General features: G+C 43.6%; 1 protein-coding gene across 2 annotated transcripts; it reads right to left on the reverse strand.

Annotated features, from left to right (window-relative positions):
- Positions 1-6,429: 6,429 nt before the first annotated feature.
- On the reverse strand, positions 6,430-58,180 carry NSG2 (neuronal vesicle trafficking associated 2). Of its 2 annotated transcripts, none has more exons than XM_083594238.1 (5): positions 57,926-58,180; positions 56,998-57,148; positions 30,652-30,771; positions 11,409-11,519; positions 6,430-9,945 (listed from the first exon to the last, which is right to left on the reverse strand). In XM_083594238.1, the coding sequence occupies exons 2-5, from the start codon at positions 57,124-57,126 to the stop codon at positions 9,754-9,756; spliced, it is 552 nt and encodes a 183-aa protein (XP_083450364.1). In that variant the 5' UTR covers positions 57,127-57,148; positions 57,926-58,180; the 3' UTR covers positions 6,430-9,753. The 2 variants fall into 2 exon arrangements, with proteins under 2 accessions (XP_083450364.1, XP_083450365.1); XM_083594239.1 differs by lacking the exon at positions 57,926-58,180 and adding an exon at positions 57,377-57,706.
- Between the last annotated feature and the right edge of the window lie 2,768 nt (positions 58,181-60,948).

The raw sequence follows: 60,948 nt of genomic DNA on the forward strand, positions 1-60,948 counted from the left end.
AGACATGTTTTGGAATAACACACAAATAAAACAAACCACAGTCAATGTCACAAAACAAAGAAATAAGAATGGATAGCTAGAACACTATCCAACTGCAGTCCTGGCTCAACTCTCATTTCACTGCTTCCTTAGTCTGACTTCTCACTTCCTTCAATACCCTTAGTGACTTCTCTTGCATTTTCCAGACACTTCTTAGAATTACTACAAGCAACTGAAAGTTCTGTCAAGTTCAAGAAAAGAACATGGCAGCACTGGGCAGCCTGTTGGCTTATATGACATCACAACCGCTACATTTTAATCGCGGAGTAGGAGAAATGAAGAGTGGAAACAATGCAATAAACAAGTAGTGGAATTGAGCAAGGGCAATTCATTGTTTGAAGTATCATTTCAAAGGTGTGCTCTCAATTAACAATGTATATTAATAACTCAGGGGTGGAGACTCAGCTGCACAGGGCATTACTGCCACTACTACATTTATATCCCGTAATTTCATCCAGTGAGTTCTAGGCGGCATTCAGGGTTCATTTAATCCCCACAACCAGTGCTGTTCTTCTAGAAAAAAATGGTGCTGGTACTCACCATGAAGTTGTTACAGTAAGTGCCACATTTTGAACCAGTGATTTTCTCGCAGGAAAAAAGGTGTCTGTACTGTGTACACTTGAGTACCCCCAGAAAAAAGCACTGCCCACAACAACCAGAGATGCCACAAGTCCTAGAGTGGCCCTGGGAAGGTCACCCCAGTCTGCACCTCATCAGTAAACACAGCACGGCCTGGAGCAGATTCTGGGGAAATTGGGGCATCCTGGAATGTGTTCAGAAGCCATGGCAGCTTATGTAAATTCAGCACACTTGAGGGGTCTGGAAAAGTCCCCCATAACATCACATCCTGGATGTCAGGATGGCTAAGGGAGCAGGGACATATTGTTTCAGAACTATATAATCTACCATATACACACTTGCAGGACTGTTGCAATGATTTTGTCTGAAGGTAGCACATTTGTTTACCTCAGTCATCATGCAAGCAGCAGCTTGGAGAGAAGGTTTCCTCCTCCTCTCACAATTTTCAAGGCCTAGCCATCAGCTTAGCAAACTCCAGTTTCCATGGAGAGTCACCTGCTAGGAAAATCTCTTACAGTGAATAACGCAAAGTGAATCTTTAGTAGTGGGGGCTTCCCTCACTGCCCCCCCACATATCCTAAGCCTTTTGTCTCTTGTTTCTCTATACATCTCAGCATCAAAAAAGAGTACAACGTCTGTGTGGCTGTTCCATTTAAAGTGAGAGGAAAGAGTATCCCTGAAAAGCAAGCAAAATGGCTGCTAGTGAGGAAAATGAAGACATTCCTTCTGAGGGGAAGCACAGGAGCATTTCATCTCTATTATAATGATCTCTTTTTTAGTACACACTGAATCTAGGGCTTTTTAAGGAAGTGCACTGAAGAGAACTCAAACTGAATTTTTAGATCATTCGCTGACTCCCAGTTGATACCAGAGCAGGAAAAAATGCTGTTGTAAATTGAGCCCCCTCAATAGCAGGGGCAAATTGGCAGTGCTGTGTGCATGTGTGACCCTGGTTTCCATCTTCTCATGTCATTTCCACACCCCGTGGTATAACACTTGAACAGGGCTACAGTCTACAAAGGAGTTTTTTCTGCTTTAAAGATTTCTAATTAGGTAGAAACTGCTAGCAAAACATATGAAACTGCCTGTAATCAATTTGAATCAAACCAAGGGGTCATTTGTCAATTGCTTTGACTGATTTCCCAACACATCAGTACAAATCAATTAAAAAACACCACCACCACAAATAAGTTGGTTTAGATTTCCCTTCTGATTTCATTTGTGAAGCAGGAGAAGTTTGATGTTTTAGGGCAGAGGGTGAGGACCAACCCTGAAGGACCTGCATTTTCATGCAGGTTGCATTGCATTGTCCAAACCAATTCCCTGCAACTCAGAACCAATTAGCAGTCTACTCTATCTGAGCTGCTCTCTGGTTTTTTTATTTATTTTCATAAACACAGCCAAATTGTTACAGTTAATTACATTCTGCATACTGTTGACAGAGTTGAGTAATAGTGGAAAGAGGAAGCCACGAGAGTAGACCGAGTTATCTGCTTTCTTGTTATCATTTGCCTTCACTGCTTGAGGTTCCGCTCAGTTGTAACAAGTTCTCATTTTTTTAGGGCTCACATCAGGGTTTGCTCTCTGTACTTGGCAACGGTCTTGTACAGCCTCTTCTTTGCCTTTCTAAATGCAAATGTTTAAGGATTACAAATCCATTACCTCCAAAGTTCTGCTTGCTACAGAAAAGACAGAGGATTGGGCTCATTCAGTAGAGGAGAGAAATGAATGAATGAATGAATGAATGAATGAATGAATTTTATTTGATTTCTTACCCACCCTTCATCAATAAGGCCCCAGAATGAGTAACAGCAGTAATAGTAACCAATGCATCTGTTTAAAATCAGGTGTTATGTGGGCTCTAAACTGAACCCCAGCTTTCTGCATTTCAGATAAGTTGAAGTTTCTGAGTGATCTTCAAGGGCAGCTCCATTTAAACTGTATTGCAATAATCCAGTCTGAAAGTTCCCCTAGCCTAGACTAAATGACCAAGTCATCTTTGCCCAAAAGGTGCCAGAGCTGGCAAACCACCCAGAGCCTGAAATAGGCACTCCTACTAACCTGAGCCTCCAATGACAATGTACTCCTCCATATTGCATTTTTGCATATGCTGCTATTTTGGATTTAGGTCTCACATCGAGGGGGAGCTTGAATTTATTTTTAATGCCCCAGAAGTCAAGTAGACTGGTTTATCTGCTACACCAGTTCAAAACTGTCCACATGGTATCTGTGATTGCAAGAGTATGTGGTGCTTTGGTGAAGACATTAACACCACATGAAATTTATATTTATAATCATCACTACCACCCACTCCAGAGAAGTGATTCCAGGAGGATAAGGAAGAATGTTACACCCAAAATTTACTGCCCAAGCGCCATCTGTAGCATTGCATTAAAGGATATGAGGTTGGGTCATAAATCAGATTCCCCCTTTTTACAACATTCATACAATATGCTATATGAGAAGATAGTCAGGAAGCCTTCAATGAGGTTAGGGTTCACCTGCCAGTTGACCATTTCATTGCATGGCAGCTGCGTGGATAGTGCCATTCTGTAGTTTAGGTACTAGGAAGCACAAGGTCAGAAATTTCCTGTTGCTGTTCTGTTCTAGTTTAAAACAGACAACAAAGTTCTTGTTCCTGACCAATGATACTAAGCAATTGTTTTTGGCACCTGCTAAAAACTGCTTTATTCCAGCCAGGCACGTAACGTTAACCTGTCATCTTGATACATGATAGTAATAAGCATAGGTGTTTTATAATTGCTGGTTGTGTTTTTTTATTTAAACAACTCTTTAACACATCACTTGATGTGTTGGTATTTTTAATTATTTTGGGTGGTTGTGTATTGTAAACCACTGTTAGGTCTTCTATTCTAATAAGTGTTATATAAAACTTATGAAACAAATAAATAAATATTTCCCAGGAGGAGGGAGGAAGATGCAATGTCTTTGGCACTTGGCAATGGGGTGGGTACAACCATTCCTAACTCCATAAGCCAAATTAGAATTCTTCACTTACCTTGGAGACAAAAAAGCTCTTGCTATAATGAGGCATGTGCTTGGTTCTATTATTTGGGAAAATAATGACAATGCAAAAGGGTGTGTGTGTGTGTGTGTGTGTGTGTGTGTGTGTGTGTGTGTGTTAAAGGTTCCATCACTCTGCAGTATTTATCCAGGACCACCCAATGCAGAACAGGCTATCCTGGCAGTTTGCTGTTGCAGAGAAATTAGATGCTGAGAAATTCAGCCCGTGCTGCTTTGAGTCAAGGGATCCCAATTATTCTACATTTTAAATGGGCATGACCTATCACAGAAACAGCCCCTGACAGCAATATCAGTTATTTCAAGGGTCTGGGTCCCTCCACGGTCTCAATTTCTTTTTGTCAAGTTATTATGAATACTCAATATGAAAGTCAAAAGTGTGGCACTTATCGAATCCCAAGTGCTGCTGAAAATAGAAAAATGTTCCCTTTTAATAATGTCATAGAGAGACACCACTGAGCCACAGAGACTTTCTGCTGGTGGCTGGGGAAGTGGAGTCCATAAAAATATGAAGCAGAATGAAAATTAGAAGCAGTCCTCCTCCACCTATTTATTCTGCAGTGGGGTTAGGGAGGGGAAAACCTTACGAAACTCCATTTCTAACACACGTTTACATTGTCATCCATGTATTACTTGCAAATCAGAACTATCATTTTAGAAAGTGTTCACATTATACTTTCATTGAGCAACTGGTAAGGTAACTGGGATATTGTATCAATTTTGACAAGATAATCTATTCTCTTACGGTTGGCTGTTCTACATTTTAAAAGGAATTTCAAACAGAGAATAACAAAGAATGCTTTTTGATGTTCTTTTGTCTGGGATGTGATTTCATTGGGATATGAGAAACATGGGGTCTCTAGACACAGACTAAACACTTGTTGGGAGTCAGGTATAAGTTAGCTGACATCTGAAGCATCCTTATTTGGGAGGTACGTTCAGCTGATGTAGCCCAGCACCCTCTGAATAGCCACAGGCTCCCCATCCCTGCTTTACAATAAGGGAAAGGCCTTCTGCACCTCCTTGAGGGCACCTGTTCTTTGTCTTTTGAGGGGCCGATTTCACATTGCACTTTGCCACTGAGCTGCAGTCCTTCCCCTCATAGTTCTGCCCTAAGCAGCCTTTATAAAAGTTGGTTCACACAGCAATTCAGATTCAGAAAGATTGTTTCCCACACTAGCTTCCATGACAACCACATTCAAACAGGCTGATTAGTTTCCACACAGGTGATTCACCGTACTCTTCAAAGCAGCTATATTTCTCCTCCATACCTTAAACATGACACCTATTCCGATCTATTGTCCTTTGCCTGCAAAATCATTAATGGAGCTGCAGCCTCACCTTCTAACTTTCCATAATCAGAAGTGTGCTCAAATGTGTTCTTCCACTCATGAAAGGCTCTTTGCTCCAGCAGGGACTTCCGCAAATGGAAGACAGTGTGTGATTCTCACAAATTCCACCATTTCCCTGTGCTGTCTCCCATAAAGTGTTCTTCTGGAATAAATTCAACAGAAATGGCCTCCTTCTGCCTTCCTTCCAGAGATGCCTCCATGGGATTGAAAAGCCTTCTGTGAGCCGAGTGGCACAGCTGGACAAACAGCCCAATCATTTGCACCTGTTGATGGGTTTTTAATTTCCTTCTTCCATTTTTTGAGTCCTCCGTGTCACCAGAGGGCAGAGTTTTTTTTAAGCCTGTAGCCACCTTGGGTCAATTCTACTGGATCTCTAGGGAAATTAAAGCTCTATCATTCTAGAGTTCTGAGGAAGTAATCTCCTCTATGAAAGTTGAAAGAGTTTCGCCACAGACAGCGACCTTGTCACTATGCTTAATTTTGAAACCTAACTTCTTTGGTTTATATAACTCTGTTTTCATGACATGATTGTTTGATTCAAAGGGACAATTTTATCATCTCTCAATCATTGCCGATGACTCATCAAGCAGAACTGCCTTTCATTGCAGACTTTTAGCTTGGTTCTAACTGTCTGCTAATCATCCTGGAATTAAGCAGCAACACTGATAAGATTGTGGCAAGACTGTGATATATTTTTGCGACTGACCTTTTGTGCTAAGGTCCATTCTGGCATTCACTTCTGATGCTATAAAGTAATTGAAGCTTATCAGTTTCACAAGGCAATGATTTCTTACAAATGCAGCCCTTCTTATTTTGCATGTCAGAGGAAAGAAAGGTTTCAGGACCAGCAGGCAGCCTGATGCAGTAAATAATCCTAGCTGTCAACTGAAAAGGTCACATCATAGTATGACAACTCCCCCCCCCCCAATTTGTATACTGCTCTACATCCAAGTATTACAGGGTGGTTCACAACATATTACTTGACTATGGGCTGGCCTATGCATTGAGCAGAGGCAGCAAATCTCCTGGGCACAAGTGCCACTGGGTTCATGCTAGATAAGCAATTATTGTGGACTCAGTTATATTTGGTTGCTGCAATGTGCAGTACTACCCTATGCATGTTTGCTCATGAATCCCATATCTCAGTGGGACAATACATGTTTTGCATGCAGAATGTCCTAGGTCCAATCTCTGGCATCTCCAGGTAGGGCAAGGAAAAAATCCTACTGAATCTTCGATATAAGGCAGCTTCCTACATCCCTTTGCCAGCCCATCATGTTTAGAGAGAGAGAGAGAAAGATAAGGCAAATGTGAGCAATCAGTGCTTTGCAGTTCCAAGCATACTAACTCACCCACATTTTATTTGCCTCCCCCATCTTTTAAGTGAAGAAAATAAAAATAACCGTACCATAGTAGCTGAGACTCTCAGACACATCTAGCTTTATTTGTCCTGTCAGAAAAGGTCAAGAACTACACCAAAAATACTTCAGTCTCTTCTACCTACTGACATACAATACACCACAAAATTATAAATTGTCCAGTAGTTGTTCTGGGCATTGTTGTTGGGGGCTTAACCCCCCCTCCCCATGGATTTGTACATTTCAGGTGAGAAATGGATTTACAGGTGAAGTATGAAGCAGGAAGGGGGTAGAGAGATAAGGATAAAAAGTCAGACAATGAGATTTGGCACTACAGTTTTGGCTACATTATACAACCATTTATCATAACTCCTTTTGTACTCCAGCTCCAACTCAATGGACTTTTTTTTTTTTTGCAAACAAAATATACATATTTGACTTAAATAAGATATCTGACTTCCGAGTTCATTTTTTAGGACTCTCACTTGCAGTCAGTATAACACTTTGATTGGGTTTGATTCAATTTCACTTTGCTTAGTTTTCCTTTTAATTTGGTTCACTTTGGGCATAATCATCGAAACGTTGCTCCCACTGACCACTCCCACGCAAATTCCAGCACATCTAATTGAATGATCATTCACTCAGAGAAGTTATAATATTTCTACAGTATGTTTATAACCTGCTTTCCCTCCGGGATCCATCATAAGACAGTGTACATGGAGTTCCCAGGCAGTTTCCCATTCAGGCACTGACCAGACCCAGACCTGCTTAGCTTTAACAAGGAGGTTGTATTACATGCCCTCAAACTATGCCCTGGGACTTCCTGCACCGGCGTCAAATTGCATGGAAGTGCCCATATGATCTGGGCACCTAAGGTGGTGCTAGTAAGCCTTGACGTTTAATTGATAATGCAAGCAGTAGCAGCCAGTGGCAGGGGACAGCTTTGCCCAGCAGGCTTCCCAACGAGGAGATCACTGCTGCTAACCGAGAGGGGAGGTGTCAGTGAAGTCGAGTGTGGTGGTGGGTTCAGCAGCAGAGCTGATGTGATGTTCCTGCCGCTGCATCCACACCGTGCCAACCTCCCAGCTGCCTCAACCCTCTCCTTCTCAGTTACCAGCAGCAACCTCCACACTAGGAAGCCAGAAATGCCGCCATACCCTGCCCTGATGACCACTATCCACTCCAAGGAAGCAGCACCCCTGCTCCAAACCATGTAAAGCATATTGGGCTTAAGGGTCAATTCACACAAGTACTTTGTTTTCACAACGAGGTGGTTTTGTGCAGTCAGCTGGTGACGGAGACTGGCATGGAATCCACTCTTCTTGATGCGATCAAAATATACTTGTCTCCATCCCACCAATGACAAGCCTAGCAAGACTTGTTTATGGGAAATGAACACCCTTTCCTGAAGTCTTACCAATTAAAGGTTGGCTTTTATGCAGGAAAATGGTGAGGCCATAGCTCAGTGGTAGCACACATCATCTGCACGCAAGAGGTCCTGGGTTCATTCCCTAACATCTCCAAGTACAGGATCAGGTAGCAGATGATGTGAAAGAGCTCGCTTGCTCTCTTTCTGCCTGAAACCCCAGAAAGCTGCTCCCAGTCAGAGCATTGGGCTAGATGGACCAGTGCTCTGACCCAGTATAAACCAGATGCCTAGATGCAGTAGCCAAGTAGTCTTGGCAAAATAAACACTTATAGACTTATAGAATTGTAGAGTTGGAAGGGACCCTGAAGATCATCTGCTCCAACCCCATGCGATGCAGGAATCTACAGCTGCCCCATGTGGGGATCAAACCTGCAACCTTGGCATTATCAGCACCAGGCTCTAACCAACTGAGCTATCCAGGTTCAGTTTTCCCCCCACCCCGACTTTTAGAGGAATTAGACTATTTCTTTGTGAGTGGGGAATGGTATATGCAAAGTGGCTCCATGTCTCTTTGCCATCTACATGGTAATAGTTGAGTATTTTAGCTTTTGGCTTCATAGCTCATGGCAAAAATATGACTCTAGAGGGATTAAAACATATCATCCTAAGGAATCTAGCTATGGTCCAGCAAGGAAAAGCATGCATATGGTACACAAAGGGTTTGTCTGCCTGTTCTTTCCACAACAGCTCCAAGTAATATGCAGATTATGTGGGGGGGTATGTAAAATAATCACTTTGTCTGAAAAATAAGTCAATTGGAGGTTGAATGAGGTGAGGAACAGCTGAAGCAGAAAGAGTAGGAAAAAACCCATTTAGGTTTGCAAGTCTGAGAGGCACTCACCTCTGGATGTGTTCATAGAATCTTTCTTGTAAGCTACTAATTATCTACAGAATAAGCTAATTTCAGGAGCTTATCTTCCTCAAAATACTGCTCACTGCACTGGAGAATCAATCCTCCTGTGGCCTCTGAAGCAGAAATAGGTCATTTCAGATATTCCTGTTTCAGCTTTTCTGACATCTAATAGGACAGGTATTTTAGAAAGCAAGAAGGTTGCCCTCAGACTCCTTTTACTGAGTCAGACAACTGATCCATCTAGTTCTGGACCGTCTACACTGACTGGCAATGGCTTTCCAGGGTTTCAGGCAGGGGACATTTTCAGCCCTATCTGGAGATGCTGGGGATTGAACCTGGGATTTTATGCATCCAGGGCAAATGCTTTGCCACTGAGCTATGGCCCTTCCTCAGTATTTCCCTCTGAGAGAGAAACCAAAGAAATGGCAGCCATGATCCACCAGGTCATTGCACATGCAGGGGACTCCAATGAATGCATTGCATCAAGGGCTTCCGCCTCCATTTTCATTTTATAGATCAGATCTGTAAAGCCCTAAGTTGGGCTAGAGCTCATGCCCTTTTGCCCAGCCTAGTGTAACATTCTATTGTGTCCCTCCATCAACACAAGTTTCCCTTTTAATCTGACAGACAAATTCCACAGTATTGTGTGCTGTTGCTGTTTTCCCTTTGGGGGCGGGCAAGTAAGGCCTGAGAAACTATGCTTGTGATTTCTTCTACTTCCTCGCAAATGTTCTCTGGATTTGCTTTTGTTTGTGTGTTTTTTCATTATTTTTTTCATTTTTCTAACAAATCTTAAGCAATGATTTTAAAAATATTTGTACATTGTTAAGATATAGTCAACACCTAACATGCCTTTGTACAGGATTTTGACTTAGTTACAAATCAACGAGAACAATGCACCAAAGGAGGGGGGGAGAGAGAAAGAGTGAAAGATCGAGAGAGAGAAGAGAGAGAAATATCCATTAAGATGACACCTGCACTTGGAGTTGCTTTATTCTTGCTGCACTGATTGCCCAGTGCCCTCGCTGAACTAGAGCAATGCTTTAGAGACATGATGTTGTTCTTCCCCATTCCCCTCCATCCCTAGGCCACCAGCTGGCTTTAATGGCCTTCTGTCTTGGCGGCCTTGGCTTCATGATTTACCGATCCGGAAGAAAGCCAGGGAGAGACGGACCGTGAGCTGGTTTGCTTGGCCATGCTGTAGTGGCTGATGACGGTGTAGAATCTGCCCCTGGAGTTGGAATCCTGAGCGGAATAGTAAGCATCCAGGGAGGCTGGAATGCACCGCTTATGCTGAAGGGAAGGAAGAGAAGCATGACCATTAAGTAGCAATCTCATTTACAGAAACTTTTTTTAAAAAATAAACATTATTCATCCTGCATTGATCCAGGAAATTCTGAACATTTCCCTCCCTCCCAATATATTCAGTATCAGGGCAAGGGACAGAGGCTGCGCACACTAACCCGTTTGTAGCACAAAAAGTGAAGTTTTTCATGTCCTGAATTGTTCATGCTCATCCTCAACATGATGCTTTCAATCGAGATTGATTCTAGATCCTGCCATCCACAAGGGTGGGTGGGTGGTGACTTGTTACATGTTTGAAAACCTCCCCTCAATTAAGTTATCCACGCCTTTTACTCCCTTCACATGTACATGGTGATTGAAATCTTGGTAAACGCCCACTGACAACATCATTGGAAAGGTGTGGCTATACCCTCCATTGCCAGGACCACCTACATCCATTTTCAAATGGACACTCTGCGGGGTAATGCAGAATCAGTCTGAAATCAATAGATCATAGAGTTGGCCGGGACTCTGAGGATCATCTAGTCCAACCCCCTGCAGCTGTCCTATATGGGGATCGAACCTGCAACCTTGGCATTATCAACACCATGCTCTAACCAGCTGAGCTGAACCTTTATTTTCACAATGAAATCAGCCCCCCGCCCCCCAAAAGCAACAGATCTGATTCTGCGTGGACTGCATAGAAAAAGCAAGTAGTGTACACAGTCTCCATTGATTCTAGAATAAAATATAGTGTGTGCCAGATTGTCTTGTTAGGATGTGGAAAACAGGTTCAGATCTCCAGTCAACCAGAAAACTCACTGGGTGGCAGGTGTTCATTTCACACCTGTCCATACTTAACCTTCCCCAACCTCACTCCCTCATCCCTCCCCCACACCCAGTTATGATGAGACTTTGAAATTTGCTCTTCCAGCTTACCTCATCCACAAGTTGATCCAGCAAAATAAATCACCTCTTCCTACTAAATCCCTCTCATTTTAGAGGACTGGCATGGTAACCACCACCTTTTGTTTTCTATATCCTATGTTGCCTCAACCCTCAAAACAAATATCCTGCTAGAATAAGCACACGTTTCTCCCCAAGGGCACACATCCAGCATCTACAGAGAGTTGCCACCAAACCTCTAAAATGCACTGCACACAGTCTCTATCCCAAAATGTTCAGTGGCTAATCTTCATAGTGAGCGAACTCTAAAGGCCAGTTCATGTGAGCTCATTTAGAAATATGTGGGGCTGGCTTCATGCAGATCTAAACCTGTCAAGTTCAAAATAATTGTGGTTGGCAGAGGGTGCTACCAACCCCTATTTCCTAAATCACTAACTGCTTTTCAGCATGTTGTTGACAAATGATGTCTTTGATCCTGATGCGAAAATGCAGGACTAAATTGTAGCCGTGCGGTGAATTAGATTCTGTCATTAGCAGAGACAGTTCATCCATCTCAGACTTCTTACCTTATAAACAAATCCATCTGGGCAACTGTGGTCGTAGGTAAAAGCTTTGTATACCACAAGAAATACTATGCAGGCAAGGAACGCAAGAGCCAGACTGATGAGAATAGTGACCTGCAAAAGAGGGCTAATATTAGTCTACTGACATATGCAGCATCTCACAGTTAAATGACTTATATTAACAATCAGCCTAATAGACTGCAGTCTTTATCACACTTTGCAGTGCTTAACTAAGCATGGAAATTAAATGAATACCACATCCAATATCCCCAGGTTTTTATGTCGATTTCCCCTCTAAATTGAGGCCCTGATGATGTGCATTTTTCTCTATGCATCATCTATAAAACCTGGGTTTGTCCCTCTCCCACCTTGCTTTCTTATTATAAACCAAAAATTGCTGCTGCATCTCCTTTGACTTCTGCTGGTTTCACACTGGAAAAGTATTTTGAAGATTTTGCCTTGTTTGGCACTTGATGCTAAGAACCTGTGTGCTACCAAGCGTGTAACTGTTAGTGGCATTGTGAGAAGGGAGCAACAATGCACGGTTCATTCAAAAGCAGCCAAGTGCATCTTGTAAGCCTTCACCACCTCCTTTTATGTCTTCTGTTGCAGACCAAGCACAATTATGATGTGTTTTTAGATTTAGCCAAAGGAGACTTTCCCTGGAATTCGGTGAGGGTGTTTTTCTTTTCCTCCCTCTCAGAATATTGACACTCCACCTTCCCGTTTTATTTGTTGTTGTTTTTTTAAGATTTGTGGTGGCTTGCAGCATTTAAAAGAGTAAAACATTGCAGCATTTAAAAAAGACATGGTCAGGCTTTTTGGTTATGGAAGATCATTGTGAGTGGGAGCAAGGAGCCCCTCCCTTGGCAGGGAGTTCATCTCCAATGTCAGAGATGCTGAAGGGATGTGGGGACAAACTTCTCTAGGCAATCTTAAAGAGTAGTCACATTTGTGTGTCCTTTAAATACCCTGGTCCTAAAACATAGCTGTTAACTTTTCCCTTTTCTTTCGAGGAATCCTATTCGGAATAAGGGAATTTCCCTTAAAAAAGTGAAAACGTTGGCAGCTATGGTCCTAAACCATTAGGGCTTTAAATGTTATAAACACTGCTCTGAATTGTGCAGCAAGTTTGCAGCAAGTGACTGTTGATGGCAGATGGGTTTGTGGTGAGCCTGACTATTGGCAGACACAAAAAGGCAATAAAGAGTTATTCAGAACTAAATGCTTCATTTTTGTGCTGTATTATTTAGCACACAATCCCAGGCCACTATCAGTAGCTTCAGAACCAGGTTAAAAAAAACACAACCTATCTTGTTCTTATGGAGCCCTCTCACATAAGCAGGAGCGTCTCATGCAGACCTTGCTTTGGCTGAATGTATTTTTGTGCTAAGAACAGGGAGTTGAGATGAGTAAAGGGTCAGTATGTTCCTTCCACCTACAACAATCTAAGAATAGTGAAACCTTTCGCTCTGCACCTGTCTAGCGCTATTGCCGGGAAAGGTTGAACAAGTCTGAGGAATATAAATATCAAAGCGGCTGCCTTAGGTCTTTGCACTCGCTGCATGCCTTTGAGACCAAATTTGGACAATGTGGTGCTTCCTGAGGGGTGCCCATTTGGCCAATGTGACCCGATTCCATCACAATCCAATGCAGTAACTGACACTAGGACTGACCAGCTGTGAAAGATGATGTAATCCAAGAACAGCCAATGAGTAACCCTCCAGATCTTGTTGGACTACAACTCTCATCACCCCCAGTCAGCGTGGCCACTGGTCAGCGATGATGGAAGTTGTAGTCCAACAATGTACAGGCAGCAGCACTTTTCATTACCCAGGGATAGTCAAACCCTAACACAGAGAAATGTGGTCATGAGCTTGTTGGCTTGTGCGTTTGCACCAGCCCTCCTTCACCATAAATCAAGGTATCAGTTGCTCAAATATGCATTCACAAGAGCACAAAAAGAATAGGAACTCTCAGAGAATTGGCTAAGTCTAACCCACACAAGACCTTTCAAATTTAGGGAGTCGAGAGACACTCAGTGAAAATAATACACCAAAAGCATATTCAAATGTATAAAAGCATATTTACAAGATGCTTACAGTTTACTCTGGAGATTGTTGTCTGAGAGTAATTTGTAAAAGCCTCCCTGCACAATGCTAGCTAATAGCATCTCAGAAGAAGAGGCAGGCTGTCATTTTGACAGAAAGGGGGAATATTATTTGTATTAGGGAAGACTCTTAACTCATGTGATCCCTCCATTTCCATTCCAAAGTGGTGCACCCTCAGCAGGACTGCATGGCATGCTTTTTCTGAATGTATAAATCTGCCATAAAAATGCAGATTAGCAATGAAATACAGAGTTGTTGCTGGGATAGAAAGCTGAATTGGAAAGGGTTACAATAACAGGCAAATATTCAAGGAGAAATGTCAGAGTTATTAACATTTTGAAGTTATGAACTCCTTGAATCTTTAGCACATATAAAATGAGCAAGCTGACATCTAGTATGTAGGGAGAAAATGTGCAATTCAGCACTTGAAATATTACTGGGTTGTGCTAAACATTACCAGGTTGCATCTGGGGCACTACAGCACCTGGAAACAAGAAAAGTGATCCCTGAAAGAGCGTAAAAGGAATTGTTCTGGGAATTGATCAAGGAGAATGCATGACCTTGTAGGACAGTCAATGTGGCAGAAGGAATGAAGTGTCGTGGGATGCAGTACAATCCAAACATAGGGAACGTTAGGTTGCATTGCCTAGAGGGCAGCCAACAAATCCCATGGCCAAAGCTTCAAACAGCTGAGGACCACAGCTCCTGCACCCATCAATCCATCCCCAAAACCTGCCCCACCAACAATATTGCTTTTCTCCCTCCCTAAGAGTCCCTAACACACCCTCCAAAACTGAGCCACGTTTTCTTCCCTCCCAACTTGTCTGCTATTCTTCCCTCCTTCACTAGCGCATCCCAACCTCCAGTCCCTGCTTCTCTCTCCCACCAGGCTCCATCTTCCTCCAACATTCCTCTTCCTGCACACCAGCTTTTGATTATTGATAGAAGTGCCACGGCTACCAGCACAGAACGCTTGCCATAACTATGGCTTTAAACATTCTCTTTAGGGACTCTACTACTGTTGTATCCGTCTGTGAACCTCCAGTTTTATCTCCCAGATTCAAACCCTCCCTCTTCCCTCCTGTTCTTAGCTTCCCCTCTCTCCGGGCATCCTTAGTTACTCTCTTCCCTCTTCTACACACCCACAGAAATATTCTGTGGCATTGCATTATACCTGAAAAATGCACAACACACAATTGATCTGGATTAAAATGTCAGCAGCCATTTAAAACCAGAAAGAAAATTTGGGGGGGGGAAACATGGACTGGAAGGTGCCAAGGGTGAGTTACAGCTCTCTGAGTACTCAAGGAAATACAGGACTTCATTAGCATTCAGATTCTGCATGATCAGGCAGCTGAACTACCTAATAAAACTCAGGGTTGGGGTGTGTTTTTTAAAGAAGAGTATGAACCTTGGCAAATCTCAAAGCAATATAAATCCCCACAAAAGAGAAATAAAAAATTAGGGAGGGAGATAAAACTCACAGACATTATAGACAGGAATCCTTTGCAGGCAGACACTGCCCTTACCCTATCAGCAAAGATTTATCAAAGATGGTACTTAATTGCTGCACTGGATTGCTATGGAAGCTAATGCCCTCATTCCAAGTCTCTTCAGTTGGGGTGGGGAAGTACTCAGCCTTAATTTTATCACTCTCTTTGCCAAAACAGTTGTCATGGGCTTGGAGCTATGTATAAAACCTTGATTGCTGTGACACACGGTTCTAGCTTGCATATTGTTTAATGCTGCTCTCTGGGGGTATGGGCTGTATTTTACCAGATTTGTTTTTGCTATATTTCATTCCTGTGAACCATCCTGGGAGTTTAAATGAGTCTCCTAAATAAACAAATATGAATACATGGTGTAGATTTATGAGACCTGTACATTTATTAAACTAAGTAGCCCTGATAATATTGCTAACCAAGATACTTCCCCTTCATGCCATTGTCTAATTCCTATTGTTTTACATTAGATCAAAGCATTGTGGAATTCTAGCTCAAAAGAAACCTCCTTTACATGTTTCTTGATTCATACAACAAGTAGGTGTCTTTTAAAACAACCAATTACCATATTTTCCTATTTGACAATATCCAACCTATGTTTGTTTGCAAGATGACTTTTATCTCATTCCATGAAATCCTGACGTTAGCACTTGAATATGAAACAATCAGAAACCGATGGGCTTCCTTTCGGGCACTTGTCTTAACCAGAATACACCCATGATTTCTGTGAGATGATCCAGCTGCTCCTGCCTTTCAGTGTTTTTAGTCAATAAATGAAATCAGGGTTGTGACTGACAGCTGAGCTGTTTGAACAAAAGGAATGCCCCTCCCACCTTCAATTATTTTCTGTCTAGTGGCTTCTGTCTCCTTGTACATGCAACCCCCAATTTGTGGGGGGGGGGGTTGCATTCCAGGTCATTGCACACAACAGCAGAGCACACATAAGCCAGCTCCACCCATTATGCCCCTCCCCCATTCCTCCCCTTTTTCCACCCACTTCTGAGTCGCTGCAATGTGCGCATGTGCGTGTTGCACGTCAATTGGCCATGCATAAATTGGTTGTTGTATGTAATCTCCATTTGAGATCAGTGGTTACCTATAAATTATCTTCCGCAGATTCTCCTAGACAGGATACTCAGAAGTAAGTTGCCTTGTGCTTCATAGGGCTTACTCCAAGGTAAGTGGGTACAAGATTGCAGCAGCCTAGGCTTTCTTGTGAGGAAGGGGCAGAAAGTGGCTCATGCGTCAGCACAGTTGAATACAATTGGGACTTACACATTTAAACACACAATAATCAGGCCAAATTGGTTGAAGCCCCAGAGGTGTACTAATCTGGCAAGGTGGCAGGGAGAAAGAGAGAACAAAATATGTCCTTTTACAAAGATGCATCATTCTGGTTAAGTAAAGCAAAAATTAATGCCTGGAATACAAGCACTAAGTCCCCTTTCACAGCCATTTTATACCTCCCTCTATAGATTCACAACAGTAATGTAAGCTAGGTTTTGCTGCTGGTTGTGAGCAGGAAGTGAGCAAAACAATGGTGAGCGAAATCAATTTATACTGCAAAACTGTATGTATTTAGAGTACTTTTTATATCAGGTTTGGCAAACTGTTTTCTGTTTTGTTTTTTCCTGCAAGAAAGATCAGAGTTGGATGGCAGCAACCAAAGCAAGGAGGAGAGGGAGGAAGGCATGGCTGTTTTCCTGGCTTAGCTAGGCTTGGTTAGGCTAAGAGACACTGATTGGGCACCAAGTGAGCTTCTTGGCTGAGTGGGGATTTCGAATCGTTTTAGCTCAAAAATGAATAAGAAAAAAATGTTGTTATTATGAGGTATTAATAAATAGCCACCACAAATGACTACACGGCTTGCCTTCTGACTAATTAAATCTTGAATTTATCCAAGCATGAACATCTGAACAGAACTGCTGTAAATCTTAGATCACTTTTGAGCCCCTCTACGCCTGATGTTGCACTGAGTGTAGTATCGCAGCCTAAAATCAGTAGATGAAAGACCTACAGTAACGCAACACATCTACAGCTCAGGAAGCTTGAGTTCTTTACTTGGTTTAGGTTTGGCACAGTTCCATTGTAGTGTGGAACTACAATGATGGGGAGTTTCCCACCTTTTGATATTCTGTCTCATTACTCTGATATTTTTGTGAGTGTTTCACCCCACCTGTAAATCCTGCAAGTGACATAAAATGGATGCTAATTTTTGTCTCCTTTGGCAAGTGCAGCAGGGCGCCCAATCTAAATACAGCATACTGGGTGCAGAAAATCCCATTGGCACTTTTGTTGACGGCTACTGGTAGGGGTTCCAATTAGGAATTGAGGAGACATTGTATTCAGTACATATTTAAGGTCAAAACTGTTGTATTTGCACTTTCGGAAACCATATGTGAACCAACACACAGCTAGCCTTCAAAATTAAGAGTTATCTGAATTTTGTAATGCAGTTCTCTGGCCCAACAACATTTACAAAAATGCATGTACTAGGGGGAAGTGTGAATAAAAATGAAGATATTAGTGAAAACATACAGAAATGCAATTTATTGGACAAAGTTGCTTGCAAAATGTATGTCTTAAAACAACATATAAGAAAATGTTTAATAGGAGAAATTTGTACTAAAATGCTGGTGAATTTTCAAGAGGATTTTTATTTAAAAACTGTAACCTGCTGCAAAATGTGGAAATCTGAACTTACGATTGGAGAAAATGCAAGAAACTAAACTGGCAGATCCTTCCACCCTTGTCCCAATAAATGCTTAGAGATGGGAAATCTTACCTGAGCTTGATTTGCAATGAACATGAATTAGCTCTAGCTATTTTGGAACAGCTGTTTTTAATTCTTAAAAATTAAAAAATGGCTTCTTAAATACCTTTTTGAACTAACTCTCTATTCCTAATGATCTTATTTCCTTCCACATAGCCATGTATCTGTCCCAGTCCTTTCTGTTTTCTGACTCCTGACAATACAATTATTCAGAGTGGTGAATTTAGGTATAGCCTGTACTAAAAGATTTCATACTTTAAGTTGATCTGGAAAGGGTGGGTTGCAAAACAATATTATCTGGAACAATGTGATGAATTCATTCTGTACTGGAAGCTTAAAATAAGTATCAAAATATGAAAAAATGTGCTAGAAGTTTTATGATGATTTATTATTCACAGAAATGAAAATGTAAAAAAAGAAAGAAAGAAAATTATTTAATTTATAAAGCATAATCCATGTATGATGGAGTGGAAGAATTATGATACATTATTTATCTAATATTGGACAGTTGGTAACTCTCTAGAACTTCTCTGGTATTCCGTTTTCTTTGTATCTAGCTTTGTATCATAGCTAGCACGCTATGCTAGCAAGTTAAGAACATAAGAAGGTCTCTGAAGGATCAGACCAAAGGGCTCTCTAGGGCAACATTCTGTTCTCACAGAGGATTATGGGAAGCCCAGAAGCAGGACTTGAGTACAATAGCACTCTTCCTACTCATATTTCCCAGGACCTGGTATTCCAAGGCATACCACCTCTGCTACTGGAGGTTAGATATAGCCATTATTACTAGTAGCCATTGATAGGCTTATCCTCCATGGTTTTTTCCAATCCCAGCCAAGGTGGTAGCCTACATCTTGTGATGAATTCTAAACTGGTCATCGGTAGAATTCAAAGGCTTAACGTTAAGGACAGACTTGAAATATGTTGCAAGCCAAGCACTCAATGTGTAAAATAAAGCTCTTGCTCTCCGAAACATTTCCCTCCCACTTTTACAAAAAAACCTTTCTCCCTCCCACGTAGCTATCCCACGACACCCTTGCCCTACTTCTTCTGCACATTTTGTGATTAAGAAAGAGCTTATCAGCTGAGGTGACATCTCCGCCGCTAATTCCCCTGCCCCGCTGTCCCGTGGGCACAGTGAAAGCACAAAACAAACAAGTACACCATGTTTCCAAGCAATTTGTCAAATCATTAAATTGCCTGGGCAATAAGTAGCTGGCTCAATTAGACTGGCCAATCTCCATCACATAATATGATTTCTAGAGGCTGTTTCAGTCCTAATGGATTTGATGTCTTAAAATGTTTGCAGTGCCAAGCTGCAGCCATGTGATGTACGGCACTGCCAAGTCCTAGGCACAAACAAAAACTACCATTTCACTGTGCAAGCACCAAAGAAGTCCTAAAATGTGATTTCTAGGTAGATACTTTAAAGTCCTTAAAGTTAACAGCTTGATTCCCCCCCCCCCCACTTTGTCACTGAACAGCCTGGAATATTGCTCCCCATCATTCAAGCGGGGAAGTAGCCTAAAATATTTTGAGTTTTAGCACATTAAAAAAAATGGAATGGGATTTGCTTTCCTGCAATCTGTTCTCGTATTGTGGGCTTGAAGGAGAAGGTTGACAGTGTCAGAATGGCTGCAAATATTCTTTGCTGAGCACATTATTTTCTTAAGCGAGCTACTGGTTTCTCCCTGCCCCCAATTCCATGCTTTGATGATAGTCATGGTCCATACTTTACAGGGAAAAAATACAGGAGATAAATCAAACACATCGAGCCAGCCAGGTTATATCACAAAAATATTCTGTGCAGGTACAGTTTCACATTTTAAACTTTCTTAGCAAATTTGATTTCTTAGTGTAGAAATGGGTTTGATTTTCCTATTCCTGAGCTATTCCTATTCCACCCATAGTGTGGGTGGAGGGTGGAGAGAGAGAAGTGAACATTTATTTTGGGTGGCGGTGAATTAGGAGCCCTGTTCAGATCTAAGAGCTCATTTACTCCAATAATACTCCATCTGTTATGGATGTTTCAGCTGAGATTCCTGCATTGCAGAGGGTTGGACTAGATAACCCTTGGGGTCCCTTCCAACTCTACGATTCTATAAGACTGCAATCCTATGCCTCCTGAGCAGGCAACAGGTAGATCATTAGGCCTGGGGCAGTGGCTATGATTTTATCATCAGAGCACTACAGACTAGGAAGAGGCAAGGAGAATATCTACAGAGCAGCAGCATCTCATAGTTGTTTCCTGCAGGGTCTCATCTCCTACTCCCACAATGCAGCTGGACAGTGAAAAACAGAGAGTGGCTTGCAGGCTGGATGAGGCACCATTGCTGGCAAAGTCAAAAAGGCAGCTATAAGAACATACAAACAAAAGAAGAGCCTGTTGGATCAGACCAGTGGCCCATCTACTCCAGCATCCTGTTCTCACAGTGGCTGAACAGATACCTGTGGGAAACCAGTAAGCGGCATTTGAGCACAATCAGGCAGTCTGATGAGGATAGGATTGGCCCTGTCATTAGGCAGAGTGAGGCAAATGGCCAAAGAGTAACTATTTGATCAGAGAGTGTGGGTTCTGTTTCACCTCCCCCAACACCCTACCATCACCGCTTCCCTGAAGCCTCCCTTACCCAGATCACGTGCTGGTTCCCACAAAGTAGCAGCAGCAACAATAGGTTCCGGCAAGATCCCACAAGATCTTGTGGAGCTCTTGCGAGCTCTCGGTGCGATTTCACTGGAAATGGCCCCCACTACTGGTGCTGCTTCTCTGCTGGTGGAAGAGGTGGGCAGGGCCTCTATGGGGGCACCCCCTCTTGGGTTTCTGTGCCTGAGGCAGCTGCCTTAGCCCACCTCATGGGTGAGCCGGCCCTGCATTACCTGTCTTTTGAGTGGAAGCTTAAGGGTTTCAGCATGCCCATCTACTTGGTTGGTGTGACGGAGACCAGAGCTAGACACTGTCCTCCTGACATGTGACTTGCTGTGAAATATGCAAATATGTCAGATCTCTGTGAAGCTGACTTGTTGTCATGCATCAAAGGGTTATTTCTGCTACTCACAGTCATGTCTGTGGCAGTGTTAGTAACAATTAACAGGAGAAACATTAATAACTGTTAGTAGGAGATAATATCAGAGAGTCTTTTGTTGTCATTATTACAGCTGCTTTCTTCCAAGACCACTATTGTGGCTCTGGAAAGTGTCTACAATGCATGTAGCTGACAAGAATATTACATATCTTTTAGATTTAATACAAGCGGATGAGTAGTTTGAACTCAATATGTGAACAATGCAGTTTGCTCCCTAAATTCAGGGTTTCTGGTCTTTGGGATCTGCAAAAGCATCTGTTGTTTTTCCTGCTAAGAATTTCCTGCCAGTGTTCCCAATTAATGCCCAGGTGCAGAAAAGCTTTATCTCTCTCTTTTTTTCTTTTTTTTTAGTGGATCATTAGGAAAGGGGGGGGGGAGCGTGTTGAGAAAAATTGGAGCTGACTTGCCTTTCAAATCACTAATTTGAGCAGGTGATTCAATTAACGGGATTACTGCATAGGGGCATATCATCCTGCTGCTGACCTTTCATTAGTGACATCTCATAACTTCCCATCAGCTTGTGCAATGTGGCACTTTGCCACCCTGGCTACATCTGGGATTTTGCATTAACAGAAGCCTCAGATCTGCAAGGAGCCTTTTTAGATGCAACAGTGACTACAGCTCAACAAAGATATGTCTAGGGAAGTTGGAATCCTCTGTGGCCACGAGGGAAGCTCATGAGTTGCAACATCTGGCTGCTGGTGCATTACGGTTCAATCTCCCAGAATCTCAGATTTAATTACTGAAAGGAGTCCATTTTAAGCTTCTGCTGCTGCAAGATAATAGTAATAAAATGAAGGGGAAAGAATCAGCAGTCAACACGATCCAGTCAGCAAGGGTGACCTATAGCAAAGTGTCTGGTGGCACCTTCTAAAGACCAACACATTAATCATGGCATAAACTTTCAAAGACCAGTGCCTCCTTCCTCACATAAATGAAATACAATTTAAGTATGTTATGCAAAAATCAAACAGAGGAGCTCTCAAACATACAGTTCGCAACTCTCGCAAGTAGGAGGCCCGAACAGAGCATGCTCAACTTGAAGACTGAGCTTTTGCCTCAGCACAGATGGGGGAGGGTCCACAAGTGTAGTAGCAAGGATGCACCCTTCAGTGGCATCTTGAGAACAGGGGCATTGCCCATGAATACCTCAGAAACCTTACAGCAGGGGTGGGGAACCTGTGGCCCTCTAGGTGTTGCTAGACTGCAACGTCCATCAACTCTGACCATTGGCTATGAAAGGGGTTCATATTTGCAACAAGGGTGAATGTGCAGATTGTGTGTGTGTGTGCAATTGATAACACAAGTTCATTGTGTGCATTACAAAACAAATCAGCCGAGGTAGGTGAGAATAAATATGACACCAATAAAACAATAAAGTGCAGCTATGAAATCAAAAGATCCATTTAGAACACAATTGGGAGTGCGACTTCACAGCACTGAATCAGCTAAAACAGGAACACAAAAATGAATGACTGCTAATTTACAAATGTTTAACTTGACTCTTCCATTACTCTACACCCGGCCTTCATTATATATGTCATACACATTGCACAGATTATAAAATTACCCAAACATGGATTGCTTCTTCCTGCCACGTCACTGTTTGGAGCAACGAAGCAACTATACGAATCCAAGATGAATTTTCCGAGGTTGAGGGGTTTTTGTCCTCAGATCACATTTTAACATTTCAGTTGTTCATGTGCCTCTGACATTTAGTACGACATCCCTCAGAAGTGGGGCCTCGATATCAAGAGCCCTGGAAAAGCCTGAAACTTGTACACAGATCAAAAATGCAGAGGAATCATTCCTCCGTCCCAAAGCCAGTGATCTTTTCACTTGAAATGAAATCAAAGGCAGTACTCTGAAGTATGTTTTAGATTTGTTTGTTTGTTTTGAAAAAGCTGATGTAATCAAATGCACTTTGCTCTGTGTATATCATCGTAGGTCATGAAGCAGAACTTTTTAAAAAGCTGAATTCACAGATGGTGGTACGATTTCCCTTCTACTGAACACATTATTATAGGCGCATGGAGGGCAAATGAAGGCCATCCAGTCCAAGCCATGAAACTGTGGCAACAGCCTCCGCTTTATGGATGGGGCAGAAATTTGATTCACCTCACTTTTAAAGGTGCATCTACCTAATTTGTACTTTCCGAAGCAATACACAAACTAACGTGCAACCATCCTGCAAAATTTGAACTTCTCCAAATATTGTTGTGCAGTTCGCCAACCAAGCAATGCGTACAAAAGTATATTTACTAGTGAAAATAACATACAATAACGTGTTATATTAGGAGCATTGCTTTGCTAAAAAATATGTGCACAGAATGTGACTCATCAAAGCCAGTATTCCATTTCCCACAGTGGCCACCCAGATGCTCCTGGGAACTCCATAGGTAGGGCATGAAGGTCATAGCTACCAGCAATGCGTATTCAGTGGATTATTCCCTCTAAACATGGATAATTTATATTTAGTTATCGTGACTGGTAGCCATTGTCTGATCTATCCATCATCTCTAGTCCCCTTTTAAAGCCAGTGGCTCACACCTTGTGACAACAAATGTCACCCACAAATGTGTTGGATGAGGAAGTAAAAAGAACATGAAAAGTATTACTGGATCAGGGTCTTTTTACTGTTCAGTAACCTAACTGCCCTTTCTGTGCCATTCACCCCCCTTCCCTTTGCTCCTAACTTTCCTAAAATAATTTTTGAAAAACTGAACACATTACACAACCCCTGTGCTTAAGTGACCCAACTGTGCTTGACAATTCACCTAAGTGAGAGGGGACAGTCTATGCTCGTTTGATTATGCCCTCTTCCGGAAGCAACAGGGTTTTTCAGCAGTATCTCTATGCCTCAAATACATTGGGCACGAGGCCTGATAGTTGTCATGGCGTCAACTTATTTTCCTACCATGAACCGGTTGTTGCCTGAGCCTGTAACTATTTGTTTAAATGAGTTGCACTGAATAGACAGATTGAAAACACACAAGCCTGCACTTCAGGGGTATTTTCCTTATATAATTGACTCATCCATTTTGTTCGCCCTTGAAGGATGCCTGAATGGAGTACCGTCATTGTTCAACATCCTAATAAATGAGATGGGAGGGCAGAAACATGCACCAGAATGAAAGTGAGAGATGCCTGCTTATTATTATGCTTCTCAGGACACCCCTTGAAACCTGGTTTGAAGCAAAAGACTCTAGAAAATTCACTCATACCAGGCTATTTCTATTTCTGTTTCTCTCCAGTCAGAACAGCAAACACTAAAGAGGGAAGGGCTTTTTAACCCCTCAGTGATGGAGCACCTGCTCTGCATGCAATTTCAGTCTCTGGCATCTCCAGCTAGAGCTGGGAGAGAACCCTGCTTGCTAGTCAGTGTGGACAAATATGAGATATATGCACCGGTGGTCTGATTCAAGGCAAGGGAGCTTTCTGTGTCCCCAGATTCTGTCTCAGTCCATTGCTGCCATCTGTCCCAAGATTGTGGCTTTCGTTTACATCAAGTTCAGAGGACGGACTGACTATTTGGCTTCTATGAAAGAAAGATCCAGAAGAGGAAAAGGCCAGAATAGGTATTGTGAAGGCTGGAATCTGCAGGCCGTCACCTCAAATGATTCAAGAAACCATGGAGCTGGGCAGACCAAGGCTGACAGAACAGCTCTGGCAGGATTCAGTGATTAGTAACGGTGATGCTTAACAGCACAACTAAATTGCCTATGTGTTCGGCTCATAGAAGCATAGAATTTTAGAGTTGGAAGGGACCCTGAGGGTCATCTTGTCCAACCCCCTGCAATGCAAAGGGAATCAAAAGCTTCTGGTGGCTTCTGTGTAAATCCTGGAGTGTTTGTCAGGGAACCATAGGAAACTTTCAGAAGACTCAAAACACCTTCAAGCACCCCAAACCAAACCAAGTAACTCCAAAGCGATTCAAGTAAGATGAACAACTGCAGAGTATTCAATGTATGTTCACTGTGTGTTCAGCCTGGCTTGTTCAATGGGTTCCTTGTAAAGTAGAACATTTTTGAAGAACAAAAACCTTGTTCAGCAGGGATGGGGAAGCTATGGCCTTCTAGATGGTGCTGGACTACAGTTCTGAGCACCCTGACCGTTGGCCATGGGGCTAAGGCTGATGGGATTTGGAGACCAACATACTAAGAACCCTGAAAGGCTCATTCATCCAGCATCGCAGTAATCAACCAGATGTCTATGGGAAACATACAAGCAGAATCTGAACACAACAGCACTCTCCCTACTTGTGATTCCCAGCAACTGGAATTCAGAAGCATTATCTCTCTGACAGTGCGGTAGAACATAGCCATCATAGGTATGTTCTTTGTCTTCCATGAATTTTCTAACCATCTTTTAAAGCCATCCAAGTTGACAGCCATCTTACAGGAGTGAATTCGTTTAACGATGTTCTGCATGAAGAAGGGAGATTCAGGACAGATAAAATGATACTTGTCCAACATTCAGATTCATCGGATGGCCCTGGGTTTTAGTATTATGAGAGAGGGAGAAAAACTTCTCTTTATTCACTTCCCCATCTCTGTTCTAGACGGCCTTTTCAAGCGCATTCTTGCAGCGCAGGAGTAAAGAATTCTAAATTAAGAACATTTTGACATGCCTTTCTGCAGGGCAAACTCAGCAATGAAAGAAATTACTTTGGGGCATTGGTGGCTGGGCCTTAATGTCATTTTAACATCATTTTCTTGTACTCCACCTACGCAGAGTAGCAATGATGTTTGTCATAATGTATGTACAAGATGAGTCATGCAGTTGCAGAGTAATTGGTCAAAGTTCCGGGATGCTCTGTAATTGAGCTGAGCTACAAGAAAAATATAGTATCATATTTCAAAAATGACAAGCAGCAGAAATTACACAAGATTTCAGCAAGAGGAAGAGTGAGCGAACAGCAGTTGCCTAGGGACAACAGCTCCTGTCAGATGCTACCACAATTAAAGAGATCATATCAGTGCTATCCTAGATGGATGACAGATGCAGTTGCGTAAGCTTCCCTTCTATGGAAAACTCCAGCCTCTTCATGATAGAAGGATGTCTAATCATTCATTAGCTTGTTCAATAAATGATCACCACTGGGCACAGAATAGAGGTCATCTTCAGAGCTACCTACCAAGCACATACAGTTCTGAAATTTTCTGCAAGGGTGAAGCCACCCTCCCAGGAAAAGCAAAACTTCTTGCCATTTTATCTTTCTAGTCCTGGAACAGGAGTCAGGGGTGGGAGAGGGATGCTACTGAAAAAAGCCCTTGGCTACTCTCTCTCCTCTCCCTCTTTGTAATTTCTACTGCAATTCAGCCCATGTCCTTGCATGATGATGATGCTTATTTCCTTGCCCCCAGTAGGGGCAGCCAATGATGTGAAGTGGAGATGAGAAAGCACATAGTGTAAGGACATCAAGGCAAGTTGCACTAGGTGCTGTGGAGTAGAGAGGAAAGAATTTGACACAGAGCTGCCAGTTTCAGCAGCAGTTTCACGCTTCTTGTAATGTTTTGTTCTGCCCATGGACATCCAGACTGGACCATTGCAGGGCTGCCTTTAAAGACAGTGGTATAAAAGGGGGCCTCCAGAACGCTGGTGGGGAAAAGGCAGTTGAAGCACATGACATTGGTTATCAGTTTGTTTCCAGGGTCAATGTGAATGTTAGTCTTAAGTTTTAACAATTAGAGGCCTGAATAGCCTGGGGTCAGGTTAGCTTAAGGACCAGCTTTGCCCCTGTGAACCAGCCAATCTTAAGATTAGGGTCACAGGCCCTTTTCTCTGGCCCATCTTTAGCAGAGATTCAAGGAGGGGAGAGACCAGTGGCAGGGCCTTCTCAGTGGTAGCACCACAGCTATGGAATTCTCTCTTTCTGGACAATCAGTTTATGTTGGTTTTAAAAGCTGCTATGCTCTTAATACAAACAAGTGTGTTTTTATTGTTGGTGTTCTTTTTATCTAAACCATATAAACTTATTTTAAAAGCTGGACACAAAACACTTGGAAGAAAACAAACTGGAAAGCAAACACCCTCTCACTTTGCCTCCCTAGCTTCCGCAAGCTCTTCTTCCAGCAGAGCCAACAGACTGAGATATAACGAAGGTGCCAATTTGCATCCTGGGAATGCATGAAACCTACTTCCGCTTCTACAACTGCCGTTCTTAGCCATGAAAGGCTCTCAGAGACTTTTGGTTTTCACGTTATTGCTTTGGGAGCTTTACTTGGGGTTTCTGTCTTCACTTCTGCAAAGGGTAGAGTTTTCTAAATAAAAGATATAGCCATTCTTGTATGTCAGGCTGTTTGAAGGCAATGGTTAAGGGAGTGTCTATGCCATGAAACATGCACATGAAGCACACCCTGTAATAGTGAGTGCAAAGCCTCAGGTTTGGGTTTTTTGAAAAACGGCATGCTTCTGAAAGCAGAGATATGCTTGACAATGCATACGTACCATCAGCTGAAATTTCTGAAGGCCCAGAGGCACAGGGAAGGGAGCTTGAAAAAGAACTCCAGGAGTCAGGGGAGCATGAATACCCTCCAGAGTTCCTGCCCTTCCGCCCTGATAACAACACCGCAGCTCATTATGCAAAATAAGCAAATTTGAACATTTGTCTTGATTTGCATATTTCAGACAGGCTTGAATGCAGCTTTTCTTGGTGCAGAATATTTTGCAGAGTGCAGAGAACCCTGGCAACCGTTTTCTCAAGAGAGGGAGGGGGAAAGGCTTCAACAGCTCATCAGGAAGAGGTGAAGCAATGTCAGCTGCTCCTTTCCCTTCATGGTAAAGGAGAAGAGGCAGACTTTGCAGTATTCCTACATCACTGATCCCCTGAAGTGGTATTGCTCACTTGGCAATGGCATGGCAGGAAAAGCCAGAAGCAAGTCCCTTCCTTTTTTATCTTCTACTGACACAGTCTTTCAGGATTCTCTTACAAGAGCCAGAAATGATTTAGAGCTGCGCGTAAGCATAACTAAGGATGCCATTCCATACACTCCTACTTGTAAGTTCCATTGAGCATGGGGTGGGGTGTTTCTCAGTAAAATATGCCTGGAATTGCACCCCTAATCAAATTCAAAATCACATTGTGAACTTTAAGAGAAAAATCTCTCCCCCCCCCCCCTCTTCACTCAGGGATCTCTCTAGACAGCTTGGATTATTGTCACTCCTATTCCAGTCAATGGGATGATGACTCATTTGGCCTAGAAAATATCTATAGAGCCAAATCATGCACCAATTTAGAGAAGATGAAGGCATGGCCTCTGTGTATGTATAAGCGTTCCATATTTTACTGTAATATTACAGGAAGGTGGAAATGAAATTTCTAGCACATTGCTCACTGGAGGGCCATTGAGAGAGCATCCACCCAGCAACAGAAAATATGATGATCAGATTTGTAATGTCTCTACGACTATTATCTATCTACCCATCGCCAAAAGCTGAGTTAATAAAACTTAAGCATTTTACTCTTTTCCTTCCCGCTACAAAAACACAAATGCAAGATGATTTCATCAGCTCTAGATAATAGATATGCACATAACCAGAGGGAGGTATATTTAATAACTTGCCTAAAATATGCACTGGGTTCAGTACAGGAGAAGTACAGAAGGCAATAAAATATAATCTATTATCTCAGCTCATTTTGGTCAGGAAATAATACCGCAAAGTTAATATGGTGCATGTGAGCCTTATGAAAAACAGGCAGGAGAAGCTTACAACCTTATCTGCTGGCAGTTGCTATGATGGACGATTAATAAGTGACACTGAGAGGCATGGAATAGAAATCATATGGACTATGGAGAAAGGAAAGGGCTTGGAAATGAAACTGTCAGGTTGAGGAGGGGAAAGAGTTGATTCTACCACTGCACTCATAAAAAAGCAAAGGGAGAACTCCTTTCTGTAGTCAATCTGATGCTTCGTTGATCTCAGCAGCAGTGCAGGGGAGGTGGAATGCAAGGAAGTGCAATTCCAGGGTGTTTTTTTCCAGAGCAAGAATTATGGCATCATCTGCAGCAGCACCAGGACAATTGGGGAACCTTCTTTGCTCTGGCACAGCTTTACAGTTTTAGTATTGATTATGGCATAGCATAGAGCAGTGATGGCCAAACTTGGCCCTCCGGCTGTTTGGGGACTAGAACTCCCATCATCCCTAGCTAATAGGACCAGTGGTCAAGGATGATGGGAATTGTATTCCCAAAGCAGCTGGAGGGCCGAGTTTGGCCATCACTGGCATAGAGGAAGTCAGAGAAGTCTGCTTACCACTTTAAAGCTACAAACAGCATTGCAGGCTGGCCACTGGCCACCCCGAACACTGACCCAGCAGAGGAGGGTTGTGCAAACTCTTCTCTTGGTTGGCAGGGGTCAAAAACGGGCTTCTTTGCCAGTCAGGAGAATTGATCCCACCTGCCAAATTGGCCAATGGCAGGCAGCTTCTGGGACAGGCGCTCCTCAGGGGGCAGGACCAACTGAGCCTGCAGGCTTCAATTGGTTTTGCTTCCTGGCCATTTAAAAAGGCCCACCCCAACCTTCACACACAGTTTCCTCATTGGATCACCCACCCACCTGCTCTGAAAAGCATCTGCAAGATCGACATTAGAGCTAATGTCTGGCTCTTTCGCGAAAAAATTTAATTCTAGAAGTGCGTTGTGAAAGCCAAGTACCTTATGCTTTCCAGGTTTGGGAAGGGCTGCAAAATTAAACACCTTGGACCAGCACTGAGGGCCACACATCATGTTATGTTGGAGTTCTGGGACTGGATCTTGAAATGCATCTGTTAATGCAAGTTGTGGTCCACAAAGGCTTATGTCATCATAAATGGGCTAGTCTTTAATGTGCCACAAGATCCTTGCTTGCTTCCAATGTCAGTTTGGTCTTCAAAAAGCAGCCAAAGGGAGGGGTAATCTGGATCAGGGTTGCAGTACAGGGGGAGAAGGGTCAATTCTCCTCTCCCTTCCACAAACAATACATTTTTGTGCTCATATTCTCCCCCTTCTGTGACTAGCAGCAGCTGGAGGGAGCTAGCAGCTGGAACCACAGTATGGGGGGGTGGGCTGAACCCCTTTGCCCCATGTCATGACTGATCCAATCTCCTCCCCACCCCACAGCTGCTTTTGTGCAGCTGTAGTCCCTGCCTAGGTCTTGGAGTAGGGGCTGAAGGCTGATAACTTGAAGCTGAAGCTAAGGAGGAACAGGTCTGGCCGGTGCCAGGAAGAGTGGCCACCTGAGAAGAAGAAGAAGAAGAAGAAGAAGAAGAAGAAGAAGAAGAAGAAGAAGAAGAAGAAAAGAAGAAGAGGAGTTTGGATTTGATATCCCGCCTTTCACTCCCCTTCAGGAGTCTCAAAGCGGCTAACATTCTCCTTTCTCTTCCTCCCCCACAACAAACACTCTGTGAGGTGAGTGGGGCTGAGAGACTTCAAAGAAGTGTGACTGGCCCAAGGTCACCCAGCAGCTGCATGTGGAGGAGCGGAGACGCGAACCCGGTTCCCCAGATTACGAGACTACCGCTCTTTACCACTACACCGCACTGGCTCTCATGAGAACCCTCCATGTACACTACCTTGGGTTCCACAATGGAAGTAAAATGGGATATAAATGTAAGAAAATAAAAATAAATCCAAAGAACAAAATCACGTTGAGAATTCTGACCCCATGACCCCAGCATAATGCACTATGGGACCAAGTTGTGCTATTTTAAAACCAGAATCAAGGCAACTGTCATCTATTAATTATTCCATGGTAATTAGCACTGAATATAGCCAGTTAGCAATTAGCATTTCTTACCTTTAATCTTTCTGTTACACCATCAGTGAAACTGACTGTGAATTCAGCAATTTTGGGCACTCTGAGTTTTCCTTTGTTCTTCTGGTCTGGTTGATATTCTGTTCTCGTTTTCACAATCACCTAGGAGCAAATGTTGACATCTTAAGCTTTCAGAACAAAGCAAGCACGGTTTTGTTGACAGAAATGTTACTTTCCCACAAACCCTCTCCTCAGATAACCTCATGTATGCTGCAATCAACATATTTTTTATTTCTAAAAAGCAAGGAGGAGGAGGTCAACTAAGTGCATCATTGAAACCTCACAACTCTGAAAGATGGAATGTTTGTTTTAAGTGCATGAGCATCCTACATGTGGTAGGATCTGCGTAGGGCTCAACAGAAGCCTGCTTCTTTTCTCCCCCAGATAGCTATGCAGAAACAGCATGCCAATTTGGGGCATGGAAGATCTGGGTGCTCCACACTCTTGATGCTGTTCAAGTTACTTGGGACCCAGATTGTGGCACTAGCCTTGCAACCACTTGGCAATGCTAACCAGCATCATTCCAACTGACTCCTTCCATCTACCTGCTCTCAAAAACCTATCTCCCTGAAGCTCACTGGGTGACCAGGGAACAATTACTGTATCTCAGTGCGTCCAACCCCACAAGGTTGTTATGAAGACAAAGTGAAGAGGGGAGAATCATCTATGCCACCTTCTGCTCTTCTGAAAAAAGTTGGGGTGCAAATGTAGTAATAATCTGTCATCTCCAGCTTTGTCTTCCTAATAAACTGCATCCTACTGTATATTTTTCATTTACTGCTCTGCCCTCTGTGGATATTTCAGCAACCTGAATCCAGATCAGTGCTGATAATTTGCAGTCTAACTAAGGTTGGAACCAAACGTTACAAGGAGCTACTGGTGGAGATGGTGGCCTCTTTGCTGAGTCCCCTTCTTCCCCTCCATAACATGTAGTGCAACTAAACTATATCATGGCCTCTTTGCACTGTGTCTTTCCTGCCTCAATAGAGACCAGAGGGGCAGAAATTCATAGATGAAAGATGTCAGAGAACAGAGAGCTTCCATTTTAAGCCTTAAAGCTCCATATAGACCAGAGGTGGGGAACCGCAGGCTTGGGGAGCAGGTGCGGCCCTCCACACCTTTCTGTCTGGCCCTCAGAATTCTTCTGAGGCTGCACCTCCTCTCCACAGGCAACAGCCTTCCCTGCTTCATACCCTAAGTATTTTTGCCTGGTTGGAGCATGTCACTGAACTTGCTTGTCTAGATGAAAGATAGAGATGGGTATACGAGAGTGTGGCAAAACTAGCTTAATGTTCAAAGGCAAATTTGCATGTTTCGCTCATCTCGCTTTGCCTCTAGCCCTGCCTATCGCTGGCATTTGACTTTTGAAAGGTTGTCCAGAAGGGAATGTGGTCCTTAGGTTCAAAAAGCTTCCCCATCTCTGATATAGATCCTTCTTCCTCTGCTCTTGTATAAAACTAATTTGGGTCCTGTCTGCCATATTCCTTGACTCCCCACCCCAAAGAGCAGCCAGCCTTAATGCTGGTCATTTTGGTTCACTTATACAATACACACATGCTTCCCAGGTCTTCATTGTGTTTTGTATTGCATTTTAACTTCAATGGGTCACCTTGGGAGCCCATTTTTAGCTGAAAGGGAAAATAAAATTAAATATATTTGAGAGAAGAAAGTCTTTTTTTCTGTTGCTGTTTTTTTTCCAGGAGTGAACACCACTGTGTGAATAACTAAGCAAGTATTTAGATTTTCCATCCAGGATTTGTGTTCTAGATTTACATGGTGTTGTTCATAAGAACCTCCCTCAGCAGCATGGCTGGCTACTTGCTTTCACCTCGTTCCAAACACTTGAATCATTTTAAAACCCACGAGCCGGAAAAGCTCTTATCGTCAGTAGCCCACCCTTCTCACCTACAACTAAGAACTCACAGGAGTGACTGCTGATCCTTTTCGTTTTTCTGAAAAAGGAGCTCTTAGAGTGAGCACTGATAAGGAGTGAACCACTAGGACTTATCAACAAGGAAGTCATTTTCAATGTTTCACCTTGCCAAGAGAGAGATAGCGAGTGGGAGAGGGAGAGAGAGAGAGAGAAGTATGCTGAGAGATTTAAGTAGGATGAACTGACAGCAATCTCCTCTCTGTCATATTTTGTAATTTGCCCTGTGATTCTTTGATGAAAGGTGGCTTATAATTAAAAATCATCAATCAATAATTCTCCCCTTGCCCTGCCCCTTCGTAACTAGTCTTCCTCCTGTCACTCTGAAGTTATCTGCTTTTTAATTGGCAGTGCAATCCTATGCCCAGCTACTCAGATGTAGGCCCTGTTCTGTTTTGATCCATGAAATGCTAACAGTAACATTTTGAACTTGTTCTGGCAGCAAGTGGGCACACCTCTGAGCAGAGCAGTTATTTGCAGACAGGATCTCACTTGTTCTGCCCTAATGGCAGCATCCAGATCAGATGTCAGAAGGCATGTAAAATGACAATGAAAAGCATCAAGCAAAGGTTTGTACATTCATCTGTTGGTTTTGTCAGGGGCCAGGAGTCAGATTCCTCTTTGGGTGATGGAGCTGGGGACTCTGAACCAAAAGCAGAAAGCCATGCAGAGCCAGCCCTAGAAGCACAGCAACATCACGAGAGGCTGTGACACTGCCATTCATAGATGCAGAGAACTTCACTGAAGACGCAGTGAGACCAGAGGGTCCACCATACTAGGAGACTACTGTGCCTTTAAGCAAAGCAGTATCTTCCAATGGGGGGGCTAACAATCAGGATACAGCTGCTACTATATAGGGCTGCTACTATTTAGGGCTGAGTCTCAGTTTTGTCCTTGCTGAAGCAACATGGGAGTTCTGTGTTTCCTGAGCAAAGCCTGAGTCCTTCCCTACTTTGTACAGTGGTACCTCTGGATGCGAACGGGATCCGTTCTGGAGCCCCGTTCACATCCTGAGCAGAATGCAACCCGCGTCTGCAGGTCATGATTCGCCACTTCTGCGCATGCGCATGATGTCATTTTGAGCGTCTGCACATGCGCGGGCGGTGAAACACGGAAGTAACCCGTTCCGTTACTTTCGGGTCGCCGCAGAGTGCAACCTGAAAATGCTCAACCTGAAGCGACTTTAACCCGAGGTATGACTGTATTCGAGATGGTTGGACAGTGTTCTCGAAGCTATGAACATGAGTTTGACCAAACTGTGGGAGGAGTGCCTGGCAAGCTCTGATCCATGGGGTCACGAAGAGTTGGACACGACTAAATGACTAAACGACAACAACATGACTGTATTGCCTTAGTTTCCCTGGTATCCAGTCAGAATCTCACCCTGTTCACAGTCTGATTTCTGCCTTGCATTGCCACAAAGCAGGACTGATCTGCTGCTTTGTTGTTATTTTTTATGAAACTCTTTTTAGAAGTAAAAAAAAAAGAACATTAAAAAAAATGTCCCAGAGACTGGGGGAGGTTTTATTAAGTTCTATGTCCTTTGGGAGAGCAAATCCAAACCATATTTTTTTCCTCCAAGAGCTGGGCTGGATGTAGGGGAGCAGAAAGTCCCCCAAGCAGTTAGACAAACCAGAGGGTGGGGCTGGATGTTTATCCTATCTGGTGGCAGCCTACTGACAGTCTTTTAAAAGGGACCTCTTCTTCACAAGGGAGTCTGCCAGTAAGAAAAAGCCTCTACCACCACCAATCCATCACAGACTCCAAGCCTTCATATACTGAGCAGATACTCATGTGGATCCTGACAACTTGCATCACTTTAGTAGTAACTATCCAGTTCTGCCCGATTCTCATTTGTCTAGTCAACCCCTGGCCTTTGACTTTAGCATTCTGAATTAGCATGATAATCCTGACTCCAGCATGCATCAGTTTGACCCTGAATACACAGGTTGCCTTATATGTGTTGCTGACATGCTTTTGACATCATTTCCCCTAGCTCACATGAAGCTGTTCCCAGTACTGTAGATCAGACAGCCGTATACTTGAAACCAGCTGTAACATAGTTAAGTGTCTTCCATATGAACCACAGGCCCTAAAATACTGCTACAGAAACGTAACTGGCATGTTGCCATTTGCTAACAAACAAAATGGCGGAGGATCCAAATATTTGAAGGAACAACCCTGTCTTGCTTTTAACATCAGTAGGGAATACCTTGTTGAGAGCACCACCACACTCTGTGGTTTGACAGGTAGCGTAGCATGAGAGAATCTTTATCCTTTATTAGGAACGATTTGACAAAACGAGAGAATTTCACACTGCTCGTTGCATGTGGAGATTATTTGTGCAGAATCTGCACCCAAAAACTCCCCAACAAAAAACCACAGATGGCCAAAATACAGAGAGAGCTTTTGAAATACCATAAGATCTCTGAGCTCTGCAGTCTTGCCTGCTGGTTATGCCAGCCGTAAAGGCACCAAGCAGTGTTCACATCCCTCTCTCATGCTTTGTTCCTTGCTGCAGTGTCTTCTGCTCCTAGCTGGGCCCTAAGGCAGCGTTCCATTTGTTTTCTCCATGCCCTTTGTGCAGCCTGGACCATTAATTATAGAAGTGTCCCATTAGCACCTGCTAAGTAATGTTCTTCAGAAAATGCATCTGTGTTCTATTTATAAACCAATCAGGCATATCACCCAGGCCCTTGCAGCTCTGCAGCGTGTGGAGGTACATATCCCACTATCTCATCATTAAATGCAATGCAGAAGCTCTGCCAGAGCATCCATTTTCCCTCTGTAGTGTCTGACTTCTTTCCAGGTGTAATCCCTTAGTATTCCTTTAACTCTTTTATTCCCTTGTTTAATTTATATCTGGTTTGTAGATGACCTATTGGAATCGATACAGGAGGACTTCCCTCCCATACTCAAGGACATCAAGCATCTATTAATGTACTTTGGAAATCAAGGAGATACAAGATGTACTAAGGCTCCTATGCGCACTTACCTGGGAATGCGTCACACTGGGACTGAATTTTGCACACATTGCAAGTACAGTGGTACCTCGGGTTAAGAACCTAATTCGTTCTGGAGGTCCATTCTAAACCTGAAACTGTTCTTAACCTGAGGTATCACTTTAGCTAATGGGTCCTCCCGCTGCCGACGCGCGATTTCTGTTCTTATCCTGAAGCAAAGTTCTTAACCCGAGGTACTATTTCTGGGTTAGCAGAGTCTGTAACCTGAAGCGTCTGTAACCCGAGGTACCGCTGTATGTTTAGAGAGCATATAGCCAGCGAATAATTTCTCAAGAAGGAGTTGGCAGCTTGAAAGCTTGCCTTTGACTTGGAAAGGCAGACCACATGTGTAGATTGTTGAACAGTAAGGGGGAATGCATTTGCACATGTTTAGATGAACTTTTGTTTTATAGACTTTCGTTGAACTCAGGGCCTTTAATTAATGCTTCAATTTCCTGCATGAAGAAACTGCCTAATTACAGCAGAAACTGAACTGCATAAATGTGTGTGGCAAAGAGTCTGCTTCATCAAATGCATTCATAAGGAGGAGTTATGCCTTGACACCCCTCCCCAAATGTTTCATTACCATTTGCACACTTTCTACCATTGAGCACACTGGTGTGGACCTCCAGCTCGTGGGTCATTTGGCCTACCAGGCTGACATCATATATTATGTTAAGTGTGAGAAATGTCAAGAAGTAGCTATGGAGATTAATACTTTCTTTGCATCAAGAAGTCACATTTTTATCAAATTGAAAAATCAGCATCTTTTTCTGAATTCAAACTAGTGTTGAAAAGGGTCTTCTGACAGTGTGTCATCGGACACCAGATGACTGATAACCACTATACTGTAATGTCAGATGCCCTGCCCACCAGTCAAAAGGGTCGCTTAGGATCCCGCCTGCCAGCCAGATCCATTCCACAACCCAGATTCACTTTAATTTACATGAGAGCACAAGGAACTTGCCTCACCCTGGACCTGTAGGTGTGCTGCATGCTCATATAATCCTTATAATTAAAGTGCCTATAAAGGATTTAATTATTGAACTTTCCTTCCATTCAGTTACATTTGGTCTCCATTAAAATTTCTCTATATAGTATTGTACATTGGTATTTAGCATGCCATCCTTGCTACCATTATAACTCACAATGCTTTCTGTTGTGAGCAGGTTTATATACATTCAACTTCCAGCAGCTGCCAGCTTACCTATAACCAAATTCCCATCAATGAACAGACATGGCGGTCCATCTCACACAGTTAATTTTCCTACATCATGCAAACAGTTTGGAGCCTTCCTCAAGTATACACTCCTCTGGGGGGTGGGGAAGCAATATAAACCAGAAGCACATGCATGGAGTTGTACCTGATCTTAAAGGTGTTCTCGTGATGGGGAATAAATGCTGCCAGCGGAATTCTGTTCTTGAGGGATTATGAGCTATCATCAGTCTTTCGAATCTTCCAAAACTAGTTTCATGAACCTCATATTCATCAGTAATGAAAGATCATGTAAGAACATTTAATAGTATGCTGTTACCACTATCAAACGATCATTGAAGAAGAATAAGAATTAGTTTTTACCTTTAAGCCCTAAATTATTTATGAGCAGGGCATCTAAAACACCACCTTTAATAAGAACCTGTCTGATACCTAAGATTTGCTTCAGAAGTCCTCCTCATGGCACTTGCACCATGTGGAAACTGGGAAGAGGGGCTTCTCTGTGGTGGCACCTTGCCTACAGAATACCATTCCCCCAACCAATTGTGGAAGCCCCGATACTTTTAGCTCGTTGCCTCCATAAAAACCTCTTTGTTCTCCAAGGCTCTTAGCAGGCTCATTGTTTTTTTACAAATTATTTTACTGCCGCTCCTATAGATTTTACTGCTTTCTGCTCCTCTGCTTTTTAAGATCTTAATGAGTTTTATTCACCGTAGTTTATTTTTTATGTCTGCTGTTTGTATCATACCATGTTAATGTACTGCTTTTGAAAGACACACTGTGAATATTTTTATAGAAAATGGGCTAGCACAGTTTTAAGTTAAATAAATAAATGTGGCGACCGTTCTCTCTTATTAGACCTGATTTCTCAAAGCCCGTATATCATGTACACACATACATTTGCAGAATCAAATTATTTTCAGATCTTTCACTCGGAACTTAATTAATCATTCCAGAAGAATTCCCTTTAAGGAAACCAAATGTAATAAATCTCAGAGTGTTGTATTCCCCCCCCCCTTTCTTTCAAACTGTTCATCATCCCACCGTTAGTCCTGGGGGCGGGAGAGGTGCTAATATGACACTTGATGATGCCTGATGGATTCCAATGGCTCTGTTCCTGACATTCAATAGCTCATCTGTAACCAGCATGAGCATGCCAAATTGCAACCTGGAGGTCCTCTTATGTCCCACTCCATTCATCCACCACCCATTGTGTCTTCCCACTTCCCAAACTTGATCCAGCAGGCAATACTTCCATTTCTCCTCCCTAGGGAAAGGCTCAGCGTTAAAGCATCTACTTTGCCTGCAGGAGAGACCCAGTTTAGTCCCCAGCATCTCCAGGTATGGCACCTGAAACCTTGGAGAGCCACTGCTAGTCGGTGTGGACATGTGCTCCATGTGTTTTAATCTGTTTTTAGCTTTCTTGTAATTATTATTTGAATGTTTTGAGTAGCTGTTTTCACCAATAATTTTATTGTTTTATTCTTTTTGTAAACCGCTTTTGTAAACTACGATCAAGCAGTATATACATTTATGAAATAAATAAAAATAGGCAACTCTGCAGTAGATGGAGCTGGGGTCTGGCTCATTGTAAGACAGCTTCCTAAGCCCCTATATTCTTCCAATCTCACAGCAGTGCTCCTCCAGAGACGGAGCCCAATGGTTAGACGATAATGGTGTATGTGCTCACTCTACTGATTTCCTTTAGATACTGCCCAGGCTATTCAAACAAGGCAAAACAATTAACACCTGCCCAATACCCTTGAAGCAGAAGGGTAGAACTTAAAATGCTCTCTGAAAGAACCTAGTAAAAATGAAGTTATGAATAGGCGGGTAGAAAATAAAGCTAACGCGCACACAAGGAGCCACAAAACATAAGGGATTGTTTCAGCATGAGACTTGAAGGAGAGAACCTCACCTATGATGGAAGTGTTTTATTATGAACTTAGGCTACAGAGTGCTCCAGCTCACAGGAGGAGAAGTCATGGGTGTTACAAAAGAAACAGGATCAGGATAGGACAAATGTTCTGGGCTTCCTCTTCGTACGCTCCTAGTGTGACATCTGATGCTAGGCAGGAGATCCCACAAGACACATTGCACCAGATGCTCAAGAACAGGTGTGGGTCCCTGCTGCTGAGTAACACGTGGAATGTTTGCTAAACGCCCCTTTACAGAACCATTGGGTAGGTAAAGAGAACAAGAACATGCCATTCACAAAAATAAACTTGGGTTGACCTAGATTTAAAAGCAGGCCAGGCTAAATTAAGGACTATTACCTAAGAGGCTTTCTGCTCCTCTTTGAAGGTAAGAACATTAATGACTTCTGCTATAACCTCTCCAAGAAGGTTCTACGGTGACTAATATGACTCGCAGAATGAGACAGGAATACTTCATATCAAGGAATGGAGACTGAGATAGTGACTTGCCTATAGTCACCAAGAGATCTGCAACTCAGCCTGATTTCAATACTCACTGAGCCAGACTAGTGCCATTCCAAAATCATGGTCGTTAATAAGGCTTAAATGGCACGTTCACATCACTTGACTCCAACTCTAGATCTTACTTTCCTGTTGACTCAGTTAAAGGCCTCAGTACTGTGTGATGTTCAAAAAGGAGTCCCACATTCTTGCATGTCTCCCATATACTTTGCAGGATTCCCTCAGAGCTAGTTTGTGTCCTACCTGCAGGTCAGTCTCCACTAACACCTGAGCCCCTGCTAACTAGCTGATGGTGATGAGGTCCAAAGGCATGTACTACAATCTCATTCTGAAGCTGCACTCCTCTGCCCTTCCCACCAACAATCCCAGAGGGGCTGGCAAGTCTCACTCCACCCTGGATCCTTCACAGGCAACCTCTCCTTTCTCCTTTCCACAACTTGCTAAATTATACCTACTTCATGGTCTCAGAACTATGGATTGTACGCAACATGGTGCTCTAAGAACGTTCCACCATGCAAGGATTGCTCCTTTGTGTTTTTGATTACATTAAGGGCCCCTCCAGATATTCTTTTTATTGTGCATTATCATTTGTGCTCATGATGCTATCAGGGTGGCTGTATGCAATTGCACTTTCAATGCCATTTGTACCTGCAAAAACTTCAGGGTGGTTATATGGCTTCAGCTTCTGTTGAGGTGTGCCCCTTGGTTTCCTGCTAAAATCCCATAACTGTTTATGCTACAACTGTTCCAGCTCTCTTTAGAGTCCCACTTTTACTGCACCATAGCATAAGAGCATCTCTGCAAGGTGCCAGAATGTATCTGCTTCTAACCCATTCCAACATGCTTCCTGATGATGCCAGATACTGGCATCCCTGGAGAGGGGAATATTTTTGTAGAAATGAGCAATGCTTTAGCACAGACAACCACAGCCTGGCCATAAAAGCATGAAAAGTACACAAATGACAGTATAGTGGATTAAAGTGGGGGAGTTGCAGGGAGGGAACACAGACAATGAAGTAGGCAAAGTTAAAGTGTTGTTGCAATAATGCGGGAACACTGGGGGAGCATCGCAGAACAACTGATAAGTGGGGTGACATCTGGACAATCCAGTATAAATCCACTTCAAATGAACTATTAATGCATCAACAATGGCTGCTCAACATATCTACGGGGAGCAACAGTTGCGGCCTCCTCGTGCTCTGCCTTCAACCCCGGCAACTAGAGCTTGCTCACTTGCCAGCCACTGTTGGGGAATTTCCCTTGGCCGGTGGTAGCAAGGAGCAGTCTTCTGACCAAAGAGGGCAAATGTGAATGGGCCAAAAGGAAGCCCCAGTGGAGGGTGGTGCCTTGCTGGCTGGCCAAGCATCGGCTGTTGCCCTGCCCAGTCTGGCAGCAAGGCTTAAAAGGCTGGCAGCACATGGTTTCCACACCTCACATAGAAGTAGGGGGGGCACTGTGACTAGGACCACAATGTATTACTTCGTACACCCACAATAGAACAGCAGTCTGGAGCAGGGGGTGGTTAAGAGTGTTTGGCTCAGATTTGGGCTCAGAATAAAATATGCTATTTTCCAGCTTTGTGGAGGGGAGATATTTGAGTTTTCTGAGCTCAGTTCTGACTGGGGGGGGCAGTTTGCCCCACGACTAGCAGCAGATCACCAGCTTTGTAGGAATGAGCTCAGTTCCATGGCAAGGCCCCGAACCCTCCCCCTATGTTGGAATAAAGACACTTGACACCCATATTTTAGGTAAATGGGCTAAAAAGGGCCGCAACTTTATTGGGTACAGAAAGTGAGTGGTATTGGCTTAGGCATTGGAACAGACTATATCTGACTCCTGCCCGCCTGCAGGAAGTCTCAGAAGGGTTAACCACAAGTAGGGGGAGCCCCGTCGATGGAAACCAACTCGAACCAAAAAAAAGGGAGCGAGTTCCCACCCACAGGCTGCTTTAAATGCTGCACACCACACTCCCTGGCCAACCAGATTGGTTGGCCTAGGATGCGTCATGGAGGGGGGGACTCCCTATGATGCAGGGGCTAGCCACACCCCCGCGCACGGGGCAGGATCGTGTCCAGCCTGCAACTCCATTTCCCCGGGGAAGGGAAATGGCTTTCCCGTATTCTCCACTTGAAAGCTCTCAGCTAGCAGGGCTGGGAAAGAGCTCTGAGGCCTTGGAGAAGGCTCCCAATTAAAAAGCAACAGTACTAATGGACCAATGAACTAGGTCAAAACAAGGACGCTCCTTTGATAGCCCTTTGATGGAAATCCAAACAAGTGAAAGAAGATAGGAGACCTTTAAAAAGGATTACAATAGCTTGCTTTCCATGTTGAAGAATAAGAAGACCCAGCACTCTGATTTGCAATTATTCAGAATCCTTCTATCACTTGAGGAAATCCAGGATCATTTATGCTTGCACTTAAAACTTGTCCTTTCCTTCTTTGCCCAGGATAGAGCGATAACATTTAACAGAGCTGGGCATCGTGAACGCTCCTAAATTATTCATTTCAGGAAAGGATATGTAGGCCTGATGTAATTCTCGCTTTGCCGCCAAGGAGTATATAATATGTTGTAGGTCAGGTGGTGCAAAAAAAGTGCAGATCATGAAATTTTAAAATACTGCTCCTCGGGATTATTAATAATAGAAAGTCTCGCTCGCTGCAGGAGTCCCGGGGATTGGCAAGACTGATAAATAAAACACATTGTTCCTGCCAAGGAGATTGATTGCTTCCAGGTCCAGGATTGGCCTGTGCACTCTTCCAAAGCTCACGGTCAGGGCATTCCCCGAGCAGGAACAAGAAAAGCAAACTAAGGGTTTTCATACTTTTTGATGGTGAATTCTGACTCATCTAACTCTATATTCAAAGCTCAGGTTGCTTTCGCAAAGGGCTGCACGTTTCTGTTGTTCTCCAGCTACAATCTCTGTGGCAAGGACAGTCATTGTGGCCAAACTGGACTCTAGGTTTTAATGTGCCCAGCTTGGGGGTAGTGAGGGAGAGGTCACCTGAATTTCACCTTCAGAATCCCACAGAAGGATGTCAAGAGACAGCCTACATGCTTTTTCCCTCAAGGTTGCAATTCTACACACAAACTTCCCTGAAGAAAAGCTCTGCTGAGCACAGGGGGAATTAATTCTGAGAAAGCATGTACAGGATTGCACCCGTCTTTTAGATACATAGTTAAGTTTCGCCCTGAAGCTTGCATTTATTATTTATTCATTTGTGGCATTTATATAAGCCATCCAACGGCATTGTTCTCTGGGAAGCATAAAATAGTAAAATGCTGTATTAAAATGCAATGTCCTTTCTCTTTGCCTCCATCTCCACCCCCACCCCCATCTCGCCCTCATCTTTACTCTCCTCCTGCTTGCTGGCTCCTTCCTCTCTGCTTTCAAACATGCTTCTGTCTTCCTCCATATGGAATAAAGAAACAGCAGACTCTCTCTGCTGCTGCCATGCTGTCCCCATCTTTACCACTTTGGGCTGAGAAGAAGTACACAAACAAACCAACGTCATCTTTCATTTCACCTTTAAATCCTTCATACATCCTATCCACAACCATGGCCATCATATATCATCTTCCAACGCATACCTTGACCCTCTTCTGTCTAGTTTTTGCCATTCTCACTTGCTTGTTGTTTCCAGTGACTTTCCTCTAGCCAAACTGAGTGGCTTCTCCTTGTGTTCTCAAATGTCTCAGTCTTCCTCTTCATATGTTCCTAGTGTGACATCTGAAGGTGAAACTCCTGCATCTCCTATCCGATGTGAGTGCAACTCATACCGCATGGGAGACGCATGAGGTCCCACGTGACATACTGCACCAAAAGCTCAAGGAGCAGGAAATGTGGATCCCTGATTCTGAGTAACATTTGGAAGTTCTGAGAATATTTCACATGGTATGCAAAGAAATTTCTAGAGATTTCTTTTTAGATATTCCATCAATGTCACCAGTTGAAGGTCAAAACAGGACTTAAGGTTTTCCTCAACCCTTCTCTATAAATAAGACAGTCATCTATCTACCATTTGAGTCAAACAACCTGAGATTCATCAATGAATGACCTCCCACCTTCCTTCTCCCATGTCCATTCAGTCACCAAATTTGTAGTTTCAAGCATCTCCAGTAGCTACACTTCTCTTTTACTGTTGGCCAGTAAAGCCTGTGTCCAAGCTGTGGTTGCCTACCAAACCTCCTAGGGTATCTTCCTAACTGTCCTTCCCTCCTGCCAAATATCTCTACTCCAGTTTGGTTCAGAAAGTCACTATTAGGCTTTTTTTTCTCCATTAACTATGACCATGTCATTCAGCTCCTTAAGTCTTTTCACTATCTTTTTGTAACACTTGACATGAAAGTTTGAGTCAGTCCTATAGCATTCCCCTTCTCAAGCCCTTGCTATGGGCTGAACTATACATTCAAGAGTGTCACACAGTACTGCCCCTCCGGAGTCTACATCACTTCACACAGAGTGTTTGAAATGCTTTCCTACATCAAGCTGTTCTTGCCTGTAGAAAGACTTGACCCTTGGCATGTGAGCTTTTCACAGGCAGTATGTTTTTGCAAGAAGAGAGCATTCAAATTTATAGTAGTAGACTATCTGCAGTCTGAATCAGCATTGTGGGTCAGCTCTGCATCCCTTTTCCCACTTCTTTTTACACCCCTTCTCTCAGGCCAGCCCTATCATTAGACAGAGTGAGACAGGCATCTCAAACAACCAATCTGGGGTGTCATGAAAGAACAGCAAATAATGTTGTTGCTATTTTATTTTTATTGTCTGGAAGTATGAGTGATACTTGTTGGATGCCAGAATATCTTGGCTGACATTGGGCACTAGGTATCAAATGTCTAGAGGAAGTGGGGGGTTTTCCACTTCAGGCAACAAAATATATTGGGGTGGCCCTGCCTTTCTCAGTCACCCCTCTGCTCTCAGTGTCATTTCTCTGATCCCCTGAGTCTCCATGCCATCTACCAGGCTGCACTTCCTCTGCCTAGAACAGCCTCTTCTTCTCTCTCCATCAGGCTTGATCTCTTTTGCTCACTCTCCTTTTTCTCCTCCATGTTACTTCTCTAGAAACCCGCTTCTCTAACAAATCCCTGCCTGGATTATCCTAGCCTCATCTTGCCTGCCTTCTCTTTGCCATGTGATGCTCCCTGACCTTGATCTCTCCTTCAGTCTTCTCCATCCAATGTAGATGTGCTTACTAGGCAGAGACAGTGAACATTTCCATGTTATGAAGAGCCCATCAACGCTTGGTGCTATGCTGACATCTAGAATATCTAGATGACACTACTTTATAAATCTCTGCAGAGAAGCTGCCACTCCCTAGCTTTCATCCCTTCCATTTCTCATACTGAAGTAATTCACTTACCCACCCCCAAAAATAAAATAATTCAAAGCCCTTTTATTAATGCATTTCCTCGGCAGCAGGAAGCAACGGGAGTTTCTTATTCCTCTGATAATGCATGATGTCTGGAAAAACTGAGTGTATGCTGAACTCTTCACAACGCCCAGTCCCACATGGAACTCATGAAGGGGTGGTTACAAAAAAAAAAGCCTTATGATGGGAGAAAAGTGAGTCCATGAATCAATCCTCCATCTGAGTCAAAGCCAGATTTATTGAGGCACACAGCACAAACATCCCCTGACCAACATGCCCTCATGGATTCATGTACATACTCAGCTTACATAGGAAGCAGCATTCTAGTGATTCGGTCTTTTGGTCCACCCAGATCTGAACAGTTGACTGGCAGCAGCTCTCTGGAGTTTCAGAAAAGGCTTTTCTTCAGCCCTACCCAAAGATGCTGAGAATTGAACCAAGGACCTTCTGCCTGCCAAGGCAAGTGCTCTACCACCGAGCTACAACTCTTCCCAAGAACAGCTGTCATTATATGTAAATTTAAAAGGCAACCTATTTACTTGCACAGCTCATCTTTATGAACCACATACGTTTATTAAAACCACAGAAAGTAAACCCATCAGGACTGGTGATGGGAAGATGGACTGACGTTTTGAACAACAGTGGAACGGTCTCCCTTGGGAGGTTGTGGACTCTCCTTCCTTGGAGGTTTTTAAGCAGAGGCTGGATGGCCCTCTGTCATGGATGCTTCAGTCGAGATTCCTGCATTGCAGGGGGCTGGACTGGATGACCCTCAGGGTCCCTTCCAACTCTACAATTCTATGAAGGCAAACTGGAAACTTTGGCTCCAACCAATATATAGAAATCAGCAAAAACAAATGCAAACACAGACTGTGAGAGAACCGGTGTGGATGGGTAAGGGTGAATTAAGCTTTCCACCACAAACCGAAGGGATAACACAACAAAATAGCTTTTCGTGTTATTTTTTGAGGGGGAGGATTGAGGATTCTATTGGACAAAAACCTTAACTGTTGCTGCCAGTAAGAAAAATACTGTTATCAGAACACATTATCAGAAATGCATCCCCTCCGAGATAGGGGAAGTAATACCATTTCATGATGCTACATGTTTGCTATCTCTTAAGTCAAGCATCGACAATCCGTGAATACTGAAAAGCTCATAGAATAAAGAACTTTGATCTAACCATGAGGTAAAAGGGTATTTTGACACATGACTAATTGTACCTGAATATGTACTGGGGGACTATGGTTTCAAAATGCACATCCCATTGAAAGCTATGGCATGTGGGGAGTAAGAATGCATGCCCAATGCACAATCAGATGTATATTATGATGCACAGCTTTCTCACACCCACAGATCATAATGCAAGATGTGGCAGTCAGTCAGATGCTTGCTCCACACATGGATCTCCTTGGCAGGATGGAGGCATCATTTTGTCCTCTCTGCTGCCAGGGACAAGATGCAATGGGTTTAAACTGCAGGGAAGTGTCTTCCTAACTATAAGCATGATCCAGCAAAGTTTCAACAGGAGAAAGTTAAGCACACACTCATGTATCCATTGCTCATGGCCCATGACTGCAGTGTGCAACTGAGCTACACACCAAGAAGTTCAGTTTAAAATGAAAGTAGTGGATTGACAGAGACTGAACTGCACACAAGACTACAACCGATATCAGCAATTGGCTAGTGCCTACAGAAGCTGCAGTCTTAACTGCTGGAGGAGGCTTATTTCAGAAAAAGACGACTCATTATTTTCCAGACACTGCATCTTCAGGCAGTGGCGTAGCGTGGGGGGTGCAGGGGGGGCCGGCCGCACCGGGCGCAACATCTGGGGTTAGGGCAAATCCATGGGTTAGGGGGCGCAAATCCACGGGTTAGGGGGCGCAAATTACTTGCCTTGCCCCGGGTGCTGACAACCCACGCTACGCCACTGTCTTCAGGTCTAGCAGGGTTTGCCTCATTGCAGGAGATGGGGCAAGCCACGCATCCCCAAATTATCATGAATTGCAGAAGCCTCAGAATAATCCAACCCTTTGGGCATGGGACACGAATTATATTACAGCAGCACTAGAAAGAGCCCGTGGACATATAGAAACTCCTTATAAGCAGCTTAGTATTGCAGCAAATAGAAGTGAGACCTAATATGTGACTTCAGATAGTGTGGTCTTCTTTGGACCTAATTCCATACTGCTTTTTTAAACTCTGTAAACTCTCTATTAAGTAGAATGCTATGCGTTTGCTGCATCTGGTTTTTGATGAAGAAGCAAAGAATCATGAAGTTGGAAGGGACCCAAGGGTCATCTATTCCAACCCTCTCCAAAGCAGAAGCGTCCATGACAGACGGCCATCCAACCTCTGCTTAAAAACCTCCAAGGAAGAAGACTCCACCACCTCCTGTGAGAGTCCATTCCACTGTCAAACAGCTCTTACTGTCAGAAAGTTCCTCTTGATGTTTAGTCAGAATCTCCTTTCTTGTAACTTGAAGTCATTGGTTTGGGTCCAACCCTCTGGAGCAGGAAAAAACAAGTTTGCTCTACCTTACATGAGATGGTCCTTAAGCTATTTGAAGATGGCTATCATATCTCCTCTCAGCCTCCTCTTTTACAGGCTAAACATACCGAACCTTAGGATGGGACACACCTAATGAGCCCCATCAGCAAAAGCCCTGCACCAGGACCTCCACCTGCACAATGGGGCTTCCCTACACTGCACCCCTCCTGCACCCCTGGAATTGGCGCTGAGGGTTTGGGAGAACCTCCAGCACAGCCGAAAGCTGAAATGCTTGCACGGGCAGAAGATCTCCTTAGTGGAATGCTGAATTATTCCCTTATGGTTTTACTGAAAGACATTTGTCCTTCAAGGGAAGGGAGACTAATACAAAAGCAGTCCTACCCACATCATTAGCCCCAAAATAGCTTCATGGCCCCTGCTTTGCACGCAGAAGATCCCCAGCTCAGTCTCTGGCATCTCCAGGTAGGCCTGGGAGATGTCATTGTCTGAAAGCCTGCCTGTCAGTATAGACAATACTGAGCTGAATGGACCAATAGTCTGATTCCGTACAAGGCAACTTCCTTAGGTAGGTCTGAGCGACAGAACATACGAGTTGTTTTCAAAATGGCTCTGTTACTATTCCTAGAGAGTCTCAGACCTGATCTAAATGCACAAGAGGATGAGGTGGTGGAGTCCTGAGAGGATGGACCATATTCCTTTCAGACGGCTAGTGGAGTTGAAATCAAGGCTTTGAATCCCGCAAGGAGATACACACAGAAAGGAGGTGGCTATGCTAGACTCTTTCTCCCTGATATGCTATGTTCAGGGAGGAGGATGGGTGCATGTGTTTGATGTCAGGGAAGTATTACAAAATTGCACCCCCTTTTGCAGCCAGAGGGACACAGGTGGCTCTGTGGGTTAAACCACAGAGCATAGGACTTGCCGATCAGAAGGTCGGCGGTTTGAATCCTGGCAACAGGGTGAGCTCCCGTTCTTCAGTCCCTGCTCCTGACAACCTAGCAGTTCGAAAGCACGTCAAAGTGCAAATAGATAAATAGGTACCGCTCCGGCGGGAAGGTAAACGGTGTTTCCGTGTGCTGCTCTGGTTCGCCAGAAGCGGCTTAGTCATGCTGGCCACATGACCCGGAAGCTGTACGCCGGCTCTCTCGGCCAATAAAGCGAGATGAGCGCTGCAACCCCAGAGTCGTCCGCGACTGGACCTAATGGTCAGGGGTCCCTTTACCTTTACCTTTTGCAGCCAGAAGTGGTACAGTCCACTCTGTCATCTCAGCATCCTACCAAGTCCTTCTGCTGCATATCTAAAGCTGGCCGCAGACAATCCCATCACCTCTAGTTTGAAGTTCTTGGTATGAAAAGGCATTGCCTCACGCAGTACTTCAATTTCCAAATCCACAGTCCATATCCTGAAACATGACTCCATGCTTTGTTTGCCGAGGGGAGGATCTCCATTTTTTAAAGAAAACGTTTTCTGTCTCCACAGCAATGTACAGGCAGCACCGCAGAGTCAGGTGAAGCACCTATTGGTCCATCAATTCCCTAACACAGTGTCAGGGAACTGGATACGGCCAGTGGGCAGGTTCCTTGTCTCCCCCACACACCATAGGGCCACCCACTTGTCATTCACCTGCCATCACTATAACATCAAGCGAGCTGTTTTTGCCTGCGCCCACAATCGGCTGTTAGAGTCTGACAGGAAGTGCTGACAGACATAAGAAAGAAGGGATAGAGGAACCACAGGAGGACACTCTGATAGGATTTTCTAACATGCAGAGATACTTTAAGCACAAGAATATCCACCCCTGCTAACTATTCCTCTTTCCTATGGATTTATTCAGACTTATTTCCACCACCACCCCCCGCTCCAGTTTGCTATAGGCTGCACCCTGGGCGAATGAGCTATACATGCTATGCATGCTATTAACCTGTGTGGGAGTATTTTTGTTGTATGTTATTAGCACTGGCCCTCTAACGCTTGTATTGTGAAAGAGGAAACTGCTGGTTTCTATTCACTTTTATCCCCCAGTATGTCAGTATTTCTCATTTTTATTATCTCCTCTTTAAACTGGATGGCTCTAGGTCAGGGATGAGGAAACTCTGTCCCTCCAGATGTTGTTGGACTCCAACTCCCATTAGCCATAGCCAGCAGGGCCAATGGTCAGAGATGATGGGAGTTGTAGTCCAGTATCTGTAGCACACCAGGGTCCCCCATTCCTACTTCATGTTAAAGATACCTTAGCAGTTTATAGCAGAAGCACCTTTTGATTATTTTAATGCCATTTCCCCCCCAGTTGTTCCTAACAGCTTGTTCAGGTTTCTGGCGACTGCAACACAATGAGCTATCACATTCAGTAAGTTATTCAAGGTTTCTTTTTGAGGGGTAGCAACTCATGTATAAGCAGTCATCATTGATATGTAACTAGGATACCGGTTTTCTTTTTCTTTTTTTCACAAGTTACATCACTGTGTACTTTTTAGCACGGGCATTATTGGCCATTTTGAGGCCTACTCTTCCATTAACTGAAGTCCTGAAGTACCCACACTATCGGGAGCATGTGCTAGGGTTGGGGCAGGGGATGGAATGGAGCCCTCTCTAGTTGGAATGAATCCAACCTAATTAACATCTCACCTGGCCCTCAGAGAAAGCAATTTCTTGCTTTCAAGGGAACCAAGCACACATCTATTTCTCATAATAAGTATGCATGTGCCTCTGGCTGCTATTATGAATAGGTTTGCCAACTCAGTATATCGAGCTGAATGCCTCTGGGCACAAACAAAATATTTCCCCCATAGGGAACAATATATACATAGTGGTACCTCGGGTTAAGTACTTAATTCGTTCCAGAGGTCCGTTCTTAACCTGAAACTGTTCTTAACCTGAAGCACCACTTTAGCTAATGGGGCCTCCTGCTGCTGCCGCACTGCCGGAGCACGATTTCTGTTCTCATCCTGAAGCAAAGTTCTTAACCCGAGGCACTATTTCTGGGTTAGAGGAGTCTGTAACCTGAAGCGTATGTAACCCGAGGTACCACTGTATATATATACACATATACATATATACACACACACACACACACACACACACACACACACCCCACACACACACACACACCAGGAGAGCAAAGTTCCTCTGACCATGAACAGAATGTTGCTCCATTGTGCATTGTGAAGGAACACCAGAAGGAATTCAGCAGAGCACTAAGGAGATTGTTCCATCAATGCAAGCATTTCATTTTCCCAGATGGAATTATCTCTCCTCTCCTCCTCCCATGCACTCTTCTGAGGGTTCCCTTGATACACACCCCAAAGCCAATTGGGGGGCGGGGGGCATGTGAGACAAAGAGAAGAGGCAAAAAAGCCCTAGTTCACTAGCAGAACATTTATGCTGGTGGATCTCATTAGATGAATCCAGCCCCAGGTTCTATTAAAAATGAAATGAAGTGCTGAATACCTCCAGGCATGTGCAGAGAGCCTTCCTAATCTGACAGAAAGCAATATGAAACCTAAAGTCTATATGGGGTGTAGTGCATTTGAACCTGCAAAGAACACCACCAGATTGGTACTATCCTTTTGAATAAAACATAATAATAATGCTCCTATATCTTAAACAAACAGGGGATATAAAAAGCAATACTTTGAAGTCAAAGTGCAGATTCCTCGTATCCTAGGACATTCAAGAAGGAACTGGTGTCATGTGCTGCATGTTCCATCAGTCACAGAGCCACATTGAGTACACTGTGCACCTTCTCCTTCAGACCAACTCCAGTTGAATGGAAATATCTGAGCACACATGCTGCGCACATGGGAGGCAAGTGAATGGGTGCCACCGCAACAGCAGGGGTGAAGATAAGGAGCTGGGGACACTCGGGGAATGGGGCCCAATGAGTAAGAGCACATTGCCTATCCATCAAAACCTGGAACTGAACACTGGTAGGTCTACGAAGCTTTTGAGGGCAGGCCCATTTGTTCTGTTCTCCAGTCTCCCATGCTCCACATGTGACCCACCAGTGTCAGAAAACTGCTTGCACAGGCCTGCCTGTGTATGTTGCAAATCAGCTGGTAAATGGTCATTTATCATCACAATGTATTGGCATTTGAATTTGGCAATGTATTGGCAATCTGAATTTAATGCCACCAAAGCAAAGGACACACAACCGGAACACAAAATTCATGGAGCACTGCTCTCTTTAATTCTCCATTAAAAACAAAGCTCTGGTGGACTCAGTTGTTGGCGACTTTCCCTATGATTTATTTCATTTCAATCCCAACTTTTCCTCCAATGAGTTTTGGGTGGCATACATAGTCCGCCCCCCCCCCGCCCACTTTATCCTGCCAATGGCCACATGAGGCAGGTTAGGCTAAGAGATGACAGTCCTAAGATCACCCAGGTAGTTTCGCAATTGAGGTGGGATTTTAACACTGGTCTTCCAGGTCCCAACACTTGAACCACCAGACAGGTGTTTCCCAAACTTGGGTCTCCAGCTGTTTTTGGACTACAACTCCCAACATCTCTAACTAGCAAGCCCAGTAGTCAGGGATGATGGGAGTTGTAGTCCAAAAACAGCTGGAGACCCATTTGGGAAACCCTTCAGTAGACTGATACTTAGTACTTCCCACAGGGTTGGCAAAGCTGCTTTCTGGTTGAATCAGCTGCAGGAAACTCAGTCATGCAGACAAGCCAGTAGGCTCGAACTCATAACCCAGATGCTTATGGGTGGTGACTTCAACCCTGCTTTCTGCTGAGATCAGCTGTGTCTCTACCACCTGCCCTGCATCTGACAATCATATATGACACCAGGTGTGGGGCAAGTGGGCATGGTTTGCATTAATCAGCCTCACAATCTGAACTGGGGACTGTGTCAAGCCAAATTTGGCCCACAACTGGAGGTTTCCCACACCTGCATTAACCCATAAATAAGCCTAGCAGAAAAATCCATAAACAAACCCACTAGATAACAGCCTCTAACAAACGGTATCAACTGGCTCTGGCTCTGCAACAAAATCCTTGAAGTTGTTTAAATGCCCTTTGGATTGTCACAATTTCACTAGGAGAGCTAAAGAAGGATGCAGTAAAAATCCCCATTAAGACAAGATGAAAAATGGATTCATCAGCTAAAATCCACATTCAGAAGTGCCATGGGGATAATGCTCAACCCAATTTATTGCACACATTTACAATAGGCTAGTAGCCTGGGAGAACACTGGGTTTCTAAGAAAGAAAAGCTTACAAAGCACATCGTCAGGATAGATAGCGAGATTATGAAACCTCAACAAGTGCTTTAACAGCACATTCTAAGAGCACAAGTCTACTCTGAAGTAAACCCCATTGAGTTCAAAGGTGCTTACTCCCGGGAAAGCAGATATAGAACTGAAACCATTTTAAGGAGGCTGTTTGGGAAAATTGAAAAGAGAAAACACTTATCACTGGGGAAACAAAAGCAAAAACCCTGCAACCCAAACAAACCACTGCCTTTCTCTCATTTACCACCACCCCCTTTTCTTTTCTCACATCCATGCACACATTTTCTCTTCTCTACTCCTTCTGTGGCTGCCACATTTTTGTTCACATTTTCATGTGCAAATGCTCACAAAATGTCCACCGAAGGCAGCTGCTCAGTGACACACGTAGGAGAAAGAAGCGCTCAGCACACAGCTTAGGAAAGGGAGGCCTTGGTGAGAGAGGCCCCACCCCACCTTGGCTTGCACACAGAGCTCCTTCAAAAATACAAACTATCCTTTGTGGAAATACTATCCAATACTATCCTTTGTGGAAATTAAGCAAACATACACATCTCTGCTTTGCTATTATTATTATTTAACATATTCTGTACTTGAAACCCAGGTTATCTAAAAAGTACAGAATGATGTGTCAGAACAAGAGGGATGGATTTTGGAAAATAGATGAATTATGAGTTCTGCAGAACAGGAACGTGGTTACAGGAACAGAGGCAAGAACATAAGACTATGATCAGGTCCAAGAATTAGCCCATTTGGTCCTGCTGGGATTAGGAATGGCTCCTCAGGGTCTTGGGAGAAGGGTTTCCCCACCACTGGATAACTGGTCCTGAGAGATGGCACACACTGAACTTGGAAGCTTTTGCATCCCAAGCAGATGTGCACTACCCCTGAGCAAAATTTATTGTAAGAGTTTTCTGAGGAAAATATGCCCCTAACCACATGCGTATAATTTTGCCACACACAAATAGCATGGAGAATTTGGAAAGGTCATTGTAGTTCAGCTACAGGAAAACCCTCATGGGCATCAACAGGTTGCTGGAGGACATGCTGATTTTCTAGTTGGGGAAAAATTCCTTCCTTACTTAACCTCTTCTCAAACAAAGACTCATTTAATTAATAGGAACTTCTTAAGGATCTGTCTTCTGGGCAACTGATACCAATCCACACTCAATACAAAACAAACCAATGTGCTTCCAATCAGCTCCAGAGTTCCCATAGATAAGAGCTACACTTAGCTAAGTCTATCTCACCTACTAACATGTTTCCAACACTGACCAATTTCAGATCTATCAAAAGAAAAGGAAACAATTAGAATGTACAGTGGTGATTCCATCATCATTTTATTCAGCTACTATTCTTTGGCTATTCACCATTCAAGTGCCTATGATCAATTTAATCCATTTTAAGTAAGTTATAGTGTGGGCCAGAGCATCCCACAACCTACTTTGAAATACTCAGTATTTTTAAGAGCTGACCTCTTACTTATAGCTCCTACATATGAAACCTCTGTCAACTGGCTGTAAGAAATATTTACTTATTAACTACACATCCATGGAAGGGTTGCATGAGAATAGCACATTTATTCTCAGAAGTCACATTGAGTGGGGAAGCAGACAACGGATCCATACTGTTCAAATGATTTTTCAGTAGTATTCTTCTTCAGTACTTCAGTACAACAGTATTCTTTTTCAGTATAAAAAAATTCAGTGGCCTGGCTGCACATAATGGGAGGTTTTCTTGCATTTTCAAGCAGAAACACCTGCTAATTTGTTTAAAATAATAAAATGTGACACATCTAACACCTTGTTTTGCCTTGTGCTGTCACTAAAGGAGAGAAAGTTTTTTTCACTAAAAGCTTCTTAGTTGTTTGAAATGAAAATTTAAAGTATAACAACAACGTAATGCTGGTTGTTATTAGCATCATCATCATGACTGTTCATTATTATTCTGTCCTCGGTCAAAAGCTCCACATGTGCTCAAAGATGCATGTGGAGCTCCAAGGTAATTTAAGTTCTCTTTCCATCCTAGTAGGTGGGCCAGCTTCAAGTGTGATCTTATTTTGCTGTCCACCTTGCCAATCGAATAGAAGGTGAGCTGCCCTTACATGAGTTGATGCGTTCAGGACCGGAAGAAATTGTTGGAATGAGACAAAAGGGTTTGGGAAAGTAATGATAAAACGATTGCTTTATCTGAGACATTAGTCGGGTTTCCAAAACAGCCTTCCACACTATTTAGCTTGCTGGTTCCTCAACAGATACTGAGTCCTCACACCATGAGGATTTAGTTGCACTGTGGTGTGCGTCTCCCTCGAACAGCATCCCCCACCCCAAACCTCCTGGTTCTGCATCACAAAACCATGAGATCCCTCTCGCTCCTCCAAAAAGCATCACCACCACAACAGCAACAACCAGGATGTTATGCCTTACACGCCCTGGAGGCCAAATTAATCTGATCCACCCATGAGGCAGCAAATGTTAAATGAAGACTCTGATTCAGCTCTCGACTCACACTGTCATCAATCACACAGCTGAGCTGCAGCATTATGAAGGTGGTCAGTGTGAACCCAGCAATTGCTTGTGCAACAACTTATTTTAGCCTAGCTCCCTAGACTCTACTTAAGCTGCTGTCGTCCATGCTGACCTTGCAGCTTTCCGTCCCCCTGTGTATACCTGCTTAAGCGCTTGCCTGCCAGATCTTGGGGCTGCACAACCTACAACAGGCTGTAGTTCTGAGATCTGGTTCATCCACTTGGTCCAAGAGCTTTTGCCTAAATAGAGCCAGGCTAGCAGCAGTTGCCTCCTCTTCCCATTTTGAGATACAGAGTGATGAGGGTGATAAAATGATTTGCTAATGCTACTCACTGGACCTTGAAGCCCCAGGCAAAACATGCTTTTTGATGAACCAACCATTTAGGTTCATGCAAAACTACAGCAAATTGATTTCGTAGGCAAGGGTTTTATTCATATCATATATCTGAAGAGGACAGGGAGACAGTCCACTTCATGCCCCTGATGAAGCAGACAGGCTCTTGCCTACATGCTACAGCTGATGTGTCAGTCACTAGGCTACTCCTGTGGAATTCAGAGGAACTGTTTTCATTTGGAAAAGGAAAGAATGGGGGGAGGGGCAGATTTGCATTTCCACATTTTTATTTTATTTTTGTTGAAATGTTTAATCTACTTGGCAAAATGTGTGCCTTGGTTTATACGATTTGGGAGGTAGAGGACGGAGAAAGAATTGCAGTCTTATTTTGCAGCGACAACAGGAAAAGAACAACTCCCAAAAACTGGCACTTAGGAAGCAACCCTCTTCCTTATTTTTTAAAAAAATATGAGAAAAGAAAAGAAATATTCAGTTCTAAACCCCAATGTTAGACCTACTTCCAGAAGTTTAACACCACACCACAAACACTCATCTTGCAAACTGTGTGTTCTTTGCTTCTGAGAAATCAGTTTGGATTATACCTTCTTGCAACCAAAATTGTGGGTGCTCAGCTTGTCTTCATCTCTCCTTGCTTATACCAAACTCAGTCCTCCCTCAGTTACCATAATATAGTCCCAGTGGAGTTCCTCTATATTGTTATAATGATTCACTAGGCATATTACAGTCTTTTGCCACAAGTCTGATTTTACTGAAGTAATTGAGCCCAGTCGCTTGCACCTTTCCCCTTTTCTATTTGCCAACAGATATATTAGCATTACATCACCCATATCAACATGTTTTTCTGAACATTTATGACATGTGCAATTTGAGAATCAAATGTTTTACTCTGTCGTTACTGCATGAGGGCAACACCTTCTTTGTATTGTATATACTTCATTAAAATACAAAGACGCAGCACTGCAGTGGCTCTCTTTTTCCAGTAAGGATTAATGCTACATAGATGCTCTGGGCACATAGTATTATGGTGAGATGTGTTGATGGCATTGCATTATCTCTCCAAATACAGTACAGTTGGGAGTTAACCATGTGTATGGAATACAAAACAGGCTATATAAAGATAACAGGTCGATGCACAGCTAATCAATGATGCCCACTTTTCAGCATGCCAGTCGAAAGCTACGAGGTTTGATTATGAGTTTCACAAAAGCGATCACTTCCCAGAAGCCCATTTATGGGGGAGGGAGGAGATGAAGGCACTGAATGACCCTCTGCATTATTTTACCTGCTCATCTATAGAAGGTTAGTGTAATATTGAATAACCAATATGGATTGCAGATATTAACCACACTCCTGAGAATTGTAAAATAAAACACCCCAAATCATCACAATCTCAGAGCAGGCACAGAACACAATGATTCATAAAATCATTTTAGTGGATCAGACGCAGCTTTATTTCTTCCCCCACTAAATTTGAGTGAATAATCTGTTGAACAGACTCTGCCATTTTGAAGACTTCAGTCACGAACCATTTCCCAGGTTTAGGTGGTGTGTCTGCTGGGCTTTAAATCTCTCTCTCACACACACAAACACACAGGAAACAGTCAATCCCTTTTTATAAGGTAGCATTTAATTGGAACCATAGCTGTGCTTTAAAAAAAAAAAACGCTTCCAAGGGACAACAGAACAAACTAGTGGGAAGACAGTGTTGCCTGCTCCTGTTTTGTTCTGTTCTGTTCCATTTACCTTTTCCGGAGCTGGGAACTGCAAATGATTTACTTCCAAGGGTGTTATCAATGGAACCGTCTGAAAGCCATCCTCATTGGACGGCTGCTGCTTGTTCTTGTCATTCAAATTGCTCCCAAGTTTCACCATCCTTAGACCTCACTTTCCAGACCTAAAAACATATAGAGACGACTAGTGTTAAGAGGGAGGGAGAAAACTGGAAATTAAGGAAGAGAGATGTTGCTTTGCCTCGCTTCCATCAACCTTGCCTATCACCCCTTCCTTTCCATTTGAATGTCTCTGCTAGATCGCTGGGGGAAGTTACTGGTGGGTGCGGGGGAAGCATCTCACATTTGGTAGCAATCTCTGGGCACCATTTAAAACAACAGAACATCATTACCAAGCATGCTTCTTGAGCCGCCTTCCAAGACAGTCCAGATCAAGCCTCCCCTTGCTTAGATCCAAACATAATAAGCAAAGCGATAAATCACGATCATGTCAGATGAGCGAACCCCGCCTTGCTGCTTTGTTAGAAATCCAAGGAAACCAGGAGACTTGCACAAGGAAAGGGTGGTTGTGGCCTGGGGCTTTTGTGTGTGCGTGTGTGTGTGTTGCGCTGTGCCTTGTTGTTTTAATCACGACTGCTGCATTAACCCCTTGGGGTGTGGTGTTTAATCAGAATCATTCTTTTAGCCACCCCCCTGTTCTGAGCCTGCCGTTCGAGGATGGACACGCTTGCGTCTGGGGCTGTATTTTTAACAGGAAGGGAATCGGAAAGCCCTCGTTTTCTCCGGAGATAAATCTGCGCCAGGAGTGCTGGGCGGGAGAGACACAAGCGAACGGGCGCTTCACCAGCAGAAAGGACCGAGCCAAACGCCCACGCAAGACCCCCAGCCCAGCCCAGCCCACCCACCTCGGAGCCCGCCAGTCTCCCGCGCTGGCTACTTACTGCAGGACACACCGCGCTCTCAGAAGGAGGTTCTGTCCGGATTGCGCAAAAGGGCTGGCTCTGCTCTCCCCCCGCGCTCTCGCCTAGGTGGTGCTGAACGGACAGCGCTTCGCTCCTCAGCCCGGCTGCTTGCAAATGCTACTGAAGGCGAAGCTGGGACCGAGTGCGCAAGAGAAAGGAGCTCGAGCCTGCGGGAACGCAAACGCTCGCAAGCTGGGGCGGCGGCTTCTAGGCAGGATCTGGCGCCACCTGCCGCCCGCAGAGCGGAGCCGCAAGAGCTCGCCCAGAAAGCGAGGCATTTACCCACCGCGACGCCTACAGGCAGCTCGGAGAAACGCGCGGCTGGATTTCTGGCCCGGCATCGCATGCGCGTCTCCAACAAGTGGGCGGGCATCGTCGTCTGCCTGGTATGATGTCATTTGCAAACGGGCACGGCTCCGGCGTTAGACAGGGCGACGTGCAATATCTGTGGCTTTAGCAGGACGAGCCTTGTCGCCAAAGAACCTTAGGCAGGAAGAGAGCATTGTCCTTGGCGGATTAATGGAACGGGGAAGAGGGGGGATGGTTTGTGATTTTGCTGATCATGAGCAATAGGCGAACTAGAGGCAAACCTCGAGATATAAAAAGCAAAAACCACTGGGAACCAGTGGGTAAATCTGAAGAAATACGTTTAGCCTTCGAAAGAGTATGCTGGCGGGAAGGGGACAAGGGGCTAGTTGCAACACAATGCACAATGTACGTGTTGATTCAAACCAGGTTTTCATATTTCTGCATTGCAGGGGGTTGGACTTGATGACCCTTGGAGTTCCTTCTAATTCTATGAATTCTGGGGACTTGCTTCCAAGTGAACGTGCTCAGACTATCAGATGAGGAAGAAGGGCTTCTTTTCAGCCTCCCAGTGGAAAAGTCAGTAATATATCCAGTACCACAGACATGAAGATGTCAAGGACTATATCTGCTCAGACTTTAATTGCTCTAGCCAGCTGTTCATCTGTCTTACTACCAGGCATTTCAGCCTAGCCCGAAGTACAGCTATGTTTAATCACTAAACAACATGGTGACTAGTACAGTGACTTTCAGCCACTGGTCTGGACCCCTGTGTTGATTCCCAAATTCATTTTGTTAGAGAGGAAAATGTGGCAAAGGAGTCAATCCACTTTGCCACTTCTGGTGGGAAGTAATTTCAAATAAAAGAGAATTCCATAGTGCTGACAAAACTGATGCTGTTTTCACATTAAACACCAAACATCTTTGTACCTCTGCTGTGCTACTTGTACCATGAGTGAATGTTCTTGATGCAAGATAGAACAAAAACAGCATGTACATTTTTGCCAGTGCGTGCTTCATAATTGCATTTGTATGTTATAAAGGAAAAAAGGCAATTAAAGCTTGTTGTAAAAAATATAGTTTACCATCCCCTACTTAGAGCCTCTTCAGTTGCACATTACATTTTTAATAGCACAGTTAAGTGTGTGTGTTTTAATTAAAGTGCACACCTAACAATGCACAGTGTGAATGTGGCAGGCAAGTGTAACATCATCCAAAGCTTGGATTCGTAATGGTTCTCTGGTGATCATACACTTGATGGGAAAACTGGATGGGAAAACTGGGTTGTTACATAGGAGCATGAAACACAAACATACACACCTCCATCCAGTCAAGCAAGCAAGCAGTGTTTTCATAGTATAAACACATTCTAGCTGGGTAAAAGTACTTGGGAGGGTGCAGAGCAGGACCAATGAGTAAGGTGCAAGCCACAGGGGTTAGACAGAGATGCCTGGAGGGTTACATTCAGCCCCTAGGTCTAAGGTGCCTGGAGAGGAATAAAGGGGGTGAAAACACCACTTAAGGTGAGCTGATTTATGTCTACTGATAGAAAATAACTTCAGAAGACAGGAGTGCCTGGCGTGCTCTGGTCCATGGGGTCACGAAAAGTCGGACACGACTAAACGACTAAACAACAACAACATTATGCTGAAGGTACAAAATCCAGATATTTCAGACTGAACCCCACATCCAGAAACACACTGGAAGAGACATGACTCCCCAGTGGTCCTACCTTTGGTTCCCTGCCTGTTATGGACATTTGGAAATTAAGAAGCAAGAGGTGAGCAATGAGAGAAAGGAATGAGCAAAGCAAGAGGTGACAAAAGGACATGAGCCTGGCTCTTTCTCTTATTTTCATGATATCTGAAAGCATGTAAGAGGTAACAATGAGCAAAGATAAGACCAAGATTGAATTTAATTATTTGTTGGACATCAGAGGAAGCATCTCTTGACTACTTATTGCAGGACAAAACCACCATTCCATCCAGCATGATGCCTGAATGCAACTCATGAGTTAAAAACATAACAAAAAAAGAATGCATTATTACTTGGAGGCCAGAGCCACACATGTAGCAACATCTAATTTCCATAATTTCAGAGGTGGTGGAAGACAAGACAATTCCAGAAGAAGAAGAAATAATTTGGGCTTTTCTTATTAAGGCTGTAGAAACCCCTATAGCAATTTTAGAAGTTTTAAAGGTTGATTTTAGGGTTGAAAACCCTTCTCTTTGAAACTTGCCAAATCAATTATTTGCACATTTATGTGACGTAGCACTAATGAGTTGGTATAAACTGGATGCTTCATGTTTAAAGCTGTCAGCCCTGCCCAAAGACTTAGAATGAATGAAATCTCAGTGGAGACACTATTAAGGCACCAGAAGGCAAAGCAAGTTGGAAACAACAAATCAAAGCAAAACTTGAAGATGTTATCGCATATTAGATGTAATCTGACATATCTACCCACACAGGGACAAGACTTATTCGGCTAACAGAAAAACATGCCTGTGTTTTTAGTCTTTTAATAAGAATTTCACAGTGCTTTTTTATCAGGCTAAACAAATCATAGTAGAATTGCTATTTTCACTATCACTTCTGATGATCCCATATGCTTAAGGGTCTGGTCCACCCATTTCAGCTGCCCTTAGCCTTGGATCTCCAGCATCTCTAATATTTCTAAGCAAATGGGCAAAAAAACC

The sequence above is a fragment of the Podarcis filfolensis genome (assembly GCF_964270895.1).
Source record: "Podarcis filfolensis genome assembly, chromosome: 2".
Classification (NCBI taxonomy): Eukaryota; Metazoa; Chordata; class Lepidosauria; order Squamata; family Lacertidae; genus Podarcis; species Podarcis filfolensis.

Coding starts and splice junctions, on each gene's coding strand:
- NSG2 (XM_083594238.1), bottom strand. CDS start 57,126: ATGGTGAAACTTGGGAGCAATTTGAATGACAAGAACAAGCAGCAGCCG. Junction 30,772..56,997: donor AGTTCCCAGCTCCGGAAAAG/GTAAATGGAACA, acceptor ATTTGCTCCTAG/GTGATTGTGAAAACGAGAAC. Junction 11,520..30,651: donor GTGTAACAGAAAGATTAAAG/GTAAGAAATGCT, acceptor CCTCTTTTGCAG/GTCACTATTCTCATCAGTCT.